General features: G+C 35.3%; 3 protein-coding genes across 3 annotated transcripts in view; 1 reads left to right on the top strand and 2 right to left on the bottom strand.

The window, feature by feature from the left end:
- The first annotated feature begins 9,744 nt into the window (after window positions 1–9,744).
- On the top strand, window positions 9,745–22,000 carry LOC149787777 (carbonic anhydrase 2-like). The gene is made up of 9 exons (XM_089973974.1): window positions 9,745–9,865; window positions 12,021–12,160; window positions 14,412–14,567; window positions 15,390–15,526; window positions 16,582–16,659; window positions 17,016–17,108; window positions 18,382–18,469; window positions 19,543–19,694; window positions 20,238–22,000. Exons 2-9 carry the CDS (start codon window positions 12,034–12,036, stop codon window positions 20,502–20,504), a joined length of 1,098 nt encoding a protein of 365 aa, XP_089830100.1. The 5' UTR covers window positions 9,745–9,865; window positions 12,021–12,033; the 3' UTR covers window positions 20,505–22,000.
- A 25,662-nt stretch (window positions 22,001–47,662) lies between these two features.
- Window positions 47,663–52,970, bottom strand: LOC149787776 (uncharacterized). Its single transcript, XM_089973973.1, has 2 exons — window positions 52,845–52,970; window positions 47,663–52,808 (listed from the first exon to the last, which is right to left on the bottom strand). The coding sequence occupies exons 1-2, from the start codon at window positions 52,911–52,913 to the stop codon at window positions 52,470–52,472; spliced, it is 408 nt and encodes a 135-aa protein (XP_089830099.1). The 5' UTR covers window positions 52,914–52,970; the 3' UTR covers window positions 47,663–52,469.
- The window catches only part of LOC149787775 (uncharacterized), a 21,567-nt gene continuing 9,779 nt past the window's right edge, over window positions 49,115–60,902 (bottom strand). Inside the window, exons 3-4 of the mRNA XM_089973971.1 lie at window positions 60,600–60,728; window positions 49,115–55,981 (exon numbers count right to left, since the gene is read on the bottom strand). Coding sequence (XP_089830097.1) covers window positions 55,808–55,981; window positions 60,600–60,728 — 303 coding nt within the window. The 3' untranslated portion in view covers window positions 49,115–55,807. The remainder of the gene's footprint in view (window positions 55,982–60,599; window positions 60,729–60,902) is intronic.

Here is a 60,902-nt window from a genome sequence, read left to right as displayed (position 1 = left end):
TGATTTGCCGAAAAACCCTTGCATGTCTATACATCTTCCTTCATTTTCTCCTCAGTAGTTTTCCCACTAGTGTTCATTAGTCTGTTCTCATAGTGAGTCACTTCTCTATTTCAGGATGCCTTGTCTTCTCCATTTTGAAGACTTGGCTCAGTCAAGTTCACTTCCCTCTTATTTCTCTTTAAATATTGCAAATATCTCTTTTTCAAAATATGTTCTGTTTTTGATGGCTTTTGTCCACCGTACATGCAATATTCCATATAAGTATGTTTTGTGAGGAATTATCAGAGTCTGAACTCCACAATGCTAATGAAATTCGCCAATCTCGCCCCACCCAACGTCCAGACATCCATCATGTCAAGAAATGGTGAGATGTCATCAGGCTGTTGTGATAGTATCAAAATAGTAGTCTTAAACATGGACGTGTTCAAGAAGTCTTTTTCTATGGAGTGATTGTGTTCCTTTCTAATACATGATACTTAAAGCTAATCTATATTCTAAATTGCATTTCATAAAATAAATCCGTAGCAAAGTTATGTTGATATTTATAATGATACATATGTTACGTGCATAAAAATGAATGTCTCCGCTCTCATCTCACCCAAACTTGAATTGAAAACGTCAAAAAATGTTTCCTTTTGAATGTAGTACATTAAATTTTCAATGCAATGTGCGATTTTCAATGCAGTATGCAATTTTCAATACAGTATACAATTGTAATGCAGTCTCCAAATTTCAATGCACTATGTTACTTCAATGCAGTATGCAATTTTTAATACAGTATACAATTGTAGTGCAGTATTCAATTTCAATGCAGTATCCACGTTTCAATGCAATATTCAATTTTCAATGCAGTATGCAATTTTCAATGCAGCATGCAACTTTATTGCCATATGCACTTTTCAATGTAATGTGCAATTTCAATACAGTAATAAATTTTCAATGTAGTATGCAATTTCCAATGCAGTTTACAGGTTTTAATGCCATATGCTCTTTTCAGTATAATGTGCGAATTTTTCAAAGCAGGATTTAATTTTGAATGTAGTATACAATTTTCAATGCAGTATGCAATTTTCAATACAGTATGCAAATTTTAATGCCATATGCACTTTTCAATGTAATGTGCAATTTACAATGCAGTATGCAATTTACAATGCAATATACAATTTACAATGCAGTATACAACTGGTAATGCAGCATGCAATTTCAATGCAGTATACAATTTACAATACAGTATGCAATTTACAATGCAGTATACAATTTACAATGCAGTATGCAATTTTCAATGCAGTATATAATTTTCAATGCAGTATACAACTGGTAATGCAGCATGCAATTTCAATGCAGTATGCAATTTACAATGCCTCATGCACTTTTCAATGCAATCTGCGATTTCAATAGAGTATTCAATTTTCAATGCAGTATGCAAGTTTCAATGCAGTATGTAATTTCAGTGTAGTATGCAAGTTTAAATACAGTATGTAACTTCAATGCAGTATGCAAGTTTCAATGCAGTATGCAATTTCAGTTTAGTATGCAAGTTTCAATGCAGTATCAATTTTCAATGAAGTATGCAATTTTCAATGCAGTATGCAACTTTAGTGCCATATGCACTTTTCAATGTAATGTGCAATTTCAGTGCAGTAATAAATTTTCAATGCAGTATACAATTTTAATGCCTTATGCACTGTTCAATATAATGTGCAATTTTGTCAATGCAGTATTTCAATTTTGAATGTAGTATCCAATTTTCAATGCAGTATGCAATTTTCAATGCAGTATGCAATTTTTAATGCCATATGCACTTTTCAATGTAATGTGCAATTTCAATGCAGTATTCAATTTTAAATGCAGTATGCAATTTTCAATGCAGTATGCAATTTTTAATGTCATATGTACTTTTCAATGTAATGTGCAATTTCAATGCAATATTCAATTTTCAATGCAGTATTCAATTTACAGTGCATTATGCAATTTACAATGCAACATGCAAGTTTCAATGCAGTATGTAATTTCAGTGTAGTATGCAAGTTTCAATGCAGTATTCAATTTTCAGTGAGTATGCAAGTTTCAATGCAGTATGTAACTTCAATGCAGTATGCAAGTTTCAATGCAGATGTAATTTCAGTGTAGTATGCAAGTTTCAATGCAGTATGTAATTTCAGTGTAGTATGCAAGTTTCAATGCAGTATGTAATTTCAGTGTAGTATGCAAGTTTCAATGCAGTATGTAACTTCAATGCAGTATGCAAGTTTCAATGCAGATGTAATTTCAGTGTAGTATGCAAGTTTCAATGCAGTATGTAATTTCAGTGTAGTATGCAAGTTTCAATGCAGCATGTAACTTCAATGCAGTATGCAAGTTTCAATGCAGTATGTAAGTTCAGTGTAGTATGCAAGTTTCAATGCAGTATGTAATTTCAGTGTAGTATGCAAGTTTCAATCCAGTATGCAATTTTTAATGCAGTATGCAATTTTCAATGCAGTATGTAACTTTAGTGCCATATGCACTTTTCAATGTAATGTGGAATTTGAATGCAGTAATAAATTTTCATTGCAGTATGCAAGTTTCAGTGCAGTATACAATTTTTAATGCCATATGCACTTTTCAATATAATGTGCAATTTTTTCAATGCAGTATTCAATTTTGAATGTAGTATGCAATTTTCAATACATTATACAACTGTCAATGCAACATTCAATTTCAATGCATTATGCAATTTGCAATGCATCATGCACTTTTCAATGTAATGAGCAATATTCAATGTAGTGTGCAATATTCCATGTAATGTGCAATTTCAATGCAGTATATACTTTTCAATGCAATGTGCAATTTTCAATGCAGTATATACTTTTCAAGGTAATGTGCAATGTTCAATGCAGTATATACTTTTCAAGGTAATGTGCAATGTTCAATGCAGTATGTACTTTTCAATGTAATGTGCAATTTTCAATGCAGTATGTACTTTTCAATGTAATGTGCAATTTTCAATGCAGTATATACTTTTCAAGGTAATGTACAATGTTCAATGCAGTATATACTTTTCAAGGTAATGTGCAATGTTCAATGCAGTATGTACTTTTCAATGTAATGTGCAATTTTCAATGCAACGTGTAATGTTCGATGTAATATGCAATTTTAAATGCAATGGTTTTATACAAGAATATGGATTAATATATTATATTGATTTTTGTCTACACTTAAGAAAGTGTCAAGAAATTCCGAGGTATGGTTATAATGTTCAGACGTGTGTTTGTGTGTGTATTTGTGTGAGTGTGTATGTGTATGTATGAGAGAGAGGGTTTGTATCTGTTTATAAAAAATTTCAGAAAAGAAATTTTATGCTTTAAATATTTAATTTGATCTTATATTGATTGATGGATTATCGATCACGCAATGAATCAGTATTTTCTGTATGCATTGAATTATAATATATAAGAAGGATATTGTCAACATGCAATTTACAACTTCTGTGTGTGTAAAATTCCCCAGGGTAACGGTACGCTGGTCCAAACACAAACTATACTGTAAATTATTAACGTCTCATTGCAATAGCACATTTTCGGCTTGCCACTAGCTTCTCGTGGGTCGGTGGTTCTTTCCAGGGGTTTCCCCTGGTTCTTCCTCCACCATTAATACTGGCCGCCATGTACAGCCTATCCTGTGCTGAAAAATGGCGTTAAACCCCACAGCAACAACATTTTCGGCTTGTATTCTACAGCAAACAATAGCGATGTGTCCAAATGTTTTGTTACTATTATTCTTGGTACACAATTATATCCTATTTTCGACTCGATTTAAAGATGTGTGTGTTTTTATCACATAGAAAATGGAGTATTATCTTTAGAGTGAAATTTTCATCGGCTTAGTCATCGCTGGCCTATGTATACATTTATAGTGCACTTCACTTTATCCTAATCTTTGACTGAAGGCCTGTTTACAGATGTAATCGGGAGGACGAGTGTACCTGTCGTAACTAACAAGTCCTAGTTATTGTAACTCGGTCTTCTTGGCTGAACTTAAGAAATAAAGGCAAATTAAAAATGTAACCCTGCAAACTGCGCTTTGTTTTTCAGTTTCGATTTGATGAGTAGTCGCTGATACGTCACATGTATATAGCAAAGACTTGCAGAGCCATCGCACGCACACACACACACACACACACACACACAGATATATATATATATATATATATAATATATATATATCTGTGTGTGTGTGTGTGTGTACCAAGAATAATATATAGAGATATATATATATATATATATATATATATATATATATATATATATATATATATATATATATATATATATATATATAAATATATATATATAGATATATACATATATATATACATATATATACATACATATATATATATATATATATATATATATATATATATATATATATATATATATATATATATATATATATAATTCGCAGTATAAAATTATTAATACTTTATTTCGTCTAGCTCCTTTTGCACCATCAACATGGATACTCTTCAAATAAAAAACCTTAAACATTATATAGATACATCAGCTGTTTCCTGTAGAATGAAGAAACAAAATTAAATTCCATGACGATGCATGGATTTGTTCTTTTTATTCACGCACACTCATGGTTTGTAAATCATGTTTAATTGTCCTTTTATTTCAGGTACTTTTATAACTTAGACACTGGTTGCTTCAAACTTTTGTTGAACATTTCGCTCGAACAGCATGTAAAGGAGTCATTATAGTATGTTTGTCTAGGCTAGTCAAGGGTATCGCATTTGTGTAAATATATCGCGAATGATGTTATATCGATTATATGTGAATCTATCGGTTAAATATGACGATAATATTACCACAAGCGTGGAAGTACCTTGGTAAAAGTAGCATTTTGGAGCAGCAATATTTGTCAATAAAAGGGACGAAATGCTTTTTTCTAAAAGTTTAATATAAAACAATGGAGACGGCTTTCCACATATTGCCAGGAAAGTGTGAGATATAATCAGCATTTTGTGTGGAATTTCGGTATCAAATCAAAGCATGCACCAATGTCCACTTAGTGCCGAAGAAATGCTAGCTGTTGGGGGGGTTTCCTTTGTTCATGCAATATATGAATGCAGTAGTCAATGCAATATATGAATCCAGTAGTCATTGCAATATATGTAAATATTATACAATGAAATATATGGATACATCAGTCAATGTAATATATGAATGCATTAGTAAATGCAATATATGAATGCCATACTTAATAAAAGAACCTAACTTTATAAGTCATGTTTTTTTAAAATGATTTTTCCTAATTAAACAGTAGTGTTTTCTTCACAGATAAGAAAATTCTCTCTCTCTCTTTCTCTCTTACGCAGGCACGCACGCACGCACACGTACGTACGTACGTACGTACATACATACATACATACATACATACATACATACATACATACATACATACATACATATATAGATAGAGAGAGAGATCGAGAGATCTATAGCGACGCAAATACAAAACAGTTTCCCAACGTTTCGAGCTCAACTAGGTCTTTACCAGGGAAAGAGTCAACTTACATCCATCAGACAAGCACTACAAACCGGTCAGGATAAATATACACTCTGGATTAATGCATGTTGAATGGCGGGGGAATCTCAAAAAAACTTAGAAACAGGCGCGCAAGCAGAATTGTTTCTCTTTTTAATGGGGGGGGGGGAAGTGGTCAGCTGGTACGTTTTACGGATAAAAACCAAAATATATTTAGAGATGAAATTGGGTGGGGAGCAATATATATATATATATATATATATATATATATATATATATATATATATATATATATATATATATATATATATATATATATATATATATATATATATATCAGAGAGAAAGGGAGAGACAGGGAGAGAGAGAACACATATATCTGTCATTCTGCCTCTTTTCCGATACCGAATACCAACTGAGACTTGTAAATTTCTGTATTATAAAAATGTCTGCTAATTTCAGTATTAAATCATTTGAAATTAGGAACCAAATATTCATACACGCAGGTTATAAATATATTCCAGAGTACTTGCTACTGAAGAAATATATTTAAGCATATGTATAACACAACCAAGGCATATCAAACATTATTTATAACTACAACCGAGGCATATCGAACATTATTTATTACTACAACCGAGGCATATCGAACATTATTTATAACTACAACCGAGGTATATCAAAGCATCTTTATAAGAACAATTGAGATATATTGACTGCTTTGCGAACAGAACAGCTTATTTGGTGAAAATCGTATTGTTAGCATGGTCTTCAATGACCCCAGTATTTGCCATGTTTATCGTCTATTCAGGGCATGTTTACAAGCACTAGTTGTGGGTCAGGTGTATTTGTGGCAACTCAAACGTCCTATTTATTACGCAACGGTCTTGACCGAATTATTGATATAAATGTTAAAATGTTTAAGTCAAGGACCCAAAACACTTTTAAGGTTCTATACATGTAAGCAAAATGACGTCGTTTTTTGTTTTTGTTCAATTTGTTTCATATGCGTCTTGTTCTATGTCTAGCACAATTTTGTTTTGGTATTTCATGCAGTCTGTTATACACATATTCTATGCAAATACTGTTTTAGAAAATATTTTGGTGTGATTTTCTAAACTGAGTTTACAACAACTAAGCTGATTGTCGTTAATTCACATGATCAAGTCTAAAATAAGTAATTATATACATGTCCAATTAAGTAGCAGATCAAAAGGGAGCTATACATTTCCCGTGTAACTATTGCAATAACCTAACGCGCTTTTCCAGTAGTATAACGTGAAATGTGCAGACCTTGTCATTCTTTTAACGAGATTATAACGTTGCCATCATTCACGCCAGGAAAGTAATTTAGTCTGCACATTTTGTTATTGGAGAAAGCATTGATAGAATCCTTATCATTATGATTGGCTTTAGCTCAGTAGCCCACTTTGATCGTGTTGCTTTTTAGAGTTGCCTATATTTTTATTTACACAGAAATGATGGCGAATGGTTGCAGATGGCGATACTTTTACAAAGATTTTAGGGAGCCCCCAGTGGCCGAGTGGTCTAAAGCGCTCACCGTTCCGGATCACTGCCTTCTCACCTCTGTCTGCGTGTGTTCGAGTCCATGGCTCGGCTAGCGTGAGTACGTGGGAAAGCCTGCCAGTAGCTTCTCGTGGGTCGGTGGTTCTTCCCTGGGTTTTCCAGGGTTCTTCCTCCACCAGTTATACTGGCCGCCATGTATAGTCTATCTTGTGCTGAAAAATGGCGTTAAACCCTAGAACAACAACAACAACAACAACAAAGATTTTACATAAAAATGATTGGCAAACTATGGCAAATTATCTCAGATTAAATAATGTATATATTGATTTACATCTAAATGTTTGGTGATAATGATGCTTTTAGACTAAAATGAAGGCAGGGCAAAAGCCGTCTTTATCATATTTTGTGTGCTGAACTCAAGAAATGATATAGTATAATGTTGGAAAATGTCGTGATATAGTATAATGATGGAAAAGTTTTTCGCATAATTTGTAATAATTTTATGATACAATATATGTATGACATCACTGTTATCGTTAGCTGCATCGAGTTCTTAGACCGAATGATGTCTTCAAGCCATGCGATATAAGCACATTTCTCTGTCTAATTGCAAAAATCACTTGCATTTTGTGCACAATAGTCAAATGAGTGGCAGCAGCAGGAGCCAATGTAAAATCATTGTATACGCATCTTCATCTGCCACAGTTTGCCATCAGTTTGTGTAAACAAAAATATAAGCAACTCTAAATGGTACTGCGATCAAAGGGGTCAGATATATCTTCTACCGAATCCTTACTTATAAATTCACTATGTACATATACAGCATTTATAGTAAATGAGTACTTCCCTGTACAGATGGTGAACATATAAACTATTAAAGCAGCATACCTTTCCAGCTTGTACAATGACTGATTTGTACGCGGCAAGTTTGTACAATTTTCAAGCCAACTTGAGAATTCTATCCACTTCCCTTTTTTAAATCACGTTTTCCTGGGACTCTTCAGTTACAAGTCAAGATTATGTGACACAACGCAAATGTTTTGTTATTTCATTTTGAGTTTTCGGGAGATATGAAAAGACTTTTCGTAAAGAGTGGTGGGAGTGCCGACGAACCTAAAGATAAATAATAGATTTATGTACATTTAAGGGTCGGGTAAATAAACAGTCTCTCTGTGTTGCTGCTTTATCTTGTTTTAGAAAGTATGCAAGCTTATGTGTTTATGTTCAAGCTTTTCGTACCCCCACCCCCAATTGTGGGCTCGGGAATGTAGAATATATCAGAGGTAGTCTTCTGCATTTTCGACCGATGGAGGCAGGGCATACGTAGTGCAGTAGTTAGCGGGCCGAAATTGTGACCGAAAGGGCACGGGTTGTAATCCTAGCAGCTGATCAGCCCAAGCTGGCTACAGTGGTGTGTCTTTTGGCAAAGGACTTTAATCCAGTGGGCTTTTGAAACTGAATAACCTACTTGTGTTGATGTGCCATAAAACACAAAAACATACACAAAATGAATAAACAAAAATGATTTAATATAATTTTCCCAACACACTGTTAAAGTTCAATTTCTCAGTAACATGTTTGAATCGGTAGCTATTAACTCTTCGAAACGTTTTCGCTCTGCACTCATAACATACATTAGGAAAACGTGTGAATCAAAACTAATCTTCTTATAGCTAAAGAAAATCACAAGAAATTCAAACTTTTAGCGAGAGATCTTGCAATATTCACATGATCGTTTTCGTGGAAGAGACAATACAGACGGCAAAGCTAAACATGAGTCATACTATTACGTATACGATCTCATTTTTTAAACAAAAAATACGGAATCAGTCACATGTAGACGGGTGCTGCAATAAAATTTTAATTTGATAGCTTTGACAGAACCAACCTTTTTGCATGCTGCTTAAGAGTAATGAAAACTGGAATGTAACAGATTTATTGTTTTGTAAATGACTTGCGTCAGTCTTAATTAATCTGGCTTACTAAATGCATATTTACACGTATCATGCTATGAATCCGAAGCATTCAAAGGTTCCGAATGGTGATCATTTAATATTGCCAAGTTCATTGCCATGGAAGCTAAGACAGAAAGCTGATATCATCTGATTCCTACCTAAAGGTTTATCATCTATAAAAAGATCAGTTAACAAAACTACAGAACAAATAAAATATAGACTGGTGATGCAATAAAATTTATATTTGAATTGCATACTTGGCACTGGGGTTAACGTTTCATACGCTGTTTGAAAGTAATGAAGGCTAGAATATGACAGTTTTATTGCTTTCTGAATCACTTGTGCCTTACATCCTACGCGATACTCGCTATATTTTTGGTGGCTGAACGTGGCGGGAACAAGATTTCTGATTTCCCTGACTGGGCACATTACGAACAGTTGATACCTCATGGCTTAACATATATTATGATCAAAGACAGGTCACAAAGGCCATGAAAAATTCACTCTTCCACTAAGATTACTGTCAGGACGAAAAAAGAAGATACAAACGAAAGTGTCATTCGTGGAGGAAATGAGTTTCAATTGACATTACAGTGCCGGTGTCCAAAAAATCTCATACTTGTACATATGTGGAATAAGAAAAATGTTTTGCGTCATCCCCACATGTTCTACATTATGTGAGGAAAATATTACTCCTCGCTTGAGGTCAATTTATTTTAGGAAAGTTAGGACCTTTCAAAATGTAGTATTTGTTATTTAACCCCGTTCAGAGGCACGTCCCTTGTACATACCCACAAGGCTGCCAGGAAAGCAGGGTTTCAACACGGTTACAAGTCCACGGATTTCAAAAAGTAAGTTTAAACATTTGCTCTTGCGTGGCTTTGAGGACTTGAAAGGATTTTGCTCTAAATCATGCTAATGTTTACATCAAAAATATGGTCGCGTGTTCTTCTTTAAACATTACTTTGGTATAACTTAAGAATTATTCTTGAAATGTTTCATTATTCGACGATATGGTCGTTTTCTAGCATGCTTTAAGCCATTCTCAGTTTAATCCCCAAAAATTATTGGTAAGAAGAAAGAAAAATACTTACTGCAGAATATACATTCTTTAATAATTTGAAATAGTTTACAAACTAATTGTTACCATTCAAATTGATGTTTTTAATTTATTTATTTATTAAGTGATAACTCTGAGCAAGTTATTAGGAAATTCAATAGTGTAAGAGGACAGAAATGAAATAAGATAATTGTATTTGCATAATTTCTAAATAATATGTTTTATCTCCTCGTCTCTCTGCCCTCACTGAAATGAGTGTCGTTATCTCAAAATATACACAGTGAAATTCAACCAGAGTGACCCAGGTCATCGAAGACTTTTAGTCTGGTTATGAATAACGAGGCAGAGGAAATGTATTAAGTTTCAAACGACGTCAACGGTAGCGTTATCAACACGTTATCGAGGTTTTGAAAGACATTGATTCTTCATCAATTGTTGTATTTATTTGATACTTTGGTACAATATTGCTATATGCAAACAGACTGTACCTTGATCTGCTAGTGGTTCCAGTCCCTCATTATTCTCCCTGCACAGGCGAGAATTCGGGTTTCATGAAACACTTAAAATAAGCAGCGGTTGAATAGGAAAAACCTTATAAAACAATTCTTAAAATCATATACTTTTAGTATAAGTTTTTGCCCTACTTATCAACATTATCTATGCAGTGTGGTTTTAATTTCAAATAATATATATATATATATATATATATATATATATATATATATATATATATATATATATATATATATATATATATATATATATATATATATATATATATATATATATATATATATATATATATATATATATATATATATATATATATATATATATATATATATATATACATATACATATACATATATATATATATATATATATATATATATATATATATATATATATATATATATATATATATATATATATATATATATATATATATATATATATATATATATATATATATATATATGTGTGTGTGTGTGTGTGTGTGTGTGTGTGTGTGTGTGTGTGTTTGGTATCTTATAGGGACGGATCTGGAGGGGTCGAGCGTACTTGCCTCCTGGGCTTAGAAACAACAAGTCGTTAGAGCGTCCGCCTCGGATGCGGGAGGTCGGGGGTTCGATCTCCGGCCGAATCGTATCAAAGACTTATAGAAATGGTACTAACATGTGCCTCGCTAGGAGCTCAGTATTAAGAGGTTATTGTTAGGACTGGTCGGCCTGGTGTCAGGATAATGTGACTTGGTGGGACATGATGCTACATGTCTGCGACATGATGCCCCAGTGCTAAACATTACTACAAACTGCCACACTGCAGACATTGACGTAATATGGCTGACAAATTATTAAAGCTATGTTAAAAATCTAAATTACACACATACACACACAGACAATATTCAAACTTTGACATGTGCAATGATTTCCTTCCATCCGATTTGTCTACAATTAGCTTCATTTGTTTAAATACACAAATAAAGTTACACCAGACAGATATAACATTTGTAAAATACCCAAATAACCGCAAACAAACAAAACATTTTTTTTTAAAAAGTTGAATTCTAATTCATCATGGGAACCTTTTGGCAAAAATAGGAATTACATCAGAAAAGAAGAAAATTATAAATATGCCATGATCTTCAGAAATGGAATAAAAAAATAATTAGTTCATATCTTGGAAAAACTGCAGATTTTGTTTTTCCTATTTAAAACATTGATACAAACTAGTGCGTTCGAACCTATTATAAGGCAACACAAGGTAGTGCTAAAAGGTATTCCATCTATACTTTATGTACTCTTTGCTGTTAATACGTTTATCTGCGGTTAATATGCGAATCACAGAAAAGATAATATTTCTCTCTCTCTCTCTCTCTCTCTCTCTCTCTCTCTCATTGAACTGAATTGAAAGCTGAGACGAATATTTGTAAACTTTTTATTTAGAGCGGAAGTAAAAATGAAGCGATCGATCTGGCTGTTACTAATGCTAGATGTAGGCTTGGTCAGCACTCATACCTTGTACAAATGGATACTTGACACAAAGAAAAGATTTAACTACGATCCGGACCGCTCCAATCCTCTCGGTAAGATATTTGTGAATAATGCAAGATTACATTTTTTCAGCCATGGTTTGGTGACCACTCCAGATAGCACGTATCAGTCGTGGGGTTCTAAAGTGGGTCAGTAGAGGTGCAAAACAATGGGTTTCAGCATATTCGTGGATATTTAAAAATAGTCATTTGAAGATGGCTGATTACACCCCATCAACATAGCCCACCAACAGTAGCTTTCGAAAATGTAAAATAAAGAATATTTATTCAAACGACCTTGACCTGTGAAGATCTGACCTTATATCGTCGGTATTTTGGAGCTAAAACCCAAAGGAATACTCACAATCGTAAAACCTGATCATTTGTATCTTTTTTTCCTCAGGCATCATCATACAAGTATATAAAGGTATCGAATTTCAGCGACGACGTCGTCATCGCCATCATTGAAAATAATATTTTGTTCAAGATTGTATGTTAAAGTTTTCGAAGTCATATGAACATCGTGGCTGTTTCCACCAGATACATACCGTTGTCTTTTGTGTTATGATTTCGCTCAAACTCTGGTAATAGTTCAAGAGCATGGAGGAGCTGTATATTCCGTCTGAGGCAAAATGGTTTAAAATAGGATATTATATTTTAAACAACATTTTTACAATCGGAATGATTGTTTTTCTTTTGTGTGTGTGTGTGTGTGTGTGTGTGTCGTAATTATCCAGAATTGCAAATCGTCAGTGCGTCAATGATTACGTTTAGAAGGTCAGCGCGTCAGTGATTACGTTTAGAAGGTCACTGCGTCAATGATTACGTTTACAAGGTCACTGCGTCAATGATTACGTTAACAAGATTAACTCAGTTTTTAGTAGGCAGAATTAATCATTGCAACATATATGAAGGCAGTTAGGGAGACAAGACTTAATCGATTTACTTGGCAACAGATATGAATGAAGTTAGGGAGACAAGATTTACTCGATTTACCTGGCAACTGATACGAAGGCAGTTAGGGAGACAAGATTTACTCGATTCACTTGGCAACATATATGAAGGCAGTTAGGGAGACAAGATTTACTCGATTTACTTGGCAACATGTATGAGGGCAGTTAGGGAGACAAAATTTACTCGATTTACTTGGCAACAGATATGAAGGCAGTTAGGGAGACAAAATTTACTCGATTTACTTGGCAACATGTATGAAGGCAGTTAGGGAGACAAAATTTAATCGATTTACTTGGCAAACTCCGAGTCCTCCTTATCATCTTCATTTAAAGTTAGATATAATTTGTGTGATACATGTCTGTTGCAAAGTTAAATAAACTTTGTAAGCGATAACTTTCTGTTGCAAAGTTAAATAACATTTGTGTGATACATGTCTGTTGCAACTTTAAATAAACTTTGCATGCGATAATTCTCTTTTGCAAAGTTAAATAAACTTGGTAAGCGATAACTTTCTGTTTCAAAGCTAGATAAAGTTTGTGCGGTACATTATTATTGCGAAACTGGAAAACATTTGTGTGATACATTTATGTTGCAAAATCAGATAACATTTGTATGATAAGTTCTGCTGCAAAGTTAGGTCACATTTGTGTGATACATTTAAGTTAAGCAATGTGTTTGATAAATGTATGTTGTAATTATAGTTCGATAACTCGTGTGATACATTTATGTTACAAATTCAGATAACGTTTGTGTGAAAAGTCCTGCTGCAAAGTTAGGTCATATTTGTTAAGTTAGACATCATGTGTTTGATAGATTTCGGTTGCAATTAGAGTTAGATAAAGCGTGTGATACATTTTTGCTGTATTTAGAGTTCGGTAACATCTGTATTATGCATTTATGTTGTTACTACGGTTAGATAACATTTGTGATACTTTTTGTGCTTATTTAGACAAATAAGAATATACTGTTATAGAAATTTTCAAAGTTCAAAACTATTGAGTACCTATGATTCATCATGCAATGAAACAAAGAGCGTAGATGAGTCAAGAGGCTGAAGTTAACACTTGAACAGATTAATGGCAAGTATTTGATAATCGTCTTTAAACGTTCCTAGAAACACATCTTCTGGTGAAAGTGGTTGCTTACAGCGACGAAAATGCACGTAACATCGTTTCCGATATCATATTCGAGGTGCATGCATGATCATCACACACATTAGTGCTGATTCACTCATGAGTCATTTTGCAAATTCCCATAACGGAATTTGGCGTTCATAAATTAAATGACATTTTCCTTCATATTTGTATATGACATTTAATTTTTCCCTTAGCAACGTTTTAATCAATCTCAGGTATTTACAACTGGCCTTTGACCTTTCCTGAATGTTCCGGGATTCATCAGTCCCCGATTGACATAAGAACCAACGAAGTACAGTATGGATCTAACTGCGTATGCCCACAATTCATCTTTAAAGAACACACGGTACATGGAGAATTTGAGAACAACGGTGAGAGAACTTATCATAACACTGTGATAAATAGAACACCATTGAATATATGGTAATATTCTACATATCAACATCTCTTTCTCGCCATTTCTCTACGATTCTTCAGCAGGAAATAATCACATAATATTACGGTTATGGAACACGAGGATTGTCATTACTTGTATGTATGTATGGATGGATGGATGGATGGATGCATGCATGCATGCACGCATACATCTATGTGTGTATGTATGTATGAATGCATGTATGTATGTGATATAGTTAGGTAGGTATGTAGGTAGGGTTTATTGACACGATGTGCAGAAAAGATGCATTAAACCAACACTAAATTTTTGAAAGCGCAGGTCAAAAAAATAATTAACAAACAAATCCTTGAATATCCTTAGACGCTACCTACTCCATTAATAAATAAAACAGTTGTCTTGTAAGATCTATTATATGCTATCTTTGATGATATGCTCTATATGGCGGAAATAATATTTGGTGGAATAAGAACCCGGGAAAACCCCGAGAAGCACCAGCGACCCAAGGGAAGTTGCTTACAAGCTTCCTCACATACCCACGTTGGCCGAGCCAGAGACTTGAACCCACGCGGACACTGGTGAGTTGTCGGTGATATGTGAAGGCGAGAACTTCAGATTAGTCGGCCACACGGGCCCCATATCGAGTATCTGTCCGTTTCGATTGAATTATATATATATATATATATATATATATATATATATATATATATATATATATATATATATATATATATATATATATATATATATATATATATATATATATATATATATATATATATATATATATATATTAAAGGGCATTCACCAACTTTCACCCTCTCCAATCCTGGCGCTTTAAAGATTAAGGATGTACCATTTACAAACGGCACCTTTGAACTGAATGATTTTCACCTTCACTTTGGAGGAACAAAAGGAAGGCCTGGAGAAATTCAGGTAAGAATTCTTTAAGGGACCTTGGCTTGTCCATTTTGCATTTATTTCCATCCCAGGTTCGCACACATCTGAATAATACTTATTTACCATTTTGACTTGAATGTCAATACTTTAATATATACTTTTAAGCACAGTTTCCATTAAATTGTTAATCGAGGTTCAATATGCACGCGTTCTTTCATTTGTGGCTTTCTTCTATCTTATCTTCTACACTATTCCATTGGTCATATGACAAAATAATCTCCAGCTTTTAAAGTTTCTTTCTGCACTGTGATCTTATAACCGTTCCGAACGTATGATAAGTACTAATATCACCATTATGCAAGAGTTGCGTTGCTTCAGAATTATTTTACAAAGCATTTATAGATTGTTTTTATTTTTTGAATCATACTTTCGGAGAGGTTGCAGTGACTTATAGTTATCTTAGAGACGGGGATATGTAGGCCTGGTTCTACTTCATTTCGAGGATGCAGTCATCCCGTGTAAATCTCGGAATGATCTGGAATGAAAATCATAAAGCTCGTGTGCTTTGTTTCAACCAGTCGCAAATGGTATTACTTGGAGCGGTAATTTCGCACTGGTTGATAGTGAAAAATGACTCTCAGAGTTTTATCAGACCTTGTGTCGGATCATGCAGTGACAGACAAAGGTCTGTACAGTCCTCATTAGGAAGCGTCTTATACTCAGGTATATAGGGTACTATATGTTTCAGATGCCTCGATTTACTGAGTCCGTTTTGCAATTCACACAGAAGTGGATATTAGTAAACATATACAAATAAAGTGGAAAATAACGCGCTCAGGAGCTGATGTAAATCAGCTGAGGGTTTTCAGAATTACGTTCGAATAGAGAATCACGGGTAGATGATGCAGCTTGATTTGTTTCATTTTTGTTGTCCATTCATTTGTTGTTTTCGGTGTGTCGGTGGGTGGGTGGTTGGGTGAGTGTCTATTCTCAGAAGCTTCTCAGATGGATGCTATGAATATTTTATATTAATTTATTTTAATATATTTTGTAAATGTTTACTGAGCTGGACACACTTAATTTCCATCCAGGGCATGGACTTTAGAGGAAATACTGTCATGTCTGCAGGATCAGAACACACCATCGACGGTCAAAGGTACGACGGAGAGGTAAGTAACAAAGACTGGATTTTTCTTTGGTTTGATATCCATGCTTTCATGATTGTCTTCTTTATTCTTTTCAATAATAATCATGCAGTGCGATAAACCTCCAAAGAGGAATATAATCTCCAAATAACAATTATACACTGACATAATCTTCCAACGAGGAATCTAACCTCCAAAGATTCATATATGTACACATAGAAGCTTGTCTCTATTTTTTTATTGGAAAACCCAAATCTGTTTTATTATATGTTCACTGAGGAGCAGCAGGCATTGATAGAAGTCATAACGAAACTTATATTATTTTACATACATCCATACATACATACATACATACATACATACATACATATATCTTTCAGCTTCATTTTGTCTTTGCCAACAACAAATACAAGAACTTGGAAGTGGCCGAGAGGGAGAAAGATGGCGTTGTGATCATTGTAATTTTTGTTACTGTAAGTATAGTTATCCTTTACCTCTCCTTAAATACTCTCTCTCTCTCTCTCTCTCTCTCTCTCTCTCTCTCTCTCTTGCAACGGTTATCCCTCTTCACACCACCTCCCCACTCCAAACAATCGTACAATATAAATCGAAGGGGAACCTGTGTCGCCTTTGACGCTACTACATCGAACAGTTGCGCCAAAACTAAACCTGACGCATAACACACTTTTGCGCACAACAATAAAACTAGGAATGTACTCCAATTTGCATACCATATACTTTTAACATCTAATACAGGATACTACGTGGGCAGTAGTTCATTTCTGTTGCGCATGCGTGTTAGATTTTCTCTTAATTCAGGTCTATTATTTGTCACCGCATAATAATAATGACACTTACGACTGCATCTTATATTTCACCTACCTTCTGAGGCTTGTGTGCCATGGCCACGGAAACGCAGGTGTTAGATGATACGCATTTTTAAAAGGTAAATGAGTTCCAATATATTAACAATGCTGACGGTGCACAATTTCACATTTCAAACTAGTCGTAACCAACGGCATGATGTACGTTTGTCTAATCCCCAGAACCACATCACTAAATCGATGTCCACTGCTTGAGAAAAGAATCACATCTAGATTAGGTGAAAAAGTTCAACGAACCTTCTGTTTATCAGTTTTGCAGTTGCAGTACGTTTGAAAATAATATCCTAGTAAATATACTGGCTGCTGTGTGACGGTCTACGTACATTCGAATCTGGGTATACTTTTCCATCACTTGCTACATATTATTAAATTATCCTTTCGTTATTTGTTATGCCAGTGTTGCAAGCATTGAATAGATTTTAGTTCGTTTTGAATGGATTTTAGTTTGTTAAGTTTTTTCTAAGTCTGTTTCATTCTATGCCAATGTTCACTTTCACTGCTGAATTGTAAGACCGCTTTTACTCTGAATAAATTGCCAATTTAAATTTGGTATGTTTGAGTACTTTTGAAACGAACGGGTTAAATGTTGAGGATTATGAGTCTGTCCCATTAGCACATCTGACCTTGACCTTAGACTTCTAGATCCCTTCTTAGAAAGATTATGGTATCAACCAAATAATCTGAGGGCCAATATCGATAGTATTGGTTGCGTTTCGTTCTTTGTGCCAGTCCAAATGATATCGAAAGACTTGGAAAATGGCAATATTTGTTTTCAAACAATAAAGTGGGGTTTTTTTTGTTTATTTTTTAAAGGAAGTTCTAATAAAACTTTATAAAATTATTTCATATTATGATTTTCCAGAAAAGTCCAGACTTTTTCAAATACAAAGGTGAGACGACACAGTTCAGTTCACTGCTAGACCGACTTATCCCAAGCATCAGGCTAGTAGGTAGGTCTTTGCGAAGTTTTATATACGAACCTGCTACATGAAAGCATTATTAATTAATTAATTAATTAATAATAATAATAATAATAAATATCCTAATCAATGGAACGTATAAGCACATTATTATTATTATTATTATTTGAGTCTAATTAATTCGAGTTTTCTGTTGTAATTTTATTCTAACGAATGTGATATGACCATGCAGTTATTTTAAATTAACGACCTTGTCAGGTACATAGATCAGAGCAGTCAAATATATCTCGTCTTTCAAAGGTGTAAGCGCACCACATTTGCGATCTTCATGGTGACATTGTCAGTCTTCAAGACACATGACACTGGTGACATTTCAAATGTTGCAAGGAATGTTGGTGAGAAAAAAAAACTCGATTTACAGCAATGTCTATCATGATGGCCGTTTAACATGCCAGACTGGTACTTCCTCCTGCTGCTCGCACTGAGAGCGAAACGGGCTGATGACATAATTTTATGAACTCAAATCCTGCACCGTTGATTCATATCTTGAAAACCATGCCAGAGTCGGTTTGGCTGACGTAGCGATAACGCACTCACAGTGCCCTGACATCGTCCAGTGTCGGTGTAAACTGAAGATGCGTGTAGTTTGAAGATTGCAGTTAAGCAAGCAACACGTATTATCGGAAATAAAGGTGACGACTAGGTCAAAATATTAAATCGATGAGCTCATCATATATATGTGTGCATATAGTTTTAGATTTTGGGGGTATTGGGTTGATGTTTGAAATGAATAATCATATCAAAAGGTACCCGACATATGAAGTTCATTCTTGCTCACGTGTCTCTGGGCAAAATTTGAAAATGGGTCAAAAATAATACTTCATATATGACAGCCTTTTGCAATTTACAAATTCCAGAATCTACAATATACAGTCTTCCACATGAACTTTGATCTCGCCGTCAATCTGTGTTAAAATATTTGCCAGGTGAATCATATATATACTGTTGACGCCAATTGTAGCTGACTGTGTTAAAATAGTTACCAGGTGAATCCCTTAGATACCGTTGACGCCAATTGTAGCTGACTCTTTCCTCTCGTTCAGGTCTGAAGGCTTCAACATCCGTTGACTTGACTATGTTTTTCAATAAGCCCTGCGAGTATTATACTTACTTCGGTTCTACAACAACTCCGGAATGCCACGAGTCTGTACGCTGGATAATCCTGAGGGATCCGATCATGGCCACAGAAAGAACGGTACTAGTCCAAAGTTCTGTTTCATACATGATCCTGTATACTTTTGCCTTCTTTTTTTTCTTTCTTTTTTTTTTTCTTTTTTTTTTTTTATTTTTTTAAATTTTGTTCATGTCTAGTACAATTAACCGAATCATGGTGTGAAAAAAATACTCAGCAAATTAATATCGCTCTTGCATTTCCTACGTTTCCGGATGTAATTTGTTGGCGAACACCATTAAAACATACAGCACACAACTCGGAATAAATATTGATTTATACCAGCAATCAATTCAAGAAATGGCAACGTGCCTAAAAGATTATAAACGCATACTGTCAATGCTTCTTCATTTCAAGGGTGGCGTTCTTCGTTAATTTTGTTGTTAATATACGCAATGAATTTACACACAGAAGAAGAGAATTAACTTTTGAAACTAATAGAACTAACCCTCTCTACCACTGGAGAGATACCGTTAAGATGACAAAGTTAACATTGACAACGCAACGAAGGATGATTCCGACGTAAAAAGTAGATCCAGTCTAAACATGTTGTATGTTTCCTTCCAGTTGTTCGAGCTGACAAAACTGCAGTCAAGAGGGGACTTTAACCGAAGATTTGGAAACTACCGTACAACCCAGCCCTTGAATGATAGAGTGGTGGTGGCCAATTTTCAGAAACCCACACATAGAGGATATATAGACAAGAGCGTCCTCGTACGGCAGAAAATGTGGCGGTTGTACCGGTTGAACAGTATGCGCCTGATGAACATCCATTATCGATACAAACTCATGCAGAAATATCTACAAATCATGCATCTTATGCATTGGGGGTGATTAATTAATTGTTTTGACTTTGTTGTAGTTGTTTAAAAGACAAGCTTTAATTCAAGCACCAAACTAATATTTTTTCTCTTCTGGATTAGGTTTTGCTCGCGACTGGTTTAACAGTATAATCAACCTGCGGATTACGTTTTGTTCACGGCTGGTTTGCCAGTATAATCAAACTATACCAACCTTTCAGTACCAACAGCTTGGTAATGCTTGAATTTCCACTTTTTTCTTTCATGTACGTCGATTCTGGAAACCCCATTATTGTCGTGCATTAAAAACATGTTTCCTAATGTGTTATCAGTAATAAGTATATCCAGTAACGACAAAAACCGTGTTAACTGAAAAAAACAGCTGGCATCATGTTGTTCAATACAGCGATGTATTCTCAAAGCCATTGATACTGAAAGATTCTAAGAATAATGTTTTTTGATTTCATCATGAATAGAACTATCAACGACGCAATTTGGCAATTGAAATTTCTAGTATCCTGGAGAATATGGTTTATGTATAAACGGATTAAATTTTATGCAGGATTAATACAGTCGTGAGCTTAAAAACCGATCACAAAATGGATGTTCATGCATAGTGTGAAACTGATTTTCCAGCTACTTGCCTTCATGAATGCTGTAAATATAAAGCCAAATCTAATCATTGCAAATAGTAATAAATACGATTATAAATCTTAATATATATATATCATCGAACTTTATTATAAACAATATTGTCAAATCACAAAATAAGGGCGCATGAATACACACGAATAATTCCTTGCTGGTGTTATGAACTAATAACTTCCAGTTTTCTGCATCACGTGATTGGATTTCAATCTGTCCAAATGCTTATTATAAAGACTTGGTAACATTAATAGTTATTCTGGAATATCCGGTATTCATCCTGGAAAGTACTAGAGCAGCCCTTTAATCGGTCGTCAGTAATGAAATTCTCTAGATAATACTGGAACAATACCGGGATTTCAGTATCTGGGTGGCCATCATCAATCGGTCCTGTTTTCCTACTTCCAAATTTCAGGAGTCCGAATTTTGGCAATGCTATTTGGTAAAAATCAATTTTATATTCATATTTGCCAAATTAATTTTTCTCTGATTCAGGCTGAAGTCAACGCATGCGTTGAGTCTTCTGAGCTCGAACGCATTAAGCTTGTCTGATAAACAATTACATCTGGCATTATGAACTGTTCCCTGGTGGATAAAGAATTTTGGAGGAAATAATTCTTGGTGTCGGCCTTATTTACTCGGTCTTTTTTTATTTGCTATCAGCAATCGCGCTTTAGCCCATGACAAAAATAAATAGCATGAAACAAATTAAATTTTGGATGAGATGGTTGAAAATGTATAACGAAAATCCTGAATCCTGAAATCTTAAGTTATAAATGGATTTTCATCTACAGCTTTCCTTGCTTTTCAACTAAGCATGGGTAATATATACATAGATATATACAAAATTTGCATATTAATTCAAATTAAAATCTACCAAAATGATTTGCATAAAAGTTCGGTTTGATTTTTTTCTCCAGAAAAGTAATTGTATAGTTTCACTGTATCAACTGAGTTTGAATAGGTGTTATTAACAAAATATGAATGGAAATAGTAACATAGTAGTATATTCGCATGGACCATTGACTCGTTCCCATATCACAATCATTTCAACCATTATACCTCAAAAGAAAATATAATCTCGGGTATATCTGTATAGTTCGCAGCTTGATTCTTCCAACTAAATGTAGCTACTAGAACTGTTTCAGTAATATAATGAATGTCGGATAGATTTGTTCAACTTATTACAGTAAAACAAATAAGAAACGCTTCAGTCCGACTACAATCTTTCCACAAATTCGGGGAAAGGAGTCGATTCTGTTGATTTGAGGCTAAACATTGTCTTTTGATTTATATCGAAAAGCTAACATAATTAATTAGAATTGTATTTGTTGTTTCTGTGTGGTACATATTTGATCACTAACCAATTAATGCTTCTTTAATATTAACAGTAGACATTTATTGATAGTTCGATATCAGCCAAAGCTAGGCTGAAAAATTAAAGAAAATCGCACACAAGCTCTCGGCAAGACTTATCTTACCATCAAACGTTGGAATTAGCTCCATTGCCCCAGTGTGGACATCATACCATTAAAGACGGAAAATCTTTTCATATATATATATATATATATATATATATATATATATATATATATATATATATATATATATATAGAGAGAGAGAGAGAGAGAGAGAGAGAGAGAGAGAGAGAGAGAGAGAGTCACCACCATTTTACATTGTTGTACTTCGATGAGATATTTCTATATTTTTTAAATTGTTTGTTAGGCTGTATTGAGTTCGTTTGTGAATATTCAACAGCTACCATGAACCCTGTGAAGGTCATCATGTCATCACTTGCTGTTGTAACTCGGAATAAAATCTGCATTTGAACAAGCCTAATACATAGTGGACACAAACAATATATTTATACTGTGAAAAAGTCAATAACGTGCTAAAGTTTTTAGAAACCAGCTCGTCATTTACATTAATAGCCATCTGAAAAGCGGTTGAGATAGCATAGTGTGAAACGTCTTCGAAAATTCCCCAATATCAGATAGAAGAAAAACTTGAAATTACAATTTCATGTAGGACGTTTGTCATTAAGAGTTTGTCTTTTCAGAAGGGAAACAACTCGTACAAAATGCTAACAAGATCTTCAATTCATACAAGTTAGCTAGTCATATGGCAGCTTTAAGAAATTCACATTTCTCTTCCTTTTAAGAATAAAAATACTCAATCTCGTGTGGAGTTTTTTAAAATCATTGTTATACTATCTCCACCACTGGATAAAATATAGTGATTGGAAGAACATTAAAAGAGAAACTATAAATATTTACACGAAACAGGGATCAGGATAAGGTTTTCTGTGGCATAAAGTATACGATGATTAGCTTGTCGTAAGTGATCATCTCCTAATTCGTTCCTCTAGATACCATTTAATCTGAACGTTATCAACTAGTTATTTCACTCTTCTACAATTTGTTTTCAATGGCATTTTAATCTAGCCTTATTTTCTAGAAACCAAATATTGCTGAGCGTTTGATTGGTTAATTCCGCTTCTGATATCTACCAGAAATATCTCTTATACAGAGCTTGATATTGGTATTAAGATATGGACACATTATGTAATTTAAGTTATCTTGAAAATGGTTATCTTCTGTTGAAGAAGAACTGAAATATACTGACATGTGTTTGATGGAAAATATCACAAGGTTATATTATTACCAAGGATGGATTTTTTTTGTATAGGTTTAAAATGTTTGTCTTTTAGTATTTGTATTTTTTCTCTTCTCGTTCTTCATGTATCAAATTTACAAAGTGACAATAAATATTTTTTGCACATTATATTCAAGACTTGCTTGAATTCCTGTTAAGTTTTCAAGGATTGTTGGCTTGCTTATTTTGAGGTTTGCTTAACTTTGATTTTTGGCGTTACCTTTTGTGTTGAAAATGGATGGTGAAATCATAATTGAAGAGGATATCTGTGACACTGCTACGGTTGTGTAGATGATAAAAAGAGTAAATGTTCAGTAAATAAATAAATGATCTCGTTTCCATTAATAACTGGTTCTCTGAACTGCAATCTTTGTGGACTTGTTGCACGCATGCGCCATCACATTGATCACACAATGAGCAACGAGCAAAGAGATTTTAAAATACAAAAGGTTCAATAAACTCCGATTTTCACTTAAAGCAGCAATAATTTCGGGCGCAGCGTTCCTTTAAACGCTTGCATTGGAAGTAAGATCTTAAATTAACATGGGTGTATATTTCCTGGTTCTAATGAAGACATTATTTTTAATTCTGGATTGACTAGGGGGCTTGTTTGTACTAAATTGTAAATAAACAAAGTTGAATCTCATCTTGGAAACACATTTTCACTCAATAAACATCTTCGTATGGAATCGTGTATCCTATATTTGTCAGAAATGAATTGCTACTTTAAAATGAATCCCAAACTATTTTACAGTTAATGGCAGTTTTTATAGGAATGTCAGTAATAAGACATTTAGAACAAATTCCAGTGCATATAATATTATTTTGTACAATATTAATAAGAGGTAATTTATATTTAATTTGTATTAATTTATAAGATTCAAAGACATGTTATTCTTTGGCAAAGTTTAATTATTATGAACGCAGTTATAGACGTGATAGGATATTTTAAAGCTGGAACCCATATATGGCCAAGCGCATAGCCTCAACCAGCTTACCAACCGCCGGATCAGTATCAATGCCTCATTACTCACTGTGCACTGTAACCAAAATACAAAAAGACAACCACGTCTAATGATCACATATTAAAGAATACACAATTTTCTTTAAATCAATACTAATAATGCATAAATCAAACTCTTGTATCGCAAATAAAATGAGAGTAAAAATTCTTCAAAAATAGACTGGGACTACATTCATAGGTACTGAATGAGAGAGTAAAAATTCTTCAAAAATAGACTGGGACTAAATTCATAGTTACTGAACCACTTGTAAAAATTGTGACCCAAGTCCAGATGCCTATCTGAAATTTTACTGACATGTACTGAGACATTCTCTATCGATAATAATTGTTGGGATCAAGGTACATAATGAATTACCTTGACCAAGACCCTTTGTGCTCAACATCGGAGTTTGTCTGAATATTTGTATCCAACAAGTATACATAAGTTTTTGAATGTTATATGTGTTGATTCGTGCTAACTACACCTCGTATTCCACTCTCAGCCATCAGAAACATATCAATGGTCTGCCGAACGTTCGTATTCCACATCTGATATATTTAATAATATAGCATGGACAATAATGGAGCTCTGTAATATTTTTTTAAAACAGACATACCAAAGAGAGAGAGAGAGAGAGAGAGATCGTCTAAACCATCCAGTACTTTGTCTGATATAGCTATAATAATAATATACATCTAAAGGACAGTTTAAAAACTACTTTCTGGGTGTATTTGTTGAGCTATAAGCGTCCCCCTATCGTTAGTGCATCGGGCCCCACAACGCCTTAAACCGGCTCTGAATAAGTGGTGTTATGACCAAATGTCATCAAAATGCCCAACTGTTTAGCAAGAGTGGTGACTGGCATTCGATTCACTGTGAAAAAATAACTATATACATTTAATACCCTGCAGAAATGATCCGAATGAAATAAATCATAAATTTTCTAATTATTTTTCACAATGTTTGGACACGTTATTTATCTTATAGGTGTTATGTTCCAAAATTGGATAACGATTATGCTATTCTCACAATTTCCAACAGTGTTAAGACCTTGCAAGGAAAGCAAATGTGTTAATCTAGATCATATCCATTGTTATGCATTCGTAGATTTCAAGTCTAAATAGCCCTTTTCAGTAATGGATCATTAAGATGATTTTCAAAACAGTAATTCTCTCATCAAAATAGGAGACTTGTCACATACAATCAATAGGTGACATGTCACATGCAATCAATAGGAGACATGTCACATGCAATCAATAGGAGTAAAATCATTATGGTCATGGTATGTTGGATAACTGTGATCTAACTTCCACCACAGTGCCCCAACTCCATGCCCCACACAGTGCCCCAACTCCATGATCCGCACAGTGCCCCAACTGCATGGACTTATACAGTGTACGCTGATCTAACCTAACGTTTCTCTCTCAACGCTCCCCCCCCCCCAACACAAATCTTGAATGGTAATGACTTCATTGTAGCAAAAAATAGAGAACAAAATCATACAGATCATACATTAATTGTATTAGATGATGTAATGAGATCGTTGGTGATTCCAAAAGATAAAATGGGGGGAAAAAAATCCTTTCATGGAAACAACAAAGGACCCGAAATGTTGAACCAAATGTTGAATACCGTATTAAGTAACACTGGTTTTTTAGCGTCTTTTTCAATCAGATTCAGTTGGATATTGTCACTGATATGCGAAAACAGTTGGACAATGTTTATATTAGTGTTTTTATTTCATAGAAGCCCCAACAGACTTGAGTGTAAACAAAGGACACAAAACTTTGAATTACCCAAATTAAAAATATTAACTCAATAAAACTGCAAAAACATGAATGTAAAAATTTCTGTCAACTTTAAAGTTGATGATTATTCTTTTGTTCTACTCAAATTTCCACTTCTTTTTCTATTTTTTTCTTCTGGTTTGCATAATTATATAAATGAGGACGAACTCTGTAAACCTAAACCTGAGATTATCAATAGTCAATATCATGGGTTATGTCCCTTGTTTTATTTTACTCCGGAGAAAGAACGCATTTAAAAAACAAAACAAAAATTGTTTCAGTTCATTATGATTTGAAAACTATTTCTAACTGTGCTGAATTTCACTAATATGCACAGATCTTATACATATAAGACATCTTCACAATATCAGTGCCTTTACTTAGTTTACTTAAAAACGATCAAACAAGGCAATGGACGCAGGATCAACTCATTAAAATGAGTCGGATCTTGCCCATTATGGAACTCATTTGAGATCTTCATCATATAAGTCTATATGCCAAAGTGTATCAAAATCAGATGATAAATATGACCTCTTGAGTGGAAAAAACTTATATACCTTATTCAAAGTCAGCCCCCCCCCCCCCCACACACACACACACACAAATGCCTGGAAAGCTGTAACAAGTCTAGCTGATTAGATAAAATATCATCTCATTAGTATGCATAGATCTCACTCATATCTGAACTTGTCCAAGAGGCTGATGATGTAAACCTATATTCCAAGTATTATCAAAATCAAATCAAACACGTGACATCCAAGCAGATGTTGGCGGACAGACAGTGGGCACATGCCATAAAATAAACTCATTAGGAGTTCCATCCAGATGAGCGAAAAACGTTGTTACGGTAATCCTGTAGATCAGAGGGGGGGGGTAGTCCTCTTTCAGGCCATGGGACGGGAACTCTGTTTATATCAAAGGCCATGCTGGTGATGTTTATAACTATAAGATTTCAAGTATTTTCAGTGATTAACTATAGGATTATAGCATGACTTGATAGTGATACATTCATGTCTTGGTTTATGAGAACAAAACCCATATGTTTATTTGGACATATTAGGTGCTAAATTTGAAATGAAACGATGAAGACTGATTGAAGATCACACAAGACTTACCCCCAAATGACTGCTTACTGTGAAATGTAGCCCATCTGTGGATATGGCCAGTCTGAGGAGGTTTTGTTGTTGTTGTTGTTGTTGTTGTTGGGCTTAACGACATTTTTCAGCACACGATAGGCTATACATGGCGGCCAGTATTAATGGTGGAGGAAGAACCCGGGAAAACCCCGGAAAGAACCACCGAGCCACGAGAAGCTACTGGCAAGCTGTCTCACATACCCACATTGGCTGAATCCGAGACTCGAACCGCCGCAGACAGAGGTAAGATGGCAGTGATCCGTAACGGAGAACGCTTTAGACCACTCGGCCACTCGGGGTCACTGGGGAGGTGTATAATATCCGCCATGTTGTGGGTCTTGGCCTGCTTGCTGGGATGGATATTGTCCTGCCTGGGGATGACCAGCACCACCCTAATCAGAACAGTGTGACAATAAGTATGTGGTCTAGATGGATCCTAGCCAGACAGCAAACCTGCAAAAGAAGGTGGAACAATATTTTCATTGATGATACGCCTAAGGTACCTAACTTCTAAAACTCTCATCAGAATGAGGGATGACTGTATTATCAGGTGTAGCTTTGGAGGAAAATACAGCTGTGGTGATCATACAGAGCAAACCTAAAATGCTACAGTAAATTTGCATTGTCTGTTCATTCCATTTATAGAACGCCCTCAACGAAAATCAGCTGGCAACTCTCCATTTTTTGGAAAAGTGCTATAAACATGCATGCAGCATTTGGATACCAAAGGAAAACGTGCAGGGGACAACCTATTTAGCCCAGACAGCATAAATTCGTTGCTGTCTGAGCGAAACTTGATTTAAGTAGCAATATTTGTCATAGATACACAAAATGAATTTCGAAACACTTCTTGATGGGCGATGATATCACTGCCCTCGGTCTGAAAATATGTTACAAGTGTAGAAAATTAATTTAAAACAAAGCGGCTGAAATAGCTCAACATCACGAATCTGACCTATCTTCCAAATCCTCTTCCTACCCCCACCCCCAGACAGGTGACACGAATTCATACACAAAATCGATCTTGTACATGATGTTAGGATTGCATATATATATATATATATATATATATATATATATATATATATATATATATATATATATATATATATATATATGAAGTTTGGCCACAAAATAAATGGCAAAGTAATTGCAATTTCTGTACATTTGACATTTGACACTCACCTCCCGGGGACAAAAGAGATGGATAATGCAAAGGAGGAGGATATCTCTCTTACAAATAGGGCCGCATGGGACAACACATAATCGTATGAAATTCCATCAAGCAGTTTACGAGAAAATGTCACTGACAAATGAATGAGTGGACAGACGAAAGTATCATAATATCCCAATTTTTTTGTGTTTTAAAAGCAAGTGGATAATAATTACTTTTAGAAAACATTTTAATAATTTCAAAAAAAATTCGAAACAGCTAAATACCATAATTCTCCAACGCTGAAGTTCTTACCTGCTTGATGCCAAGTTCAATTTTACCTACAGTGTACCATTATACAACAGTTTAAGAAATTTTACTTGCGTTAGGATTTGTTTGAAGGTAGACCTACACCATAATTCCTTTAACAGGTGTGTGCGCGCGCGAGTGTGTGTGTGTGTGCGTGCGTGCGTGCGTGTTTTGTGTGTGTGTGTGTGTGTGTGTGCGTGTGCATTTGGGTCTTGCTGTAACTTTTAACACATTACTGGCTACAGTACCTTTCCCATGGACACATCGAGGCAGCCAGCCTACGATGGCGTGGGCTGGCATCTAACCCATCATGATATAAAGCAACTGCATCACTTGTGTACATGTAATTAAATGGTCACACGATATGCTTCTTGCTTGTATCTTTTGTACCGATTTATAGATTTTAAGGTATAATAAAAATTCTTTATTTCAGACTACGTAGTCCAAATATCTAAATTTAAATATAAAGATAAAATAAAAGTATTTGGAACGTAAAATATCATATATATCGTATGTACAAATATACCGGTACATCTGCAACAATGGACTGTGTCCAGCATTGTTGAGAATGAAATAATGTAAGGCATTTGAAGAGTAATTTGTTCCATCTATCTGTAATCCGCAAATGTAACCGAATGTCATAGTTTCAAAAAGATTTCAAGATACCCTTCTTACTTGTCATCACTTTTTCATGACTTCTGTTGTTGCTTATCAGACAAATCATGGCACAAACAGACATTAAGTATAAATTTGAGAATATTTTTTTCTTTTTTTAGAAGGACATATTTCGTTTCAATTATAATGAAAAATACACTTTTAACTAAATCAGTATTACCGGTATTGTTGATTTCTACCACACTTTGCCTCTTTGCATCAAATGTATTATTTACTATTTGCCTTCTAAACTAATCTTCCAGAGAATATCAAGTAAAAGAATTTTCAAGTGAAAAACATTTTACCATTGGGAGTGTTACCTTGTATATTCTTGATACAGACACATAAGTTCAAAATTACGTTCACCATGATACGGCCCAAAACTTTTAAATGGTCACCAGAATATGTTTGCTGTTTGTTAAGCGAATACAGCTGTCATGGCTAGTTATGAATTTCTTCAATGTGTATCAAATGAAGTTTCCATTGACGTTATTACAGTAAACATTTACCTGACCGGTTAATTTTTAAAGTAATAATTACTTGCCAGATGTTTGATAATAACATATGACTATGAATGTGGACGTTATTATTTATTAATACTATACTATAGTGCATATATCCAACGAAGGCCTGTATTATGGAGTGTTTAATATAAAAAGGGCAACTCCACGTAATATAAAAATGACAACTCCGTGTAATATAAAAATGGCAACTCCATGTAGTATAAAAAGGGCAACTCCATGTAACATGAAAATGACAACTCCGTGTAATATAAAAAGAGCAACTCCGTATAATATAAAAAGGGCAACTCCATGTAACATAAAAATGGCAATTCCATGTCATATGAAAAGGGCAACTCCATGTCATAAAAAGGGCAACTCCGTGTAATATAAAAAGGGCGGCCCCATGTAATATAAAAAGAGCATACTCCATGTAATATAAAAAGGGCAACTCCATGTAATGTAAAAAGGGTAACTAAATGTAAAATAGAAAGGGCAACTCCATGTAATATAAAAAGGGCAATTTCATGCTTCGTAAACTGAAGATCGTCATGTTGGTATTTTTTAAAACTCGAAACACTTGATAAATATTGGATCCATGGTCATATATTGTGAACTTTTCATAGGCCTCTTTTTCATATTTGTATCCAAACGTCTAGGAATGTTGATACGTGTATATATTTGTAACAGTTTGGTGAGAATTTGAAGGGCAAATCATTTCAGTCTGGATTAAATTAATTGCATTGTAAACATGTTTCAGGTCAGTTTTTCCAAGAAGCACTGATTCTCAAAGAAACTTATATTTTAGCTCAAGTTTATATCAAACTTTGTAAAGACTAACTGAATTTTGTCTAGTCATTGTGATGACTTCATTTCCTTTCTCAATATGAAATTAATCCCAGGTCACAACCGTAACCATTTGGCGAATGTGCACCCTCACCCCACCCCCACGTTTAATACGCTAACTATCTGGCACGTTTCTTATAGTAAGTATTGTGAAATGCTTCATTAAGTATTGTGAAATGCTTTATAATTTAATATTTTATATTTGTAATTTATCATTTGTCATAGTTGCACAGATTTAAAAGTTTGTTGAAATAGGAAACTAAACAGAACCGAGTCAAATCACGCGATGATGACAATGTGGCATGATGATAATGTGGCAACGACAACGGCGGTTGTTGTTGTTGTAGGGTTTAACGCCATTTTTCAGCACACGATATACTTATACATGGCGGCCAGTATTAATGGTGGAGGAAGAACCCCGGAAAACCCCGGCAAGCTACTGGCAAGCTTTCTCACATACCCACATTGGCCGAATCCGAGACTCAAACCTAGGCAGACAGAGGTGAGATGGCAGTGATCCGTAACGGAGAGCGCTTTCGACCACTCGGCCACTCGGGGCCCGTGGCAACGGTGATAATTCCATGTTGAAAACATGAACAACTAAGAATTGGAGCCCATGAAAATCCAATTAGAGTTTTTTATTCATCTACTGTCCAAGATAAATTATATAATAAACTCATATAAATATTTGTAATTGCTTAATGAAGTAAGTAGCCAGAAATGTTGACCATTTTGTTGCTTAATTAATGAAAATAGTAATAACTTGTCGTGAGCGAAGCCCAGTATTTGACTGAGCAGGTGATGACAATTACATACACCAATTAACTTAAGCTAGCAGATATTTGTCAATCTAATTCGATTTTTCTAAAAGGATTAGGTGTTTTACTTTTTATACCAAATGATAAAGTTTAATGATATCCATTTTGTCTGCATTGATATTACATAATACATAACATACTGGGATTTGCTTCTAATGAGGTTTACATCGTGTATCTTCATTTTTTTATATATTTTTTTTTTGGGGGGGTGCTCTCTCCGGTTGATCTTTTCAGACCATTTAGGGAGGCCATCCTGCCCTACTTGTAATTGTGTATATGATATTTATATGCTATTTTTTAATAATAGAATAATATTGTTTTTATTAGTCGTACCTTTCATAATTGTAATGTTCTATATATATATATATATATATATATATATATATATATATATATATATATATATATATATATATATATATATATATATATATATATATATATATATATATATATATATAAGATGAAATTATATCTATTCCAGGCATTCGTCATCGTACAGTAAAAAGTTTCGCTCATTTTTGCATTTTTTCTCGTTTCTGTCTCTTATGGGCTCTTCTTCGTTTATCTATGTCTGCTTGTTCTAACGAAGTTGATGGATTTGGTTCGGTTGTTATTGTTTCTGGTATTTTGGTTATATTTGACATCATGAATTCTGAGCAGTGGTCATAATCTTCTAAGTACGTGTTATTCTGGTTTTCTGTCCATTGGGCTGGTTGTGGTTTAAATTTTTGGTGTTCCAGTTGTTTTGGTTTCTATTGTAATTTTTGCTTTCTCTTTGCTTCGCTGTTTTTCTTCGTTTCTTTTCCCTTGTAACTGTTTCCCTTTGTTGCGTGTTTCGCGTTTTTGTAATTGTCTGTATTTGTTTCTTCGTTATTACTTCTAGTGGTTCATCGGTTTTCTGTTTTCCTTGTTTCGGCAAATTCTTTCGTTGTTGTTGTTAGGCTAGGTGTTGTGGCTGTTGATCTCCCTGTTGGTGTTTTGGGGAATGATTCCCTTTATTTGTTTCTTGTACTTTTTGTTGCTATATCCCTTGTTTCTCTTCTTCTATCTGCTGTTGTTGTTTTTGTCCAATCTGTTGCTTTGGCTGTTCATTATTTTGTTTCAAGGTTCTGTTTGTCTTCAATTTGTGGCACTTTCTGTCTTACTGTCTCTTGTTGTTGTTGTTGTTGTATTTGTCTTGGTAGTTGTTGATTTTTTGGGCATTTGTGCGGAGTATGCCCCGACCCTCCGCATCTGTTACATATTATATGGTAGATGCAGCCCTTATACCATGTTTTAACCAGAACACTGTGTAAAACAAAGGCCCTCTTGATTCTCTTCAGCTTGGTCTTTTCGATTTCAATTATTCTCATTCCATTATAGATGGAAAATCCTGGGACTTTTGCCAAACTTGAGTTTTCTACTTTTATTCCAAGTTTCTTTTTGAAACACTCGACACTGTCCTCTAGGAGTGTCTCCATTCGAATATCAGACAAGTGGAGTTCTCCTGTCTGTTTCTTGATCTTCTTTCGTACTGGTTCCGGTTTTGTACTGGTACCATTTCTCCCATGATGTTTATTTATTTATATGGTAAGACCGGTGTGTTCCCTCGTGGCGTTACTATGTAGCCCTCGTATCCCTTTATATATACCGAGTGGACATGTTGTACTATGTCCAGTTCACGACTCTTAGAGCTATTATTACCGTTGATGTACTTGGTACCCTTTCTCTCGGTACACTACTCATATCTAAATATTGGGTTCCCTTTTGATAGATGCATTCTAGAAAAGATCCTTCTTCTGTGTCGATTCGCTTTGTCTTAAAATAGTTCTCCAGATTTCGTATAATGTTATGAGCCACCGCAATGTTTTCTTGCTTTCCTCGTCGTCTGAAATTATTTGTTCACTCCTTGTATATTCTTCCAAATTTTCTATTTTGTTATAATGTTATAGTTCTATGTTCATAATTCTACATCCAATTTTGAGATGTTTGACACTTGTGTGCTCTTACGAGCAGCCTTGGTTGCTAACTGTTTCTTTGGAGCCTTTCCTCCTGTGGACTTTCTGACTGACTGTTTTTCTTTGCCATGGCAAGAGTTTGAGTTAAATAAAGTATTTTAAATCGCACTACTTTGCTTCTCAGTAATGAGTGTCTTCATAAGATCTCGGAAACCTTCAGGCAGTGTCAGTACAGGTGCAGGGCTGATTTATCGGCCTTAGAATAAAAATAGTAATTAATTCACATAGGTGTACCTACATACAGCCTGCATTACTCATGGCTCGAAATCAACGGTATTGTACAAGCCAGCCAGCCGGAGGCAACAAAATATCCTGTCAGACGATTAGTTATCATAATGGTCCGATAGATATTAAAGTTTCAGTTGTCAACAGCCATTGTTTATTTATGCTATCACATGTAATCTTCTAAAATCTAAATAATCGGACGATGTTCGGAGTTACTTGAGCAAATCCCCGAGATTCAAATGTAAATGTAGATGCCCAGAACAAATGAGGGTTTTACAAATCGTATTTCAAAACGAGGCTGTATAAATCTTCACAGGTTTTGAAAGATTTATAAGGAAAAGATTGTTAGTCCCGAGTCTCCGTTGCCCTTTCCTACCCTATTTCAGATAGTATGACATTTATGCTGTGGTGTGAGGTCAGAGCGCACTGCATATTAAAAGGCTGAACATTTACCGAAAGCACGCGGTGTTGGCAAATGTCAGCCGCTAAATACCGCGCATAGCAAACTGAAGCGAAATTTGCATTGAGTCCTAAATATATGAAATTGATAGGAAGATGGGTTAATTTTTTTAAATTCTAGGCCTGTAATACGGAAAGCAATATTTAATCAACTGCCACTAAAGCCGACAATTATTCCTTGTTTTAGTTTTTAAAACTTCACACAATAATCTCTACATGGGGTGACACTCTACTGATGTTCTTCTGTCTGTAAAGAATTTTTGCAGGAACTGAAGATAAGACCATTTATCCCGTGTAACTGCTGAGTGTTGAATCCATCCAAATAATTTTAGCAATAACAATATTTGCAAATTAGCTGCTGTGGTGAACATAATTGATGTAAGATTTGCACCAGTTTAATACAGGACAAACAAGACATAATCAGAAATATGTTGGAAACTCCACGGTGATAGGACTGTTTGTGCTGAAGGAGTAACGATAACAAGATTTTCAAGGTGGTTTCAACGGTGGACTTATTGGATATCAAATTGTTGCCATTTCCATTTAGGATCAACTTGACATAAACCTTTTGATGACAGAACAGTATTTATATGACCAGACATGTACGAGAAATAGCAATAACACGATTTCAAAGATCGTCGTTGTTATGGTCATACTGGATGTTAGACTGGCACCATTTGCATTTACGAGCAACTGAACATCACATGTCTTTCAGTGAAAACCCCATGCTATATATATTATCGTGTACAGTACGTGCTCAGCCATTTAACAGCGTCATCATCAGCCATTTAACAGTGTCATCATCAGCCATTTAACAATGTCATCATCAGCCATTTAACAGTGTCATCATCAGCCATTTAACAATGTCATCATCAGCCATTTAACAGTGTCATCATCAGCCATTTAACAGTGTCATCATCAGCCATTTAACAGTATCAGCCTTTTAACAATGTCATCAGCAGCCATTTAACAGTGCCATCAGCAGCCATTTAACAGTGCCATCATCAGCCATCTGTTTATATGATCATTCAAGAGTAGTGATAAAAACATTTTCAAGATGACCATTGCGATGGTCATATTTTATATCTAAGCAACACCATTTCCAGTTAGGACCAACAAGACATCATAAGTAGTCGTTTAGTCAGAAAACAACCCGCGTTGATATAATCATCTATTCATTAGCAATAGTGATAACACGATTTTCAAGACGGCCTGCTATGGTGGCCACAATGGAGGTGGATGGGACACCATTTTCATTTAGAACCATCTAGACATTATACAAATTTCACGGTGAAAACCCCATGGCAGTATACCTTTTCATTTAGAAGGATTTGTGATTTCTGTGGTTAATCGCTACTTTTAGTACGATATGCCGTATATGACCGCCAGTATACCTTGTGGAGGAAGACCCCAGGAAAAACCACCAACCCGTGGGAAGCTACTGTCAAGCTTTCTCGCGTGCTCGTATTGGTCGAGTCAAGACTCGAACCCTCGCGGATAGAGGTGTGGTATGAGCGATCTGTAAATGCAAGTACCTCTGACCACTCGGCCACTTGGAGACCCTTATTCAGATGGAGTAGCGATAACACGATTTTCAAAATTACTGATGTGATGGGCATATTGGCACCATTTTTATTTAAAGCCATCCAAACATCATAAAAAGTCTCTCAGTGAACGCCCAATATTGATAAGACCTTCCATTAGGAATGAGTATAGGTACAAGATTTTCAAGATTGATCACTTTGGTGGCCATCTTGGATATATGAGCGGCAACGTTTCAACCGAGAACCAAACAAAACTATGGAATAATTGTGAATGTACAGTTTCATGGGAATCCTCCTAGTAGTTTAGAAGGAGTATGCATAGAAAACGTGTGCTTATTGATGGATGGACGGCGGATAATGGACAACAAACCATACCATAAGTTCTTCTGGTCAATGGCCGGTAGAGCTACAAATTACCAAAACATTTTAAGCTATTTTGAAATAACGCAAATTAGTTTACCTTAAAGCACCTGCACATGTTTTTGTATAACAGTAGTCATTTATTCAAACTAGTGATCGCTAAGGTCATGAGAGAGTAACATCAACTTCGCAACTACGTGTTAATTCAAACTTAATGTAAATGTTTTGGACTTGGTCAGTTTTGGGTGAAGATGTGAAAACTAGCGAATGTAAATTCCATGTTCTAGGGGCAGTTGATTGTATATTTTACCTATTGTAATTACTTACAATATATAGCTCATCTGAGGTCATATGGCAAAAAATACATGGTGTAATGATCCGTTTTGGTCATTACACCACGTGTACCGCCTGCACAGTTTATGGTTTGGCAATTATGTTATCAAGCCCCGTGTGTGTGTGTGTGTGTGTGTGTGTGTGTGTGTGTGTGTGTGTGAGTGTGTTGAGGTGGTTTCATCGATAGGTCATTTTACTCCAACTGCCTTGGAACTAAATACTCAACTCGTGTTGCACCGTAAGATAACAAAACCAATAAAGTTGGGGCGGGATTAGATTGTGTTCACATTTTGCATTGATATTTGTAATAAAACTAACTTTGATTTGATTCTTAAATCTGAGAGAATTTGTGAAACTATATAAGAATACACAAGTTGTTTCAATTAAACATAGGTTTTGACCTAGGCCACACCCAATCATTTTCAGAAAAACTGCTTCCCTTCAAAAAGCGTCGAAAGATGTGCTGAAGTCGATGAAGGCATTCTACCGTATTTTATGCAGTTTGCTAAGGACCCTACCATTTAAATTGGGAGCGACGTCCCCAAATTAGTGTAATAAACTAATGGGGTCTCTTTACGAATCCAACCTGGCGTGAATCTTGTTAGAAGTCACCTGTTTTCCCCAAAGAATTCTCGGCAACAACCGTTGTCTACTGGAAATTCCAACGCGCCCAGACTATACATAATTTTCCTCTATCAGTGCACGACCACAAATATCACAAGTAAACATTTGCATCACAACGTCACAATTACATGCCAACCTCACAACTGCATTGTTTATCCTTATTTCATTTCCATAACGTAGCGCCAGTACTTCACGCCGTGAAAAATATATAACTCAAACGCCAAAAACCAAGGAACTATTTTTCCTACTTTACCCCTAGGTCAGTCAAATCAAGATTTTGAACCTCGTTTTGCCTGTAACTCTACACCATATTTACTATCATAGTAACAATAAAACGAGTCTCCAGATAACGAAACATTCCCTTTTCAATTATTCCAATGTGCAAATTAATCTTCCTCTATCACAAATACTTCACATATACAGAGTCGATCAACACGATTAGATTTAATTAGGAACTACTTGCCAGCAAGCCCACTTATGCGGCCCTGACGTGAACTCACAACGAAACAAAACCATGCCATCATGAAATCTCATCGACACTGCACTCTGTGAAGTTTGCCTCTAGCAATTGGCTAATTACTCAGGCTGATGAATATTTCCCCTACACCAACTTCCCATAATCAAACACAAATTCAAACAAATCTAATAAATCCTTAACATCGAGAAGTATATACAAATAGCGCATACTCCAAATATATTACAATACCTATGAATTGTATTCTTGCTCTGATTTGTGGAAACAAAAACTAAATTATTAATTAAATTAGTTGTGTTTTTTTAAAAAAATCAATCGTCTTGAATTAAAAGAAAATGAAACATCCTGGTTCTCAAAAATATTCCAGCCCCCAGTCCCCGAAAATTATATACGTAATAATGTTTAATTCGTGGTTTAACAAATTCTTGTAAACTTCTACCCTTTTCTTACATATGCCTCATTCGTTGTTAAAATCACAGAAACGCGCTTTACGAAAAGAAGAAAAAAATCACTAAACAGTGCTTAAGTTGAGGTGTGGAAATGTATAATTTTATTAGAATAGGTCAAGTGTTAGTTTACCCTCTCGCTTGTTTGTACCTCACCCCATTACCGATTTTAAAAACGAAAAGAACCAAGGCTATTTCAAAAGATGCACAAAACGTAGTCATTTCATTTGTTATAATTTAAAACTCGAGTGTCGCCAGGTGATCTTTATAGTGTCCTCTAGTATAAACGAAACTGCTTACTGTCCTTTTCCGTTTCATAGAACAACCCATTTTCAGGATAAACTGTCGTCTGCATCCAAATTTTGTCATATCTAGTTTCAAGTTGTGTGTGATTGTGTGTATGTGTGTGTGACTTAGATTTGTAACGTAGTTTTAACAATTTTCCAGTCATATCGCTACGATGTCTGCAGTGTGTCAGTGTATAGTGATGTCTAGCACTGGGGCATCATGCCACAGACATGTAGCCTGATGTCCCACCAGTCACATTATCCTGACACCAGGCCAACCAGTCCTAACAGTAACCTCTTAATGCTGAGCGCCAAGCGATGAAGCTGTTAGTGCCATTTTTGAAAGTCTTTGGTATGACTTGTCCGGGGTTCGTACCCACGACCTCCCGCATCCGTGGCGGACGCTCTAACCACCAGGCCACCGGAGCGGTCTCTCTCAAGTTCATGTAATCCTTTTAAGTTTGTGTGGATTACTTCAAATTTCACGTTGTAACTGTAGTCATCTCAGCAGCAGCAGTAATCAAATCGACACATGATATCCAATTTTATATAACCGCTCCGGTGGCCTAGTGGTTCAAGCGTCCGCCTCGGATGTGGTGGGTCGAGGGTTCGAACCTCGAGCGAGTCATAACAGAGATTTATAAACATGGTACTAACAGCTGCCTCACTTAACGCTCAGCATTAAGAGGTTAGTGTTAGGACTGGTCGGCCTGGTATCAGGCTAATGTGACTGGGTGGGACATCATGCTACATGTCTGTGACATGCTAGAAAATCACTATGAATTGCCACACTGCAGACATCGCAGCGTTACGACTGAAAAATTGTAAAAGCTACGTTAAAAATCTAAATCACACACACACAATATATATATATATATATATATATATATATATATATATATATATATATATATATATATATATATATATATATACACACACACACACACACTGGTTAATTGTCGTCTTATCAGCCTTTCTTCCGAAAATTAGGAATGTTCCTTTAACATTTCTGTGCAGAAAGTTTGAACTTTTTTTTAGAGAACAATTGTCCAATTCGCCATCAATGTGTTATGTTAGCAAACATTTCTAGCCATAAGTGAAACGTGTAGGCGTACTGCAAGAAAAATACGGGCAGGTACTGCTGTAGAGCTAGTTAGGTTACCAAACCAACCTATTCCACGAAATCGAACATGAAAACCCGGATTCGAACCAAACCTGTAGCGATCGTATTTACGTAATTCAATTCCGTATTAAAGAATAATTTCAATAATATTTACAGTCAAATCGAAACGGTTGGTACATACGATAATGCCTACGACACAGTGTCATTGTGGTAACATGGCATTGTGTAAGCTCTGCGCATAAGGAAGACAGTGACATTTATTGCCATTCATAAATGTTTATTCATCGCAAAAATACTTCTGTTCAAACAGACTGTAAAGGGTCTATTCATATACACAGTGTTTGTATTGAACAACCTCCACCAACCCTCTGGCAAAAAATATTAAAAAATGCCATTGAGGACAGTTGTCAGAAGAATTCTCACACACCCAGGCCCGGCCCTAGTATGTGCGAGATCCAATGCTGCATGCGTGGCCCCAAGGCAGCAAGCGATGATCAAGGGGCAACAAGCAACAACAGCAACAAAAAAAAAAAAAAAAAAAAAAAAAAATGCATTGCGGATTTGATTTCCTGGAAGCGCGGGGCCGAAGGCCGTTGCCTCATTTGCCTTGCTCTTGGGCCAGGCCTTCACACACCCTCTCTCTCGCCGCTATAACAGACATAAATTATCGACTGAATGAAACTACTGCAAGAAACAAATTCAAACCAAATGAAACATTTTTCTATTCTTTCTCGTTTATAAAATTAGATATTAATTTGAATATGTGTCATAAGAATGGACGATATTATGTTGAATGATGTCTTGCCGTCTTCAACTGTAAAGTATGTAATTTAAAAAGCTGGCAGTGCCATTTAGCAAGAAAAGTGGGTCATTACAACCACAATTTGTGATAAAGTGCGAATAAACGCATGAACCTGCACGACAATACATACAACAGTGTTTAGGAAACCGAGCCACAAGCGATAACTAACGTCTGTCATACTTTGCCAAATCAATTATAATCGCTGTGTACTATTAGTCGATATCTGATTAAATAACTCCCACGATCCCATTACAAAACAAATAACTAAATGTCTTGCTCTGAAAACATCTTTACTAATACATTAACCGCAGAAAGTCTAGTGAAAGAGGTGTACCTGCCGTTTACGTTTCAGACGACATATTGATGTATCATGTGACCATACTATTCAAGTCATGCTCACGTTTTTAGATGGGGAACCCCCTGCATACTCTCATCCTTGTTTCAACGAGACCTTGTTAATAAATTCAAAGTAAAATTTCCCAAACTTTATAAACCAGGATCTTTAAAGTGTCGCCCCTAAATTTAGCTGCTAACATTTTAAAGAAAATTTGCATAGATCTATGTTAAACCGACTCCATATAATGTGTCCCATATATTTGCGCAGTCACTATAAAATCATGTCTGACTGACGAACGCGTTGCAGAGTTAACAATTTACCCTTGGTGGGCCCCCGCAAGTTAGATAACCGTTTTGATATCGACTAGTTTCAGTCATGTGCCCAATTCTGCTTTGAGGCTTGAACTTTGTAACGTTATTTGTCGACATGGTCTCGGCATGATTTTAAAAACAAATGAGATTTGATGACTTACTAAATGTAAACATTTAACGATCTTTTTAACCACGAATAGAATATTTCTTGCAGTTATTAATCTAGACAACAATGAAAACTTCTTGAGTATATATCTATACATTGTTAATTCAGATGTGACGCACGATGCCAGGGATTCTGCGAAATAATCCAATGCCGTGTTGTACAATGTATTATTTACGAATTAATCGTAACAGCGATGAGCGGGGCCCCAAGTAAAAAAATTGCATTTCGGACTTAATTTCCCGAAAGCGCGGGTCCCAAGGCGGTTGTGTCGTTTGCCTTGCCCCAGGGTCGGGTCTGTTAGCAGACATATTCAGACGAATTTTCTTTTCTACCTGGCCGCTCCGGTTACCGCGGTTAGGACTGTTCGGCCTGGTGTCAGAATAACGTTACTGTATGGGACATGATGCTACATGTCTGCGGCATGATACCCCATTGCTAGAAATCACTATGAACTGACACACTTATTAGCAATATGATTGGAAAATGGTTGAAGCTACGTTAAAAATCCAAACTGCACACACGCACTTTTCTATAAAATAAGAAGTAAATCTGGTTAATTACACTAAAAATTATCGAGCCTTCTACATAAAAAAAATATCCACGATCAGAATCAAATAAAATGAAAGTATTCACTAAATATTTTAGTATTTTTTATAATTAATTTTGTATAAAAAAAATAATTATTTGCTCAAACATTTTGTGCATCAATGAAGATGTATTTGTTGAACAACTTTGACGAGTTCCTACATCCACATCCCATTATTCTAGTACTAGACGATTATGTTGCCCCTTCTAATACAACAGATCTAAAGGAAATCAAAATGACAAGAGCAATTCTTGATATGTGGACAATTAGAAAACTGAGGACGAAGAATCTACGATAGAGGAAGAAGCCACTGATAATAAATTCGTAGTCACTGAAAAAGAAATAGAACAGAGGGCAAGTTAGGGGCAATGGCTATTTGTTTTCTCCAGGTGTTGGGGTAACAAAGAAAATTGTATTTACCAATCAGAATAAAAAAGACACTTATGGCCATATTTTAAATATAACAGAAATGCCTAAGGATAGGAAATAATCGTATGTAATGGCTTAATTCTTTTACGCCAGTGACGGAGAAAAGACGCGTAAAAAAGAGAAAACTTCGACACAGGTACAAGTTCGCCTAAGCCTAATGTAAGACGTTTAACAAGATATTTATGATGTAGAGGTGCGACATCTTACTGCCAGCCAGGGTAATCACTAACGGAACTTAAGAATACGACACTCCCCTTACTAATCCCCCGCCTACACACATAAAAATGATCACGCTGAGGTCAGGCAGAATTTAGGTCGCTTAGCACGTGACGTCATCCCTATCGAACCTATGCATGGGCGCCATAACGATGCACACACGGATAGGTCTCATAGGATCTTTGTATTGCTTCTTAAAAACATGACACGTATACTAATAATTGACGACACTATAATGATCAATTGTGTATCACAAAGGAAGGTGTTTAAAAAAAAATACCAGTCAAAAACAGCCCATGCCGATGCCGTATCAGCACCGGACAGGGGAATACCAAATGAAAGTAGGACCGTCGGGTACAAAACCCTAGTGCTAGTACAAACGTTGTTGTGTGGGGTGCTCCCCAGTCAACCGAATGTGAAACTATATGACAAATTTTAGATAATATCACACACACTTGGAAACCCATATTTACTGAATCTGGTTCCATGCTTCATATGCATCCTGCGTTATACTTTGAGCGAAGTGCAACGCATAGACCATACGAAGAAGGGAACAAGACTAATATTTACTGTGCTGCACAGATTTAAGTCTAATTGCTCAAGTGGAACTATAACCACTTTGATGTTGTTATGCTGGAACCATTGTTTTAGTCACCACAATGACCTTGACATTGAATCACTAAATCAATATGCTCTTCCTTACATAAAGTACAGGCCGTGCAAGGATACTGGCACTGACATGTAATGTAAATTAATATTATTGGGTCGAAACCATTTTTTCCTTCTCTTTTTTTTTTCAGCTATGGTGGCAACGTCATTGAAATCGATAGGCTTCTTCCTTATTTCATATGAAAGCTATTTATGAAGTCTGACATTCGGAGAACTCGAAATCATCAGATATGTAATGCAACCTGTAGAAAGAGACTATCTCTACATATTTAGGCTGGAAATAATCAGAATAACATCCTTATAGTGTTGACATATCCAAATATATAAGACTATAATGCATATATATATATATATATATATATATATATATATATATATATATACACACACACACACACACATAATAATAGATGTCCACATTGCCTCTTTCATATGCAAGTCTCAATAAAACAAGAAAATGGCAAGCTTGGTCTACAACCGCCCTGTTACACTTATCCCGTTCCTGATCACCGCAGATCGTGGGGTGTTGGTGTGTGGTCGTGTGTGCGATTAGTATTTTTAACGTAGCTTTAAAAAACAAATCAGTGATATCGCTACGATGTTTGCAGTTTGGCAGTTCATATCTAGCATTAGGCCATCATGCCGCAGACATGCAGTATTATGCCACCCAGTCACATTATCCTGACACCGGGCCGACCAGTCCTAACACTAACCTCTTAATGCTGAGCGCCAAGCGATGAAGCTATTATTACCATTTTCGTAAGACTTTGGTATGGCTCGGCCGGGGTGTGAACCCACGTCCTCCTGCTTCCGAGGCGGACGTTCTAACCACTTGGTCACCGGACAGGTCTGTGTTTGGGTGGGGGTAGTCTGTTATCTTGCTAGTTGAATTATTGCAGCATGGATCATTGTTAAATGGCAAATTGGCAAGTAAGTTACACTTGTGTGAATTGTTTTTCACAGCACCTTTTTTATTTGAAGAATTTAATATATATATATATATATATATATATATATATATATATATATATATATATATATATATATATAGATAGATAGATAGATAGATAGATAGTTCTTGGCACATATTTTTCAAAAACTGAATCAGGATATTCAGTGAAACTTCATTATCACAGTAGAGGCATCTCTTTTCGTGTGTGACTTCACTGTACCTGACGGAATGCTGGAATATGATCTCAAAAACGGCCATTATCTAGGAACAGAACTTACATTATAAATTGACTGCAGAACTCAAGGCAGCAAATCAACTAAATGTAAATTCCCAAAAGTCTCTGATTGCTGTGTCTATTGTAATCTCAACCATGACTGTTTTTGAAGTTACAAAGTATTCTTTGTTGTTCTTTTAGTGATTACTGCCTGCATTGGTATGGGTCAAGGTTGCTAAATTTGTTATTTCATGAATCTATGCTTCTTGATCTTTTGCATCCAGCTCATGAGCAATGTGGTTTTAGTATACCTTATACCCGTTTTAGAATAAACGAAACATTCACCCATTATGTATGCCTTACCGCCTTGATATATTATTTTGTTTATGTTTTGTTTGTAGCTGAGTACAGAGTGATGAATTCCTAGCAAGGGAACTGCATGCAGTTGGGAGAACGTCGGACTCTAATCCAAGGGTTGTGGGTTTAATAAATGTCTGGCCATTCTGGGTTGGCTGCCTCAGTGCCTCTTTGTGAAAGGCACCTGTGTTTCATTTCCTTGGCAAGATATTGCCAATAATAATTTAAAGTGCCATTAAAACCTACACAATGCTCAAACAATAAAAGTATGTATGTATGTATGTATGTATGTATGTATGTGTGTGTGTGTGTGTGTGTGTGTGTGTGTGATTTGGATTTTTAACATAACTTTAACAATTTTCCAGTCATATCGCTAGGATGTCTGCAGTGAGGCAGTTTATAGTGATGTCTATCACTGGGGCATCATGCCGCAGACATGTAGCATCATGTCCCACCCAGTCAAATTATCATGACACCAGGCCGACCAGTCCTAACATTAACCTCATAATGCTGAGCGCCTAGCAAGTACCATTGGTATGACTCGGCCAGGGTTCGAACCCGCGACCTCACACATCGAAGGCGGACGCTCTACTTAGGCCATCGGATCGGTCATGTATGTGTACATGTGTGTGTGTGTGTGCGTGTGTGTACATTTTACAGTACCTCAGCACAATAGTGGTTATATGGTGGTGTGGTGCCTAAAGATAAACCACTTCAAAGTAATTATGAACATAACAGTTTAACAAGATAAAGTATCACATGTTGTTCTTGTTGTTGTGGGGTTTAACGCCATTTTTCAGCACAAGATAGCTATACATAGCGGCCAGTATTAATGGTAGAGGAAGAACCCGGGAAAACCCCTGAAAGAACCACCGACCCACAGTATCACATGTAAAAGATGTTAAAATCATGTGAAATGTATACAAAATAAAGGTAACACATATAAGATCTTTATAACATATAGCAATTTGTTGCTTAAAGATGAAGAATTCCACTGATAGGAAAATGCCCCAAGGAGATGTTATGTTTTGCTAAAGTAAGTGTAATTGCTCTTTGGTGAAACTGAGAAATACATTTTTTCAAACATTTCTACTGTCGAGTTTCTTGAGCTCACTGTATGATTGATTTTAATTTGTTAAATGGCTGGCTTACACACTGGTGCAAACTGACACCAAAGTCAGAAGTTAAAATGTACCCCAACCCATTTTCCGTAACTTATCCTCTATTCCCATTCTGGTTAACCTAAAATCCGACATTACATACAAGTTAGATATGGAGTAAGGAAATAATTTGTTGCAGGCGAGACAGTAAAAATTTAATTTTGCCAGTTGTCCATCTGCTGAACATTCTGGCACCAACACGTTGGTTAGGATTTGGAATTAGGTCATTTTCGGAAACATTACTGCATGTGGAGTCAATAAACTTGGTACACAATGAGTTACTGTAAGTGCAGCATCTCTAAATGAAACTAGGTCACAATTTCCACCATTTCACTTTAAAATAACAAATCCACATTACATATCTGGAAGTCATACACATACTCGTGCACACAAGCGCATGTAAGATTTAAACTGAACATGCCCACATTATCTTCGCATCCATATTACCTCTTAAATGCAGAAGTTCGCACGACATATTTGATGGTCATATACATCTACACCTTGTCTAGCCTATCATGTCCTGAAAAATTGTGGTAAACCTACCAACCAGTCCATAACTTGAAGAACAATATAGGTAATATCTGCATACGTAATTTACGGTAAGATACATTTTGATCTACTCATGCAATAATGGTGTCTACACAAGTCCAGGTTTAAATCTGTCCTCACTCGCAATATGTCCACGTATCCTCTTGTTCATAAAATCCACATTACATGTCTGATGGTCACGTACACATACAAGTCCAATCAAAGGGGCTCCAGGTGGCCGAGTGGTCCAAGGTGTTTGCCTTTTCAGATCACTGATATCCAACTCTGTTTGCATGGGTTCGACTCCTGGCTCAACCAAATAGAGCATATCAGAGAGCTTGCTAGAAGCTTCCCATGGGTCAATTGTTCTTCCCTTACATTTCTCTATATATATATATATATACACACAGCCTGCCATTTATAGTCTATCATGTGCCTAAAAAGGAATGAAACCCATAAAACCACAAACCATACAAGCAATGTTCCATAACCTCAAGTATAATGCAAGTATATGGCAAAACCCACCTTAAAAGTCCACTCTTTTGAGATACCAGATTCTATTGATTATATAGTACTATGATATGTTACGAGACCACAGGTTCTACTCTATATCCACATAAAAACTTCATGATCTGACATATCTGTCTGGGTCAGTCAACACCATAAATAAGTTCAGCTAAGTGTGTGTACAAGGATGCATATGAAGATATCAATATGATAATTACAGGCATACAACCTCATACACAGGATGCATATGAAGATATCCATATCATAATTACAGGCATACAACCTCATACACAGGATGCATATGAAGATATCCATATGATAATTACAGGCCTACAACCTCATACACAGGATGCATATGAAGATATCCATATCATAATTACAGGCCTACAACCTCATACACAGGATGCATATGAAGATATCCATATGATAATTACAGGCCTACAACCTTATACACAAGTCAACATTTAAAAGTCTGATGGTCGTACAGTAAAACCAGTCATGAGAACCCTCCCCTTGTGCCAACCAATTTAACGAAACTGAACTAGGTTTCAAAAATGAAATATACCCATAATTTCTGTACATACATTTTTTATTATTGAAAGTTCTAGTTACACAAATATCATATTAAAGGACAGTACTAAGAAGACATTGGCCTGCAATGTGCTAGAAATGTTTACCTAAAAACTTTGATTAAGAAATGTTTTAAATGTGTAAAAATTTTGTTCCAGAGTTTCAGATCTTTTTTTCAAAACTAAACTTATAACTTAATGTATCTTGCACGAAATTAGGAAAGGTATATCACAGACAATATTAATCACAGACAGTGCAATATTTATGAATTAATATAAATCATGTGATATTGTATCACCCAATTTAATAAACATATTTCAAAGAAATAACGTAAATACATTTTCTGACAATGTAACTCAAGATATTTTGTTTTCCAAGTTCACAGTGCAAGAAAATTTAAAAAAACAAAATATTTTTTAAGTGGAATTTCAAACTAACAACTGAAATTTTACACATCTGAACAAAATATGGACATGGGTTCATTTAAAAAAGACGTGCTAAAATATTAAAGGTTTACAAACATTTTCCTCTTCACATAAATGAGAATCTTTATTCCTAACAGAGAGCCAACAATCAGATACATAGTGCAAAATCACTTCTTGTATGCTGGATACTTCTTGTATGCTGGATACAAGCAGTCTGGGTAAGCTTTATTCCTAACAAAGAGTGCTAACAATCAGATACATAGTGCAAAATCATTTCTTGTATGCTGGATACAAGCAGTTTGGGTAAGTTTATTCACGGCTGCGAAAACAGATATTACTATCCAAGCTGACTAACATGTTAGGCTTTGCAATATGCCATGCACAAAAGGTTTACACATAGTTTACTGATCATTTTCCACCCCATATCAATGAACCTCCATAACTGAAAGTTTCAAGTTAAACCTGGAAGGAGAAGTACAGCTATGGGTGGGAGATTTCACATGCACAGTTCGCTAACTACACTCCACAGCAGCCTCCAAAAGCACAAATGAAATACAGCCAATTCACTTCTGTGTCAACAGGAATTTATTTTACCATAGTTGCAGAAACAAAGCCCAAATCAAAGAGAGATAATTATATACAGGACACTTGATTTTTTGGGGGGGGGGGGGGTCTTTCCCAATGTGGACACGCATGTCAATGCACTCTGTGTATTAACCATGTTCTGAAAAACTCCCTGGTTTAAGTTGGAAAATCAGAGTTGATTGTGAGAAAAATAGAAACAAACTAACTAAAACCAATGAAGAATCTCCTTATACAAGTATATTGTCTAGATTTAGAGGGGAAAAAAACTCCTGGAAATTTTTTCATAAAATTTTCCTCAATCCTGTTCAACTAATATCACATGATATACAAAGACGACTTTGTGGTAGACTAAAGCAGTATATTTTCCCTAATATATCAGAACTTCACACTGAAAAATAATGAACTTCTGAACACAAATTAATATAGTGACATGAATACTGAACTGAAATGAACAGTTTATTTTGTTCTATTAAGATTACAACTTATTAAAGGCTATTTTATCGGTGTTAACAGCAAATTATATCTAACAAAATGAAAAATACTGGCTACAAATATCTAGACACAATTTATGTTTTATGCACTGTTTATAAGTACAGTTTATTTATGGTGTTTCTAGACTGCAATTAACTGTCTCCAACCTTGTTAAACCATATCCTCATTAAACTTCAACAATGTCCAACCTTGTTAAACCATATCATCATTAAACTTCAACAATGTCCAACCTTGTTAAACCATATCATCATTAAACTTCAACAATGTCCAACCTTGTTAAACCATATCATCATTAAATATCAACTATGTCCAACCTTGTTAAACCATATCATCATTAAATATCAACTATGTCCAACTTTGTTAAACCATATCATCATTAAATATCAACTATGTCCAACCTTGTTAAACCATATTCCCATTAAACTTCAACAATGTCCAACCTTTTTAAACCATATCCTCATTAAACTTCAACAATGTCCAACCTTGTTAAACCATATCCTCATTCAAGTTAAAGCGTGAAAAAGGCGACTAAAGCTGTGGCACACAGGAAGATGTACATTAAGAACTACCAGCATGATGGAAAATAACGACGAATAATACTCACTTTGCCTCTACAAATATCAACATTAACAATAACCTTTTAATCAACATTTTTAAAATTTAATTCCAAATGAAGATGTTCCTAAAATTGAAATATTCTGCAGCATCATTTTTTTAAAAAATACTGTAGGATAGTTTGATATTTCAAGGTGTATTTTAGTATGTTACAAATTCAAATACTCAAAACTCAATGAAGGATTCATCAAGGATAATTGAGAACTTAAATTTATCTACAAGTTTCCACATTAGAACAAAACTATCCCAGAATATACTAAAATTTCTAAACTGATCTTTCTGCCAGTCTGAATAGAAAGTGGAAAAAAAATTGCAGATATTATAAATTTTAAGGGCTGAATAAATCCTGTACATGGAGTTCTGGGGCTACCAGAATACTGGGTCTGGGATAGTATATATCGAAGTCTGGTAGCTCAGTGGGCTTCCATATAATATTATGAATTGCACACATCTTTCTCAAAACATAGCTATACAAATATTTCAATGAATATTATAATCCTTAACGAGACACAAGATAAAAGGATAATCTAAAGTTAATCAGCATCATAGTAAAATATCTTTACCATCTTGTGCTACTATCCTTAAAATAGGCCACTGGCATCTTAACTGCTGTCTCAGTAGGATACCAGAACATACTGGTGAGGGGAAGGGGGAGCTGGTTGATTGGATTTTAATGGCACTTTATTGGACTATATCATGCCCCAAAAATGGGAGATAATCATCTTTCCCAGTGGTACATTATCTCAGGCTAGCCTGGGTGGGTAATGAATCTACAGTATTCGAATTGCAAGTTGGACACTATACTAAATGAGATACCTCAGTTTAAGATATCTTTAAACTAACATTCTAACTGTCATACCTGACAAAATTTTGTCAAGCAGTTTTTCAGATTAAGTTGTTATGTAGGATGTTGCAGGAGTGTTCATTTCAAATGGAATCTCCGAAACTAGTCAAATAATGTATCTTTTGCGTAAAAAAAATAATAATATAAATTTCATTTGAATGACTATGAAGTGCAATCAGTTGCCTCAATCATCATATCTTTCCTTTGCATGGAATTACATCATGACATCACGACATGTTACTAGTTTGCTATATACAGAAATTAGGATACAAGTGTAATAACACAGTACTCATGAGATAAAAATATTTCTAGTTTAGTCTTAACAACCAGAAATGAAAGAATGAAAACCCTTCTTGCCATTGTGCTGTCAAATTTGCTAAAAAACTATCAAGTATTTTTTGAAAAAGTCATTTGAGACTTTCTTTTTTTAAGTCCCACTGGCTTTTTTCATTCGGAATTGATATCCTTTCTAAAGTGAAAGTTCTTCGTGCAAGAATGATTTCTTCCAAATTTGGTTGAAATTAATCCAGTTACTTTTGCGAAACAAGTTTAACATATGAAATGTTGTTAGATGATCCCCGCTTGACAGATGCATGGACTTGCCATAATACCACTCAGCCCAATGATCAGGAAAATATAGAAAAAACAGTACACAAAAAGGTAACCTCAAAAATATAATATATTAAAAATGAAAATAAAATTGACAATCAAGACCCATAAGATGGGAAAAAATTACATTTGTTTTAAAAAGTATTAAGAGATTCTGACTAGATACATATTGTTTACTTTTAAATGCACCTGTTGATCTCACAATTTAACATATGTGTTGTCTGTGACATATTTAGTTATTTTACAATTTTAAAATATTTACTATTAGACAAGAATCATTAAGCCATGAGAGCAGTTTTGGATATGAACAGAAAGGTATGGAAGAAGAAACAAAAGTCATATGAGCATGACAGTTAGATAAAAGTGACCTACTTTTGGTATAGCTGGATTTACTCTCATTGAAAGTGATCTACATATAGTCATAATTGTATGTGAAACAAACTTAAGATATCAAATATTTACCAAATGAATGGCTGAAAATACTAAAGTCTTAAAAGACTAAAATTAGGTCACAATGATCTGAAATTGGTATAGCTAAATAGCTCTTTTCAAGATGCATTCACATGCCAATTTTCATGTGTAAGAAAAATATCATCTGCAACTTGTGTAAATTAGGTCAAAGTGACTTAGTTTTTGGTATGGTAGAGTTATCCTTCTTGGTATATATCCACATACCACTTTGGGTTTAATAACTTTTAAGATACTGGTGATATCACACGCAAGCAGCTGAAAATAAAACAGTTACTTAGGTAGATAATTATGTCACACTGGCCTACTTTTGGTATGGCTGAATTAAACCCCTTGAGCTGGGTTGGGTCTGCACATCTATCATCAGAGTGTAGGTGTAATATGATACATGACATTAAGGGTATTATGAACAAGCAAACAAGCAAGCAAGCAAGCAAGCAAATGATCATATAAAAGAATGTACAACTGGAAACAAGCTGAATCCCCTCCCAATTTCAAAAGCAAGGTGATAAAAATTAGAGAACCATATAAATTTGTCACTGGTTGTACCTATGTGTGATTAAATTTGGCTGCATGGTGTTCATGTACAGATATTAAACAATGAAGCTGAACAAAAGCTCTTCTATATGCATAAACCATTTTAAATACCAAAAGATATGCCCAGACACTTTGGAAAAGCTGAATAATCTGCTGAACAAGTGCACTTCACTGTGATAATGCCCAGCTGGGCAAACTTCAATCCAGCTTTGTAGTTTTGATGTGTTTCTTCTCTAGACAACATCTGCCATTGTCGGTACTGTTGTAGGTCTAATCAGCTGTTTAATCTTGATGAATACTTTAATCAACTTGTCATTACCTGCTTCCAAACTATTACCAACAGGGTATCCATTACCTGCTTCCAAATTGTTATTAACAGGGTATCCATTACCTGCTTCCAAATTGTTACCAACAGGGTCTTCATTACCTGCTTCCAAATTGTTACCAACTGGGTATCCATTACCTGCTTCCAAATTGTTACCAACAGGGTATCCATTACCTGCTTCCAAATTGTTACAAACAGGGTATCCATTACCTGCTTCCAAACTGTTACAAAACAGGGTATCCATTACCTGCTTCCAAATTGTTATTAACAGGGTATCCATTACCTGCTTCCAAATTTTTACCAACAGGGTATCCATTACCTGCTTCCAAATTGTTACAAACAGGGTCTTCATTACCGGCTTCCAAATTGTTATCAAACAGGGTATCCATTACCTGCTTCCAAATTGTTATTAACAGGGTATCCATCACCTGCTTCCTAATTGTTACTAACAGAGTGTACCCTAAAATGTCATTTTGTACCACACTGATAATACCGGAAGAAGATTGATGTGTAATTTGTTTACAATAAATGCATTCTGGGAATGCATTTTCATTAGCTGAATATTTAATGAATCTGTCTTTTATCTGACAGAAAGGATCAGTGTAGTCTTTCTCTTATGGTGACATCATATGGAAGTGCTCCTGTTCCACAATGATTTCACACAAATAAACAACAATTTACAGACATACCTACATCATCTACAACATTATAAAGACATGAAAGATATAAAGACACTTATAGATGAAACTTTAATTAATTGGTTAATATTAATTTTAGCACCAGATCGCTCAAAACATGACTGGTTCATTAGTTAATATATAGGTTGACAAGAAATGTATACTTACTGTAAAGGTATACTGATGTAAACTGAAAGTAAATGCTAATAACACTTTCCATTATGAAGTAATGATAAGTAGATTTTCAAACTGCATGACAAGGTGGTCAAATTCGATATCAACTTGGCACCACTGCGATCATAAGAAGTCTTCATGTGAAGGCATAACGTCCAGATGAACAACCATCTAGAAGTAACGTGATATTTTTCAAGATGGCCATCCTGACAGCATTATTTTGAAGTAAGGTTGGCAACATTTTCACTTCTGTCCAACATCACATCATAAGAAGTCGTTCCATCCAATTCCCATGCTGATGTGACCATCCACTCAGGAGAAATAGTGACAGCAAGATTTTCTAGATGTCCACTGCGGCAGGTGTACTGAATGTCCAAAGGGCACAATTTTCCTCTAAGTCGAACTAGACATCATAATAACTTGTTCAGTACAAAAAGCCTGTTGATATGACCATCTACTCAAACATACTGATAACAATAGTTTCACCGACATCATAATGGTGCCATTTTGATCTGCGACCACCTAGCCAACTCAATATTATAAAAAGATTTCGTGAAAATTCCATGTCAATATGACTTTCCATTCAGTAGGAGTAGCAATAATAAGATTTTCAAGATGGTTACTATGGTTGCCATACTAAATATCAAATCCGCACCATTTTTATTTAGGTCCAAACTAGGACCTAAAAGTCTTTACAGGAAAACTCCATGTTTATATGACAATCCATTCAAGTGGAGTAGCAATAAAAGATTTTTAAGATGGCTACTGCGGTTGGCCATATTGGATATCGAAGCTGCAGCAAACAGATCGTCCCATAAGTTCTTCTGGTCTATAGAGTTAACAATAACAATAAAAATAACAACACCAATAATGACCACCACCACCACAGGACAATAATAACCACAGCCACCAAGGGACAGTAATATGTATATACCTCTTGTTTACTACAGATAAAAACAATTGTACTCAACATCTTAGATTGAAATTATGTGATGTATATACCTCCAAACTGAATCTTGAAAATTTACTTAAAGCTGCAACCTAAATATTTTTGTATTCTTATATTTCTTGCTGAAATACACTCAATCCCATTGAATTCCACAATTTTATAACCCTTTCAAAGACTTTAAATCAACACATGATGTCCAATAAATGTAAATGTTGCCTTTCCTTCTATTTTCCCACAAGAATGTGAATATTCCCTTTTTTTATACATATGTTGTTTAAACTTTACAAAAGGTTTATTGCCTTTTCATTTTTGCAAAATAATTTTGTTTAGTGTACACCATTGTTCACAAATGTTATATAAGCAACAGCTTGGCAATGCAGGCAATTTGCATCAAATATATGGGCAGTTTTATAGGATGAGATACTCCTCTAAAGTTAGACTGGTTCCCTGATGAACTCCCACAAATCTAATATGAACCAGATCCAGATAAAACACAGAAAAGCCAGTAACCAAATCTGATTGCAACGATTAAAGTTTAGCAATTCTGGCATTTTTCTGTAAGTATGTAATTTAAGGGTCATTTCAGTTCAGCCAGATCTTTGTTAAGAAATACCAATATTGCAGCTTTAACATAAAGACAATCTCAAATTTCAAGTTGGCATATTTAAAATAAAACGGGTTAATATAAGGATAATTGTATTTTTATACATGGAATGAAAGCCATTATATATGGAGACAGTTTTTGCAGGAAAAGGTGATATTTTACTGGACAAGTAACATTTATTTCTACTTGTTCAATTGATAAGTGAGAGAAAAAAATGAAATTTTTCTAGACCTGTGATATATTGACAAGCATCATCTACATAACTAGTGAACATTAAAACTTAATATTCCTTTTAATAATATTACTTTACAAGCATGAGAGTACTATATATTCAATGACACCAATTGGTCCATAACTAGTAGAGTTGGAATTCTAAAATTATACTGTTTATCTCCTGTCCAAAACCAGTTTAAGGTATGATGGCGTTGATCCTAACAAGACCACTGATGATTAGTCAGGCAAAAAACCTCCTAAGAAAAAAAGCACAAAAACTCAAAATAACATAAAAAATAGGTTGTATGTATGAACAAATCTACAAAAGCTTAATTAGTATCAGCTGTCTCCTTCCTCTCAAAATGCCACCTCTCCTGCCTGAAAACATGGTCATATATATAAAGAGGTGACCTCTCACAAGAAGGATATAGTAACTAAAATGCACTATTTTGGTATCAAACAAGGTGGCCTTGTAAAAGCGGTGGCCTCTCTTGCTTGCTTCTCAAGAGGGGACCACTGTAACTGAATTTTGGTCATTTCACAGTAATTTGTGCATCTTGAAAAAACTGATCTACAGAAGAAAAAAAATACTCAATTGCTCTGAAATAATCACCCCTGTGGCCCTAATTTTAATTAACGCTGTGGAAACTGTTGACAACAATCCCGATGTAGACACCTACAATGACGCAGGCAACAACAATGGACAGAACTCCGGCAATGATGCTTATGTTGACAAACTGACGAGCTGATTGGGCACTGGCGTGAGCACCCACAATGTCTCCCCGGGCAAGAGCCTGTCGGGCCTAGAAGACAAAACACATCATTACATTTTTACATTTGCACAAGAATACTTTAAACATGCATCATTTGACATTCTTGAAGTGACAAATTCCACTACTCTACATTCATCAGTGTGGGTACATTGACTGAAAATGCCTTAGTCTAAAGAAATATTAAAAAATGTGATGTGGAAAACTAATTATCTAGTTAGATCGTTTATAGCAAACTCACTTATTTTCAGAATTAAAGTATGATGTAAAGATGGGTTTGATATCACAATACATCGTCAACAGATTTAGTCCAGTGCTCTTTGCAACAAAATTGTCAAATAATAATATATATATATATATATATATATATATATATATATATATATATATATATATATATATATATATATATGGTGAAACTCCTCGAAACAAAAACCTCAACATTCCAGATTTCACTCAAGACCAAAATTGTTTTGGAGTCCCAAATTTTTCTTTCTTTAATATTATCATTGCTCTGTGCCCCCGCCCATCATCGACCAAAATCTCTGCAACTCTGAATACCGAAACAAATTTCAATCCTAAATTTCAATTTCATGCTAAAAAGGAGATCCACAAAACAAACTCATGTCAAACTTGTAAATGTATCTTAGATGCTGAATTCTTGACTGACAGGAACAGGTAAATTACAACTATGTAGTAAGCATCTATGTGTGTCAAAGCCAGGTGTTCCAATGGCATTCAAGGTTAAAACAATACTTGGCACATGCACCAACACAGATTAGAGCTGATACTCAGCTAAGCTGAAGTGGTAAGACCATAAAAAAGTCAGCTTTTAAGGTGAATTATTCATAACTACAAGTAAATGCTTGTAAGTTAGTCATTTAAGAATGATTATGTTTATTTGGTTAATATATAATTGTGACTGATGCTACTTTTTTGTGTAAATGATCTTTTTTGTTATTATTATTGGTTTTTTCATTAAATATTAGAGCTCTATTAAACCAGGCATGTGGCTTTGAGACTTTGTTGTTGTAAACCAACAAAACTGTATTCTAAAAGCCAGTTTCACTTGTATGATTTTCGATGGAGAAAAATCATTACATACATGTACTTAAGTGACCATGAGTGTCCTTTTCTTCACTTTCATGTCAAAATGTCAGCCAGCTAAGTCTCATGTGACTGAACTATCCTTATAAATAAACTGTTTGGAGTCCCAAGTAATTTCACTTCTGGGATCCTTTTGTTGTATTTTTTCCCTCACAAATTTCTGTTCCACACAAGATCACTGCACATTTAATCTGTCCTCTAAAATAAATCATCAATGACTATTAAAAGGTCACTGATCTTTGTTCCGTGCACAAAAAACTAATTTCACTACAGACAGCTTACATATGACTGTGAAATGGAAGACAGATTCTTTGTTCTGCCAGCATCTATAATTATGCCTAGAAACTGCACTTACATTCCAAACTGTTTCTGGATTAACAACTTCCTCAACTCTCCAAAATCAAATGACAATCAGCTTATGTGAGAGGCCCGAGATGAATAGTGAATGAAAATGAGCTTTTATGTGGCTATGATTAGTAACACATGAACCAAAACCTTTCCTGCCTTTACAGACATGTTATGATATACTGACCCCTGACCCTAATAAAAGGGATGTAACTGGTATCTCACCTCTAAAGGATGAACTTTTTTCATCAGAGCTCGGAATGAAAACTGACATCAGCTAGCATTTTGCAAGTTGCAATTCTGATGTTATTAAGTGACTGTACTAAAAGTTTCTTGCTACTGATATTTTGTATTCAGATTTCTGAATTTATAATTAACACTGAAAATGGTCTCATTTTTGCTGTTTGAAAATAATATAACTATTAAATACTGCTAGCACTGAAGAAAAAAAATTGATTTAGAGCCTGTCAGAGGCAGCTTTAATTCACTGGAAAATAGTGATCACAAACTGTGCCAGTCTGATGCAAGCCAACCCCATGGACATGACTCATAAACAAATTCCTCTGAGACCATAATCATGAGCTTACATACCAGGTCCGATCAGAAATATGGCCTCAGGGGATGTCATAATATCAGCCAATCAATTGCAAGATCACTTCATTAATATGCATGAATGTCACTCATAAACAACTCAGCTGAAATGGTCTAGATATATAATTACATACCAAATCTCCTCACAATCTTACCTCCAACATGTTCACAAGCTCAGCCAATCATATGCAACTGAAGGTCTCTCCAACTTTGAGAACGTATCATATAAAACATTTTGAGAGAGACAAATACACACATGCACACCAAGTCAACAAACCTGGTATTATGCCAGAAACCATGGTTCATTCCACATAGCATGGTATATATTATTCTATCTATAGGTCAAACCCAGTAAATTTTCAGGTCAGCACCATTCAATGTAACTAAAAGTACCTAATTAGTTTTAAATACTCTGTGTGAAACTAACTAGATATTGTTAGCAAAGTTTAATGAGCTACAGACAGGATAAAGTATTCAATAATGTGTGGAAAAACTATGATAGAAAACACTATTCCAGGCACACAGACTATACACATCACTGACTATAAAAATGATAAAAGTTTACCATCTCTACTCGCTTATAAGTCGAGTCAAACTGCAAATAAAAAAGATCCTGATCTGCCATATCACAATGTGCCTGTAGATCAGGGTCTATATTGTTTGTTCTACAGATTTCTCCCAACAACCTGCACAGACCCAGATCTGCTGGTGCATTATGAAATGGCAGATCTGCATCTGTACAGTCTGACTCACCTTATAAGCGAGTACAGACGGTACATACCAAATATAATCAAGATCTGACCAAAAATATAGCCTCTAGAGTACATACAAAGTAAAGTCACTCAGAGACAAAATCAACTTGTTAATATGCATGAATGTCTCTCATTATCAAATTATCACAAGTCCTTATAAATATAAGCTTACATATTAAATTGGATCAGAAATAAGATCACCAACATGTACGCAAGTTCAACCAATCAGACACATAGTCAGCACATTAGAATACATGGATGTCACTCATCAAAATCATTTGAGGTCTTGAAACAAACACAGGCACCAGATCTTACTGAAATCTGTTCATAACTGATGCCTCCAGAGTGTTCAAAAACAAGTGTTGATGGATGGATGGACAGACAGATGATGTATAATGTTTTCAAGGTTATACAATAACGTAACTTGGACTCTGACCTAGTGAGATAAAAAATAAACATGGTTACTGCTGGATACATAAATATTGTCATGCTACCCAACCAACCTACTGCAAGAAGAATAAGTCAAAAAGGCTAATAGTTTTCAATATATTGGCCAAAGACAAGTCGAAAAGCTAATGGTTTATCCTGTACCACATTAGAGCATTATAAAGTGGTCACATTATAATTCTCTCGACTGCTCTGGTGGCCTAGTGGTTAGAGCATGCCCCTCGGATGCAGGAGGTATTGGGTTTGAACCCCACCCGAGTCATACCAAAGACTTCAAAAAATGGTACTAACAGCTGCCTCACTAGGTGCTCAGCATTAAGAGGTTAGTGTTATAGGACTGGTTGACTTGATGTCAGGATACTGTGACTGGGTGGGACATCATGCAACATGTCTGCCCCAGTGCTAGACATCACTTTAAACTGCCAAACTGCAGACATCGTAGTGATATGACTGGTTGGTTGTTGGTTGTTGTGGGGTTTAACGCCATTTTTCAGCACACGATAGGCCATATATGGCGGCCAGTATTAATGGTGGAGGAAGAACCCGGGAAAACCCCGGAAAGAACCACCGACCCACGAGAAGCTACTGGCATGCTTTCTCACATATCTACATTGGCTGAATCTGAGACTCGAACCGGCGCAGACAGAGGTGAGATGGCAGTGATCCGTAACGGCGAACGCTTTAGACCACTCGGCCACTCGGGGCCCCAGTGATATGACTGGAAAATTTTTAAAGCTATGTTAAAAAAATCTAAACAACAAAAATTCTCTCTGACTTTTTAAATCAGAACCATTTAATTACTAAAAAGCCTGGAAGTTCACCTATGCATTAATAGAGATGAATGAAGAGAAGCAGATCTTGTCTCCCAATCACACAAATGAAAATTTTGAATAATAAAAGGGATATAAAATATCATTTTCATTAGAGAAAAAGGATATGAGGGACTTAAAGTTAACTGTGAGAACCAGCACATTTTACAGTAAAACCTGTCTTGAAAGACCACTGATATGAGAGACCACCTGTCCTGGGACAACCTTCTTGATGCATGGATTTATTGATGATATAATGATGTGACCTGTCATGACAGACCACATGTCTTGAGAGACCATTATTATTTGGCACAAGGGGTGGTCTTTCAAGGCAGGTTATACTGTATACTATTTTTATTTCAATCAGTGTCTAGCATGGAGTTGTTCTGTTTTAAAGTAACTTTTTTTTATCACTGAGACACCTAAACACTATTCAACAAACAGAGTTGGGATCATTTTATCATTATTAACACTTTCAATTTCAGGTTTGTTTGCACTGACCTTCAAAAATATAAATTTGACACAAAAGATATATGATGAAAAAGGTAACTGAACAAGCATCTAAAATTTACACCACATTATGGTGACAGTTTTACGTACATCGCTGGCCTTCATAATGGCACATATCCCCGTTGGCCAGAAGCAGCATAGGGTGGCAAAGATGGCACGGTTCATGTAGTCTTGTGGAGCTGGCTGATGTATCATGGTCTGTTGCTGGGGTGCAGCAACCTAGAGAAGTATAAAATTATTAATCTTAAATGATGCATTCTTTACCTGTTTAAATAAAAACCAGAATGTAATCAAGAATTCCATAGGTTGCCTCTATGGATCTTTTAGAAGTCTCCAGCAGCTACTGTAAAAATTTATGAGAAAGAAAAAAATTCAAACCTTAGTGATCTTGAA

The sequence above is a fragment of the Sinohyriopsis cumingii genome, chromosome 11 (assembly GCF_028554795.1).
Source record: "Sinohyriopsis cumingii isolate HCF-2022 chromosome 11, ASM2855479v2, whole genome shotgun sequence".
Taxonomy (NCBI): domain Eukaryota; kingdom Metazoa; phylum Mollusca; class Bivalvia; order Unionida; family Unionidae; genus Sinohyriopsis; species Sinohyriopsis cumingii.
Note: the sequence above shows the minus strand (reverse complement) of the source record. Positions and strands in the feature narration are given on the sequence as shown.

Bases quoted from the DNA above. Each gene is read 5' to 3' on its own strand.
- LOC149787777 (XM_089973974.1), top strand. From the start codon at position 12,034: ATGAAGCGATCGATCTGGCTGTTACTAATGCTAGATGTAGGCTTGGTC. The intron at 15,527-16,581 runs GTAAGAATTCTT...ATTTCCATCCAG, and splicing joins GAAGGCCTGGAGAAATTCAG to GGCATGGACTTTAGAGGAAA. The intron at 19,695-20,237 runs GTACTAGTCCAA...GTTTCCTTCCAG, and splicing joins TCATGGCCACAGAAAGAACG to TTGTTCGAGCTGACAAAACT.
- LOC149787776 (XM_089973973.1), bottom strand. From the start codon at position 52,913: ATGAAGACCCTGTTTGTAACAATTTGGAAGCAGGTAATGGATACCCTG. The intron at 52,809-52,844 runs GTAATGGATACC...ATTTGGAAGCAG, and splicing joins TGGTAAAAATTTGGAAGCAG to GTAATGGATACCCTGTTTTG.